General features: G+C 33.6%; 5 protein-coding genes across 6 annotated transcripts; 2 read left to right on the top strand and 3 right to left on the bottom strand.

The window, feature by feature from the left end:
• Positions 1 to 12832: 12832 nt before the first annotated feature.
• Positions 12833 to 27295, bottom strand: LOC135128813 (uncharacterized). Its single transcript, XM_064055894.1, has 2 exons — positions 27115 to 27295; positions 12833 to 14022 (listed from the first exon to the last, which is right to left on the bottom strand). Exons 1-2 carry the CDS (start codon positions 27141 to 27143, stop codon positions 13737 to 13739), a joined length of 315 nt encoding a protein of 104 aa, XP_063911964.1. The 5' UTR covers positions 27144 to 27295; the 3' UTR covers positions 12833 to 13736.
• A 5-nt stretch (positions 27296 to 27300) lies between these two features.
• On the top strand, positions 27301 to 29633 carry LOC135128797 (ER degradation-enhancing alpha-mannosidase-like protein 2). The gene is made up of 5 exons (XM_064055876.1): positions 27301 to 27513; positions 27568 to 27678; positions 27730 to 27915; positions 27966 to 28209; positions 28262 to 29633. The coding sequence occupies exons 1-5, from the start codon at positions 27410 to 27412 to the stop codon at positions 29561 to 29563; spliced, it is 1947 nt and encodes a 648-aa protein (XP_063911946.1). The 5' UTR covers positions 27301 to 27409; the 3' UTR covers positions 29564 to 29633.
• On the bottom strand, positions 29544 to 34390 carry LOC135128790 (uncharacterized). The gene is made up of 7 exons (XM_064055873.1): positions 33709 to 34390; positions 32477 to 33172; positions 32068 to 32425; positions 31743 to 31982; positions 31493 to 31695; positions 30011 to 30194; positions 29544 to 29955 (listed from the first exon to the last, which is right to left on the bottom strand). Exons 1-7 carry the CDS (start codon positions 33821 to 33823, stop codon positions 29658 to 29660), a joined length of 2094 nt encoding a protein of 697 aa, XP_063911943.1. The 5' UTR covers positions 33824 to 34390; the 3' UTR covers positions 29544 to 29657.
• A 6778-nt stretch (positions 34391 to 41168) lies between these two features.
• Positions 41169 to 49272, top strand: LOC135128802 (uncharacterized). Its single transcript, XM_064055879.1, has 6 exons — positions 41169 to 41650; positions 46774 to 46906; positions 48002 to 48040; positions 48090 to 48277; positions 48649 to 48759; positions 48808 to 49272. Exons 1-6 carry the CDS (start codon positions 41336 to 41338, stop codon positions 49087 to 49089), a joined length of 1068 nt encoding a protein of 355 aa, XP_063911949.1. The 5' UTR covers positions 41169 to 41335; the 3' UTR covers positions 49090 to 49272.
• Positions 46947 to 49519, bottom strand: LOC135128806 (uncharacterized). Of its 2 annotated transcripts, none has more exons than XM_064055888.1 (3): positions 49316 to 49519; positions 47690 to 47962; positions 46947 to 47633 (listed from the first exon to the last, which is right to left on the bottom strand). In XM_064055888.1, the coding sequence occupies exons 2-3, from the start codon at positions 47953 to 47955 to the stop codon at positions 47183 to 47185; spliced, it is 717 nt and encodes a 238-aa protein (XP_063911958.1). In that variant the 5' UTR covers positions 47956 to 47962; positions 49316 to 49519; the 3' UTR covers positions 46947 to 47182. The 2 variants fall into 2 exon arrangements, with proteins under 2 accessions (XP_063911958.1, XP_063911953.1); XM_064055883.1 differs by having other exon boundaries at positions 46949 to 47633; positions 47690 to 47966.
• Positions 49520 to 69400: the final 19881 nt, after the last annotated feature.

The raw sequence follows: 69400 nt of genomic DNA, 5'->3' as shown, positions 1-69400 counted from the left end.
GATGCGGCAGGTCTACGCACGAAAAAACTACGGAGAAGATGCGTTTTTTATGCGGATGCGGACAAAAGTGCGTTAAAGTGGCCAATTAATCAGACGCTGTTGGCTGTTTTCGAGCCGTTCGAGTAGGAAGCGTGGCCTGGACGTGGAAGACGTTGCCAACGGTTTAATTAACGTGTGTTTTCGCCACGTGTGCCCGAATATTTCCGAAAAACTCGGATTTAAGTGATTTCAGACGCTGCTGGCAACCGTGTTCGCGTCTCGTTCGTCTTGAAATAGCTAAAGAGTGAATGAAGAAGGGGCGTGAGGGGAGGTTTCTCGGAACAGACGAGAATCGGCAATCCGCAACACCCACCAGCGCGGTAGGCAGGACCGGACTCGGTCTCCATATGACGCCGCTGGTCGTAAAAAGTGGCCGCTATTCACGAAATGAATGGGAGCTTCTGTGTTATACGACTTATTCATATTGTTAAATAATTACAAAAAAAAACTTTGTGATGAACTTTCTTCTCTGTATATTTTAAATTTGGAAAAAAAAATTGAACGCTCGAAATGTCACTTTCACGGTTCGATGAACTAAATGTAAAAATTAACCAAAAGGTAAGTATGGCAGATATAGGAAAAAATGTACAAAATTCAGTGGGGGTGGGGAGTGACGTGTATAAAAAGAACAGATTTTTGCAACATACAAGTAAGTTTTTCGAAAGAGGAAACTTGTATTTTTGTATTTTACAACTACTTGAACTCCAAAAAATAATAAAAAGTCTCGTCTCTGATTATTTGAATAGTAGAAATTAAAAATGTATGATCAAATCTGTTATAGACATCAAAGTAATAGTAGTACCAAATAATTAAAGACCGTAAAAAGTTTTTATCTTGTATAGCACCTATACAGATAGTAGTTTTGAAACAATTGCAAAAAAATTGCTTTGAGGTGAAACACCAGGCACACATACCCGCGTCGCTTTTTTGCCCTTTTGTGTTCATCGTAATTGGACAACACAACTACTGAATTTGAAATTTTCTTCAACTAACGGGTGTTCACTTGAAAAATCATTTAGAGAACGCATTGGAATTTTATTTGACACAACCGCCATGTCTGTTCTTAGAACATCCATTTGGCAGAAACATGACCTGTTATACGCTATTTGCTGTAAGAACAGACATGCCGTTTGTGTTAAATGATATTCCAACGCCTACTCTGAGTGATTTTTCAGTTGAACACCCGTTACCGTTGTTGGAAGTGCTATCACCTATATTATTTCGTAAATATTGTCCACGATATAAACATTTTCATTTTAGACAAAGCCACGATCAGTGATTACAAAAGTTTTGAAGACTAAAATAGTTTCGTTTAACAAAATAAGAAAAAATATTGTGGGAAAAGGAGGTCCAGAGCCACCCGTGTGTATATAGTTGACAATTTCAAAATAAAATTTCTTGATAATTTTCAAAATTTTACACCCTAGGACCATTCTTATTTTGATTTTCGATGTTGTAATTCACATTTGGTTAATTATAGCTTGTCCGGATCTAGCTACGGCCTTGTCTAGCGGTTATGAAATATCGAGAAAATATGAAAGTACCAAATTGCCCAATGAACTCCATTATAGTACGTCCTTGGGTTATCCTCGATAAGAAAAACAACTTGAAAGTGTTTATACATTGGAAGAATGTCACGTAGAAATTAGTTTGATTTGAATGAGTTCGTCCCCTCAAAACAGAGGATGAAAACTATTAAGTAGTAAACTGCAATCGACAAAATGTTCTGAATGTCATTATTATAGTTCTTATTAAATAAAGACGTTTGTGTTTTCACATTTTCGGGAAAATGGGGTGACTCGTTCTTAATTTGTTCAATTAAAAATATTAATGCAATGACGAATCACAAGTAAAAACTCATCATATTTTGCACATTTTGAGTAGAATTTATTCGGCAAAATTTTGAGATAACGTCATAAAATTTTTGGGGGAATAAACACCTTTATTTTGAATTTACCACGCTTACAATGGCTTTAAAACGTGGGCAAGATTTCAAAGCATTCAGTTTTGCAATTCTTGAGTTATTCAATAAAAAAAAATTGACTGATTTATTAATTTTTTTCAGTGACACTGTGTATAAGGAATTCTAAAAAATATTAATGCAGTGATAAATCACAAGTATAGACTCATCATACTTTGCACATTTAAGATAAGATTTGTTCAGCAAAATTTTGAGATGACGTCATCAATTTGGATGATATTTTCTACATTTTAGGTAGGATTTATTCGGCAAAATATTTTGAGGGGATAAGTAAATGTATTTTGATTAAAAATTTGTCATGCCTATTATAGCCTTAAAACAACTGAAATATTTCAAAGCGTTCGGTCTTGCAGTTTCAAAATTAAATTGCAAAATGTTGTTTTATAATTTTGATTTTTTTTCCAAAAATCTGGAGGTTTCGGATAAAAACTCAACACGGTGTGATAAACTACATGTGTAGGACTATGTTATTTTATACAATTTAAAACCCATTTGCTATGTACAATTTTGAAGTGGATTTATCACATTATTGATGGGGATGATTAGACAAATTTTGGTTAGCGTTTTACCATCTACATGATATTCCTAATATACATAAATACAAAATTTGACAACAATCGGTGCAGTACATTCAGAGATTATCTGTCTCATAAAAATCCGTGATGGCAGACAGACAGACAGACGGAAAAGAGAAACCTATTTCTTCGTACTCTTGGGGTCATGAAAGGTCGAGAAAGCGTAAAAGTAGAAAGTCGGATTCGCTTACGCTAGGGAAGTAAAAATTGGTGGAAGGTTATTTCGACAGAACTTTTCGCACCCCGGAAGTATAATAAAACATATCCAACTTTTTTGAAAAATTGTAAAATTTGATTTTACGAATTTTATTAATTTTTTTAAGACAACCCTTATAAGTTAAATAAAGATAAAGTGAATGTAAAGATAAACAAGCGTGCTACGCTTATGTTTCAAGTGAGTTTTTCTATTACAAAATTTTGTAATGACGTCATGAAGATTTTTGCAAGGATGGGGCAGTGAAGGACTAATAAAAACAGTATTGTATTACCAAATTTTCGGAAAAATGGTTAGCCGCTCTGATTTAAACAATACAATAAACTGCCTTATTCATGCACTTTTTTTGGGTCACTTGTATAAACAATTCTAAAAAATATTAATGCAATCACAAGTCTAGACTCATCATAATTCGCACAATTTAGGTGTAATTTATTTGGCAAAATTTTAAGATGACGTCATCAGTTCGTAGGGATGTCATAAACAGATACATTTTGATTGCGATTTACCATGTTTCCGATAACCTTGAAAAGTTGGCAAGTTTCAGAGCATTCAGCTTTGCGATTTCAAAGTTAAATTGGAGAAAGCTGTTATACAAGTTTGATTTTTTTTACAAAGATCTGGATGCCTATTCAAAACGGATTCATAAACTACAGGTGGAGGAGTATGTTATTTAGTAAGGTTTAAGTGACAATAGTTCGTGGGGACGATCAGACAAATTTTGCTTAGCGTTTTGCAATCTACACGATATTCTTAATATACATACAAAAATTGTCAACAATCGGTCGGATAGTTTGGAAGATAATCTGCCTAATAAAAATCGACACAGACGCGGACTGACGGAAACGATAGACTGCAGTTTTCGTACTCTAGGGGACATGAAACGTCAAGAGAACATAAAAGCAACTAGTTGCCCGATAGGAATAAATATTTTAATATGGATATGTCTATGAGGTAACCCGTTTTTAATTTAATCACTAAAATATGTAAATTGCTTCAGTCATTAATTTTTTGAGAGTCTTTGTATAAGCAATTTTAAAAAATATGAATGCATTGTTAAACCTATGTATCCTCATGCTACTTAGCACATTTTGGATGGGATTTATTCAGAAAAATTTTAAGATGACATCATCAACTTTTTCGAGGAAATGAACGGATAAATTTTGGTTAGCGATAGTACTTTATTAGCTACTGAAAAATATAAAAAGAAGATTGTCATATCATCATAGATTTAATCAACGTGTCGTTTAATGATCGTAACAAAAAGATTACACAAAATCGGATTTTTTTGTTTGATGCAGCATGAGTGGTTTTTTATTTGATAATTCAGTGAGAAATATTAAACAATTGCTTGCCTTTTTCCCATCAAGGATAGAATATATTACCTCTAATTCTAAGGAAATCGCCAACTAATAGTCACAAAATAAATTATTTCTTCTAATTTGTCTGTTTTAAACACTAATTAGACAGTTATTTATTAAAAACGCCAAAAATACTAAAAAGTTCTAAAAACGCGTTTTTCGTCATATTGTTACTACATTGTTGTTGTATGATTAATTATTATTTTCACCTTCGGTTTACTATGAATATTAAAAGTCACTCTCAGAAATAAAATACTGTAAAAATTGCAAATATACTTGCTTTTGTTAATATAAAATAAAAATATATAACTTATTTATTTATAGATTTAACATTATATTTTCAGAACAGCATCCTTCTAGGCTTGGTTTTTAAACTTATTTTACAACTGGTAATAAAAACGTGATTATTTATTCTTATAGAGATACAGTGTGAGGCTATATTTTTATTTAGAATTTGTTACAGATTTTTATAAATACTGTATATGGTGACATTGAATTTGTCTTAAAATTTGTCCCGAAATATCTTTATTTGATTCTTATCTTTTCGTTATTTATTGATGACCAATCAATTTCTAGTAAATTTATTTAATTTGGTGAGCAACTTCGAGTCCGCTTTGCGGGCTGAATTCGCGTCGGTCCGGTCCTGGCGGCCGTCCGTGCTTCCATTCAATAGGTGCAATCAATGAGTGCGAGTAGGGTTCATACCTGCGCGGCCAATTGTTGGAGTCGTGCATAGGCGGAGGAATAAGTTGGAAAAACGCGGGGTCATTTTTATTTATACAATTCATTAAAAGCACACGTTTTTGGCGGGTCAATTGCGAATATCCGATGAACTCCGATAACCCCCGTACGTTCGAAAAAAATTTTTCGTGCGATATCGCACTCGAAAATCACAGTGGATTCATTTTAACACAAACAAAATATTGACAGTGGGACGATTCGGCCCCGAAACTACATAAATTCCAATTAGAAAGTTATTTGTGTGTACAAGAAGATTACCCGTATCATGTCAAAAATAAACAACACAATCTCTCAATTCTGAAATCGTAAATGTTCTGTTATGACTGTTATGCAATAAAAATAATTGCTCAAACACGCTGTATAGGCAACCGCGTAAACCCGGCTTTTCTCAGAAGTGTCAAATAATTTAAATGAATTACTACTTCCATTGATTATTGTGCAATTCATTCATAATTTACTTACCTTGCACATGCGTCGTCGGTTAATAAAACCTACTTGTTGATACGGTGAATTAAAGGTAAACATGTATTACAAGGTCTACATATTTGTTCCGAAATCGACCTTAAGCATCGCCTAAATTAACTGTTGGTTTTAAATAATTATTTAAATCACACGATCGAACTAGACACGTTACGTTTCCAACAATGTGTAATTTAGAACAGTTGTTACCGCTTTCGTAAATGCTTAATAGCACGTGTGTAGCTATAGCCATTAAACGTTATGACCTTTCAGGACGTTGATAATTTTCGTAATGGTCAACGACTATGGTAAATCGGTTAGTAGCCTTTTTTACTCATAAGCATACGACAAAGGACACGTAGTGGCAGCTGCAAATCCGTTTTTCCTCGTGCTTAGTTACCAGTTCAAAAAATCTAGCGATATTGCACCATTCATAACCTTCAATTTACTTCATTGCGAAATCCGACTCAGAATTCCTTTAAGGACCACTTCAACTTGATTTTCCTGTGATAGTTTCGTTGTTTTCATTGATAAAACTTAATTGGCCCATCTATCAGATCGCACTCGCGTCGATAACATTTTATACATAAATAAATACAATGATTGAGTGTTATTTATTTATGCTTTCATTTATTACTTTTTAATCAACTAGATAAACAATTTGTAGAACCGTTTTATCTGATCATGCGTCTGAACGACCGTAAAAGTTACCTTCATTAGAACTTGAAACAAGTCGCTTATGCGTATACCAGTTAAGTACAGCCATTAAACAGCGGATGGTTGTGTCCAATTTATTAAACTGCCGAGATACTGTACAATATTTTATTAGATTTTTTCAGCTTAATACATATTCCTTTATTTTTTTCTTCCGCAGCTTCCAATGTGAACTTCTTCTCACGATGTTAAAATGATCATCCCGTTTTTAAGTTGATTAGAATACTAACGTGAGACTGTGTCGGTACAGTTAATAATTGATTGGCTATAACTAGCTGTAATTACTTCCTGTGATCTGAGATACCTTTATAGTCGGATGTTTCGTATTTTTAACATCAAAATCATTACGTCTTGACACATTCGTAGTCGGTGTTGCTAATTATTGCACGCACTGTTAATTCGTTACTTATATTACAACTGACAGTGTAACAAGTCGTCCAAAAAATTTGCACTTTATTTTGAAATATTGTCCCAAGAAGAGATCATTTTTACTATAGTACTGTAATTTCTTCTTGAAATTGGCACACCAAGTAAAATCAGCTGCTAAACCCCAACACTGGACTACATTGCGTGAAGAATCAATCAATTATATGATTAGTTATGCTTCAGGAGCGGTAAAATACGTTTATAACCAATAAAAAAATGATCAAGGTGATGTAAATTCGTAAAAAACACAATTAAACATTGTTTCTTATGCTAATCTTTAGAAACTAATAAATTAGGTTCACGAGTTCATGGACACTAACGAACGACAGAATATTTTATTTGCTCATTCGTTCCGTTCAAAATGTTGATGACGTATGACTGAGTTAGTCATACTTATTAATTAAAATTGTATTTTCCACACTTCCTTCTACTTTTACGTTTTTTTCTCCCGTTTCCGTCTGCCTATTTGTCTGTCTGTCTGTCCGTCCGTCTGCCTGTCTGCCGTCCCGAATTTTATTAGACAGATCATCTCCGAAAATACTGGGACCATAGTTGTCAAATTTTGTATTTATATTAGGAATATCATGTAAGTGGTAAAACGCTAACCAAAATTTGTCTAATCATCCCCACCAATAATGTGATGACGTCACTTCAAAATTGTACATAGTAAATGGGTTTTAAGTTGTATGAAATCACATAGTCCAACACATGTAGTTTATGATTCCATATTGAGATTTTACCCGAAACGTCCAGATTTTTGGAACAAGAATCAAAATTATAAAACAACATTTTGCAATTTAATTTTGAATCTGCAAAACCGAATGCTTTGAAATCTTACAGATGTTTTAAAGTTATGATAAGCATGATAAATTTTTAATCAAAATAAATCTGTTTATTCCCCCAAAAAAAGTTCTTCGACCAATTTTTTAATCACAGAATATGTTGGAGTTCTAAGTGAACACTTTAAATTAAGTTAACACATACAATTTTTTGTAAACGAACAATTAAACCAGTACTTAAATCTAAACAGAAAATGTAAATGTTACATGAAGTTTAAATAAATGAAAGTGTGCTGATGATGGTATTAGCATCCTTGAGTAGCTGAATTTAGAAACCGATCTTATAATAGTGTTAGTGTTCCCTTTTGTGAACTAATAATAGACACCTGATAGCTCGGACTATTGTGAATAGAATACATGGCTAATTAATTTTAATACAGAGTAAGGTAAACTAATTTAGTACTAAGCTAAAGTAGTTTACTGAACTTGGTACATAATTGGTAATAAAAGTAATTTAATTTCGTAGATATATTTACAAAACTAGTTTAATTATACGAGTAATTTAATATCATAAACTCGGAAAATATTTATAAAGAAATCATGGAATCGTAATATGTTCAAGCCAGTTGAAATTTTCGACGGAATTCGTGTATCTCCTGGATCTTTACGGATTTTTTACGGTGGATTTTGCGATAGGATCTTCTGGGTGAACACCATTAGAGAGTGACATAAAACCTCTCGATATGGTTGGTGAATTCACTATAAAATTATTGCTTGGGGAAATAATACGTGAAGCATGTGATGTTATTGTTCCGTTTTAAAAATTATTCAAATTGTTAATTTATAAACATAATTTATAGTAATATCTGGTTTTTGCGAGTATCGCATCGGTTACCAAAGCAGGCTCAAACGAAGTCTGGACTGCATAAGTTATGGAAGTAAATTTTAAGAAAGAAATCTTTCGCAGTTGAATTTTTAATTTCTTTTGTTGGATGGATTCCTGTTTTAAGTATCTTAGTTATGATCGATTGTTTACCACAAAACAAGGAGTTAATGACTCAATATAATTTTTTTGTTTCTGAATACCAACAAATTAAGGTCTACGGTTTTTCCGTTCTGTGCCTTGATTTTGACGGTATAGTTGTACTAAAAATTTTATTATAGAAATAGTTATTGCTAAGATGCGATTAGTCAAAAACGTCTTCAAGTTGGCTCTGCAAGGTATATTTTCTAAATTGATTCTAAAAAAATTGGTCGAAAGTTATTTCGACAGCACTTCGCTGGTCCCTGAACTGCAGCCCAACAAACAAATCCAGTTTTTTTGAAAAATTATAAAAAATCGTTGCAATTTTTATTTTTTGATAATCTCTATTAAGTAAAATCGAAAAGTCAAAAATTTTAGAACTCGAAAAATTGAAAAATCGAAATCCGAAATATATGTATATAAATTAAAAAATCGATAAATTAAATATCCAAAATTGAAAAATGCAAAAAACGAAAAATTCCTAAAATTGAAATGTTGAAAAATACAGAAATCGAAAAGTTGAAAAATCGGGAATCAAAAAATGGCAAATTGAAAAACTGAAAAATCGAAACATAAAAAGATCGAGAAATCGAGAAACGGAAAAGTCGAGAAGGCGAAAAAACAAAAAATCGGGAAATCGAAATAGCTTTAAATAGAAAAATCGAAAAATTTAAAATTGGAAAATCGAAAAATTAAAAATTGAAAAATTTTAAATTGAAAAATATAATGTACTTCTATAAATCAAAAATCCAAAAATATGGAAATCGAACAAGCGAAAAATTAAAAAATTAGAAAATCTAGAAATGGAAACGTCAAATTGAAAAGTTGAAAACAGTGATATGTATCTCTATTTTGGTTTCAATTAAAAATAAGGATTGTGAAAATCAAATTTTTAGGTCGAAACTAAACGAAAAATTGAAAAATCGAATAACTGAAAAATCAAAAAACTTGAAACCGAGAAATCGCAGAATCCAAGATTTAAAAAATCTACATAATGAAAAATTCCAAATATAAAATGATGGAAAATTGGTAAATGGAAAAATTGGAAAATCCAAACATAGAAAAACCGAAAACAGAAAAATTGAAAAATCCATAAATTGAAAAAGTCCAAAAAATGAAATGCTGAAAAATTGAGAAATTGAAAATTGAAAAATTGAAACACTGCGAAATCAAAAGTCGAAAGAGAAATCAAAAAACCCGAAAAATCAAGAAATCAAAAATTCAAAAAATCAAAAAACTAAAAATTGAAAAATTGAGACATTCACCAATTGAATAATTGAAATATCACAATCTCGATTAATCTAGAAACTGAAAAATTTTAAAACCGAAAAATGGAAAAATAAAAAATTTAAAAAATCGAAAGACTGAACAATCGAAATCTAGAAAGATATAATCTAAAATTTAAAAAATTAAATAATTGAAAAATCGAAAAACCGAAAAATCAAAAAAGACGAGAAATCCCAAAATTCAAAACTTAATAAATCAAAAAAGAAAAATCAAAAAATTAAAATTAAAAAACTGAAAAATCGAAAAATTAAAAAATCCTAAAACTTGAAAAACTTCAAAAATTGGAAAACTGAAAAATCGAAACATCGAAAAATCGAGAAATGGAAAAGTCGAGAAGACGAAAAATCGAGAAATCGAAATAGCATTAAATAGAAAAATCGAAAAATTAAAAATTGAATAAATGATGAATTTTAAATTTGAAACAATATATAAAAAAATCGAAAAATCGGGAAATTGAATCGAAAAACTGAAAAATTTACATATTGAAAAATTCCAAATATAAAATGATGAAAAATTGATAAATGGAAAAATTGGAAAATCCAAACATCGAAAAACCAAAAATTGAAAAATCTAAATTTTAAAAAATCTAAAAATAAAAATTTGGAAATATTGAAAAAGTCCCAAAATTGAAATGTTGAAAAATTGGTAGATGGAAAAATTGGAAAATCGAAACATTAGAAAATCGAAAATTTGGAAATACATATTGAAAAATTCGAAAAATCGAAAATTTGGAAAATTGAAACATTGCGAAATCGAAAGTCGAAAGAGAAGTCGAAAAATCCTAAAGAACAAGAAATGAAAATAGCATAAAATCGGAAAATTCGAAAATTAAAAATCCAAAAATTGAAAAATTTGGACACTGAGCAATTGAAAAATTGAAATATCGAACCCTCGATTAATCCAGAAAATCAAAAATTTTAAAAATCGAAGAATGGAAAAACAGTAAAGTCTAAAACCCAGAAGTCGAAAAATCGAAAGATCAAAAAAGTGAAAAATCCAAACTTGAAAAATTCGAAGAATTGAAAAATTGAAAAATCGAAGCACTGAAAAATCGAAAAATTAACATGTCTAAAAATTGAAAAATCGAGAAATCGAAACATCAAAAATTGAGGAATTGAAATATTGAAAAATTCCAAGTCTGAAGTATCGTAAAACTGAGTAATCGAAAAATCAGGAAATTAAAAATCGAAAAAATCAAAAAACTGAAAATTCTAAAATTTTGAAATTCGCAAAATGAAAAGAACTGAAAAATTGAGGAATCAAAAAAGCTAAAATTTAAAAAATTGAAGAATCGAAAAATTGAGGAATCAGAAGACTAAAAAATTCTGAAAGTGATATGTAAAACAAGAAACTGAGAAAACGAAAAACTGAAAAATCGAAGAAAAATTGGATAATCAAAATAGTAATCGAAAATTGAAAAATTGAAGAATCGAAATATGTACTGAAAAATTCTGTAGGTAACGAAAGTATGGAAAAATTAAGTAATCGAAAAATTGAAAATCGAAGACAATTTGAAGAACCGAAAAATTTAAAGATGGAAAAATCGAAGTCCAAACAGCACATACATATTTAAAACAAATAGAATAACTGAAAAATCGAAAAATTGAAAGACTGAAATCGAGACATCGGGAAATCGAAACATCGATATGTCAGGAAAATCGAGAAATGGAAAAATCTAAATGTCTAAAAGTCAAAAAATGAAAAAATCGAAGTCTAAAAATCGATCAATACAGAAATCGAAAAATCGAGAATTTAAAAAAGAAAGAAATCGAAATTGATAAAAAATTGAAAAATCCCTAAACTGAAGTGTCGAAAAAATCAAGATAGAAGATAGATTCATAAACCACAAGTGCAGGAGTATATTATTTCATATAATTTTTGATGCTAATTATGCAATATAATGAGCGGACATCATCAAATTGTTGGTGGAATGATCAACCAAATTTTGGTTAGCGTTTTACCATTTACATGATATTTCTAATATATGTACAAAATTTGACAACACTCGATCTAGCAGTTCCGGAGATTACGTGTCTGCTAAAAATCGACAAAGACGCCAAACAGGCAGACAGACAGACGGAAACGGGAGATTATTTTTTTCGTACTCTAGGGGTCATGAAACGTCGAGAAAACATGAAACTGGCAATAGACAAAGTGTACAAAAATTGTAAAGTGCTCAAAACATGAAATTAATTCACTTTAAGTACATACACATGTACAAAACAGATTTTACAGTTTCTACTTACTTTTATCATCCGCCTGTAAAACCATGATCGATTATGTACTTTGCTGCTAAGCGTGGGAATTTATCATGACGGAAAATGATCATGAGTGTCAATTTTATCATTAGTGTGACGATATTTTGATTGTTTCGTACGTATCTCTGATTAGGTATTTTTTTCAGAGAATTTTTTCTATCTCCAACTTCCGGGAAATGTAGCAACATCCATCATAGTGAGTGACCGATAGCCACACAGATGTAACTCTTTGAACTTTCGACGTAGATCATGAAATCAGGGACAAATCTCGAATGTCCAAAAAACAGGCCAAGTGTTCTACAAATTATCTTCTTCGTTACATATATGTATCAAACATTTTTTACGTCGGTGACACAAAAAATTATCAACTTTCTATTGTATTATTTTATCGTAATGTCACCCAAATTGGCGTGTGGCATTTCTATTGTGCCGACATCCGTTATATACTTAACAATTTTTGTGACGACAGTTGTAGCTGATCAATCATCTTGGAACGTTTTGGCGGCAAAATTTACCCTAAAAAAGTTTTTACTAAAATTAGTTAATACGCCGACGTGGGCGACAACCGAGGCTAGTTGAACATTTGTTGCTATACAAGGTGCGTCAATTATGAATTTTTAAACAGGTTAGATATCTTTTCGGTGGATTATGTTAACGTTTTTGTCATACTATGTACGTCTGCTAGGTTTTATCCTATTCCGGTGATAACAGTCGAAAAAATAACAAACAACATATCTGAAAATATGACATCTTGATTGTAAAAGTTTATCAGATGTTCTTAGACATGTCGCTGAACAATTTTAATGATATTCTACCTTAGTACGAAAACAGAGAACATACTTATTAAAAAAATATGTCTCTCTTAATTTATAATTCCAATTTTGAAATAATGAATATGTAACAAATGACTGAAGGAACTGTAAGAAATAACTGTATGCATAAACTTCTCTATGAGTAATATCAAGTGATTACTTTATTTATATATGTTGTATCCTGGACGAATATGGTTTTCCTTCCTGTGCCATAGATAACAGAAATATTCTAATAAGGTCACTCTGAAGAACATTTGCATTGTGCAAAAAATATAACGTTCGATTTTACACATATTTTTAAAGTTTCCGTGGCAAAATTTTAATAGGACACAAACATTGACTCAAGATTACGGAAGATTAAAATTTATTCGCTCATCCGCCCCAGATAGCTGATGACATCATTTCAAAAAACCAATTAAAATAAATCTGTGAATCCACGAAAAAGTTGACGGCATCGTTCCAAAAATGATTAAGTAAGTCTTCATATGTACGCGCTGTTTATCGAGCGTCAGAAGCGGAAATTCGGTGCAGATTTTTTTGTGTCGAAATAAGTTTATAATTTGTCGTTTATTTTCGGGAAGGCTATTAATATTTATAAATATGATGTCCAAACGTTTTTATGAAACGCCTCAGCGTGGGTGCGCATGCATGAAGAGATCCTGTTTGAATGAGGCAAGTAATTCGACAAAGTATATCCAGGACGCACAATCAGTGAAAAGTGAGAATTTCAGTCTTTGACAGTTCAACTTCCGCTGTAGGGCGACGTCTATATAAACCAACTTCCGGTTTATTCACGGTGCATCCTCTTTTGAAGCTGACTCATCGAAAACCTGCATTAATTCCTCCACCATGCAATCTCCGGTGATTAAAGGATTTAACGCATTCGTTATCAACAAAGTATTAAAACGTTTCTTACTAACATCCGTTGAAATAAACCTTTACGCGATAAGCGGCGATAAGGCAAGGACGGCTGTGCGCTTCAGATACTGAGACGCGATAACTCAAGTAGGACAGACAACTAATTGGTAAAAGAACCGGAAACGGTGCAAAAAACAGATCTTCAGCTTCACGCATTAAAAATGACGGCCGTGGACCGGCGGGGGGCGGCGTGGGGGGCCTCGGTCGGATTCCAGCAGCCGCGGGGCGAGCACTTCCGGTGGAGGGGACCACGCCGTGGGAACGACAACGACATATCGCCATCGTATCCTGCTTGCAGCCTGCTTCTCTTGCTGCTACTCCTCCTTATTCTCTTCTTCCTCTGACGCGACCATTTGAAGCCGATAGGGCTATCGGCACGGGGAATTCGGAATTCAGGCCCGCTGCTGGAGGGGCCGGGACGGGCAATGCCCGCTCTGGAAAAAATAATACAGTTTTCATAATGGTTACAGATTTTTTTTAGATCAACAATTTTCTCTAATAAACGTCACGTAAAATCACAAGAATTAACCAAAGAAAGTAGATCAAAAACAAAATAAATTGTAAAATCCATGACAGAATTCTGTTGTCCCAACAATAAAATTTACTACAGCGACACAATTAATACTCCTACATTTACCAGGTAAATGTACTTTAAAATACTTAGAAAAATTATACTTTCTTCAATGCATTAAAAAAATATACGTCTTGTATAACTTGAAACAGTGAAATAAATCATCCTACACGTGTAAGTTAGTGGGAGTCCTTCTGTTTTTGTGTCTCTAACGGTATATTGAAGAATTTAGTATTCTGACTCAACCTGTATATATGTGTACTAAATTCCACAAGAGCACTGCAGATATTTGTGTAAAATTTTAATGAGCCAAAATAAAAAAGAAGTTAAAAAATGCTACAAAAAAGAATAAAAACTTGACAAAATTGTTATTGCATTAAAAATAAAGATGATGCGGTTAATATCTATGTAAGGTCAGGTCAAGTCAGGTCAGTTCAGCTCAACTCAGGTCGAGTCGGGTTAGGTCAGGTTAAGTCAAGTCTGGTTAGGTCAGAAAACTCATAATTTTAAATTATGATTGTTAAATTTACTATTCAAAAAGTTTATGGACATTAAGCATCCTATACCATTTTTACTTCTCGAGCGTAAGTTAAGGAAGTATGGTAATCGAGTCCATCGGACGAATGGCTTGCTTCAAATTTTTTCAATGGGTCATAACCCTTAGAGGGTACGAAAAAATGGGTCTCCCGTTTCCGTCTGTCTGTCTGTCAGTCAGTCTATCCGCCGTCCGTGACGATTTTTGTTAGACAGATAATCTCCGAAACTGCTGGAGCTACCCTAATACTACACGTGCAGTTTATGAATCCGTTTTTACCTGGAACGTCCAGATTTTTTGGAAAAGAGATAAAAAATATAGATTACATTTTGCAATTTAATTTTGAATCTGCACAACCGAATGCTTAGAAATCTTGCAGATGTTTTAAAGTTATCATAAGCATAGTCAATTTTTAATCAAAAAATTGATGACGTCACCACAAAATTTTGCCGAATAAATCCTAAATGTGCAAAATATGATGAGTCTATTCTTGGGATCTATTATTCCATTAATATTGTTCTAAATTTGCTTATACAAGTGGTTCAAAAAAATTAATGTATGCATGAGTTATAATAATTTATTTTATTGAATAAATTAGGAACTGCAAAACCGAACGCTTTGAAATCTTGCAGACGTTTTATAGTTATTGTAAGCATTGTAAATTGTTAATCAAAATATATCTCTTTATTCCCTTCCAAAAATAATGACGTCATCTAAAAATTTTGCCGAATAAATTCTACATAAAATGTGGAAAATATGATGAGTTTTCACTTGTAATTTATCATTACATTTAATGAATGAGTAATTTTATTTTATAGATTAAATAAGGAACGGCTGACTACATTTTCCCAGAAAATTTAGGAATACTGTTATTACATATTGGTATTACACTGCACCAGTCCAAGTTAATATAGGTGTTTTTGCAAAAATGTTGATGACGCCATTGCAAAATTTTGTGTAGTAAAAAACTCATTTGAGACACACGCCTAGCACGCTTCTTTACATTTACTTTAACAATATTTACATATGTTTATTTTAACATAAATAAGGGTTCTCACAGAAAAATAAAATTCACAAAATCAAATTTCATTGTTTTTCGAAAATGCTGGATGTGTTTCATTGTACTTCAGGAAGTGCGGTCGAAACAACCTTCGGCCAGTTTTTTGTAAATTTTTATTTGAATTATCTTGTTTAATAAGTAATATGCTACACATAGTGAAGATATCAAACATCTCGTTGAAACCAAATTTAATGAGATATTGCATAACGCACAATAATAAGGCCAAAAGTGTTGTCCAAGTCCAAAAATTGAAGTACTGTCATCCACTATAACATTTTTTAACGCCAAATTTGTGGAAAATATTTGTAAGGTTATATATTTCAGTAAGCGTCTTTACTCTAGGAGTTACTGTCAAGTATCATAGGAGCATAACATTATAGTAGAGTCCGGGAAATAGGAAACACTGACTTTCTGTTGCCAAAAGGGTTTATTGGAAGCCCTTAATAAACTGCTGAGGATTACGTCTTTCAGGTATTATTTCTAAATATCGCGAAGATCTTACAATTATTTATTTTCAAGTGATCTATCATTGTAATATAATGAACGAAATTACTTTTTTTGTGTTTAGAATGTTATAAATATTCTTAAACACAATGCATTTAATAGCCGAAAATGTGTTCACGAGGATTACTATAAACCTAAAGGGTTTACTGGGGGCTTCCGACAAATATTTTTGGAAACAAGTCAATGTTCACTATTTTCCGAACTCTATTTTACATATAACACCAGAATGGTACCAATTTAATGAACTTTATCTTTAAATCAGTTTTAATATAAATTGAAACAGTTATAAATTATTTCTGTGAAGAATATACTAAAATTTTGGAGTTGTTGATGGTTCAGTAATGACGTCATCGATAATTTTTTAAATGACAGTTTTTACGTACTGAGTGATTTAATGAACGCCCAGAGGCACATCGAGAGCTTAATCTAAACAGTTTTGCCAACTTTGTACAAAAAAATGCCAATTAATAGGATAAACACATATTTGGTGAAGATGTTTTCAATAGTCTACACATGATTTGTAAAAATTTTGAAGCTTTCGTCATTACATTTAAGTGTCAAAACAGAATGACATATGTGACGTATAAGTGACACTAGTGTTAACCTAAATTTTTACCAACATAGAGAAGCGTCATAGTGTAAATCAAATGACGATTGAGGACTCCTCAATTTATGTTATGTTAGGAATAAAAGTAATTCGAAGAAATGTCATAATATTTTTAACGACGCGTTGTATTTTCGACAAATTGACACTAGATTTACCAGAATATTACAAGCTGCTTACTATTTCCTTCACTTTCATTCAGGTCGTACGAATTACAATTATAGTGAAACAAGGTTTTTATTGGCATCGACTTTTTAAATTTGGCGCTTGCCTTTGGCGGTTGAGGACTCCAATGTCAATAAGGGTGGTTTTGCAAAAGCAGCCTCCATGTCGCATCTATATTAATCTATGTTTTTACTTTAAATTGTGGCTAAACCCACGTCTGTGCATAGCTTATATATAAAATATAGGAATCTCCTGAAAATATTGACGCAAATGACGTTTCCTTGTCAATAAGTTTTGTATTAATTATGTTACATGCTGTGGATTTTTTGTTGTCGTTGTTTTAGTATAGCCCATGCTATTTAAAACGTTGTCTAATTTAATTAAATCAGTAAAATTTGTCCGAACTGCGGGGCATTTCTAATCCGTGACCGAACTGTGGTGCAAAATTTTGTAAATACCTGATACCTTATAATCCCTAACCGAACTGCGGTAAAAATTTTAATTAGGGGTTAAACTGGCTTGCTTTAATCGGGTAGTGAAATGATGGACAAGTATTTAATACCCAAAATCCTCAATCAAGAAGTTAATAAAAATTTATAAATAACATGAACAATTGAACACTGTATCTATTTTCAAATTTAGTGTCGCTAAATCCACTTTGTTTACTTTTCTATTCTGTTATGTATGTAAAATGAACCACTGATCACATAGATTTTCAAAAATTGAAGTGATTGTAAGATAAATATCATACGACACTAGCAAATTTGTAGCTGACACATTTCACAAAATTATATCCAAACATTTTATTTTTATATTGGACAATTTTAGATTCTATGAACATATTTGTTTTTATGTAACAATTTTTCTTTATTCTTTGAGTTTAAAAATGATTTGGTTTTCCTTAAGATTTAAATTTATAACACTAAATGACATTTCTATTCTTCTTCGAATTCATTCAGTTGCGTTAAGAAAAATGCCAAAACCCTTTGAACCCCCTACAGTTCGAGAATGAGCCCCAATTCGGTCAGAAATATCCATGTATCTAACGACCTGACATTTGAGCAAACTTTGCACCCCAATTCGGATACGACCGTTTCATGTTAGAAGTCATGAAAAGCACGAAAAAATAAGTCTTCCATTTTCGTCTGTGCGTCTGTCTGTCTGTCTGTCGACCGTCCATCTGTCTGTACCTGTTGCTTATGAGTCCGCCTTGAGATTTTCCTCAAGGCATCCAAATTTTCGCAAAAAAATCGAAATTGTACGGCAACAGTTTATATTAGTATAAGCGGAGTTCCTACAAAGTTATACTTGAGTTTATCGCATACCGTCTTCCCTTTCAGGCTTGTAACTCGAAATCAGCGCACATTCCAATATGGTATGGGTTTTTAGTTTCTTATACTGTTACTGCTAATATCTATACTTTTTATTGATCAAATTTCAAGAACGGTACACCCTAGTGCTTTGTTATTAGTATTACACTGCACGTGTTGGAATTGACATATGTGCTTGCTGAAATAATGTTGATGGGAACATTTTCAAATGGAAAGACTCGACAGAAATACAGGTAGTGGCCGAGTATGGGTGATTAAAGTATGAGATATTACCGAATTTATAAAAACCAGCTCTACAAAAATTCTAATTCAAATATATGGTATCATTATTTTTTTTAAGTTTTCAAAGAAACTGAATTCGTTGAGCTGTATTTCAAAAGCGAGGGAAGTACTGTCGAAATAACCTCCTACCAGTTTCTTTATTGTTGTTATTCGTGTTACATTGTACGTATCAAAATGTATACATTACTCCCCATTAAAAACGTAGAACATTCGTTCGTTAACCTGTAACTTAATCATCTCCTAGTACTTTTAGCGTTATTTAAGCAAAACCTTAAACACAAATTACCGATTTTTCTCAAAGTTGGAAACAATGCACTTACGAATAGTGTTACATTGTACAAAATATATCATAATTAATATATCGCTTTCGGTCAAAGTTACTTCTTGAAATCTACATTTTGCAGTTTTTTGGAGCAATCAGCATTGTTCTTTAGGAGCGAAGGAAGTATGTATTGTAATCGAGTGCATCAGACTACTTTCATGTTTTCTCAACGTTTCATGACCCCTAGATTTCGAAAAATATTTCTCTCGTTTCCATCTCCCTATTTGTCGAATCTCAGAAACTGCTGGACCAATTTTATATGTATTTTAGGAATATCGTATAGATCGTAAAATGCTAACCAAAATGTGTCTTAATTATCCCCACCAATAACGTGATAACGTCATCGAAGAATTTTGCGTAATTTTCTTAAAAAGAATTGAATTTTATGAACTAACATACTTCTGTTTTTGCGGTTTATGAATCCGCCTAGTTTTTTCAGTAGCATCTGGAAAATCCAAATTGAATAATAACCTTTTATACTAATATCAGGGGAGTGTTCTGTTCGTACACTGTAATATTTATATACTTTTAACGTATAGGGGTTATCATAAAAAAAAATAAAATTTCTCAAAATTTAGATTATGTATTAAATATGATACATTTTTACTTTGGCTTGATTTCCGTTATTATTAAACCGAATTTGTGAAATTAATTACTTGGGCTATACCTATAGGTAATTGCAACAAAAGAACAGACGCAAACACATGATCAAGGGATGTAATAAACATGTTTTATTTTATTAGATTTGTTGTTTTATTTTTAATTTATCTTATTTATAACTTAGCTATGCCATATCTTTATTACAAACATCCGATTATTATTTTCAGATGAGATGAAAGTCCGTTTTGCCGAATTCTAGTAATCAGAAAAGAAATACAATTATTTGCAAATATTCTTACATTATTGAACTGGTCAATAGAATTATGTACTAAGGCAAGATGAATAGAAAAAATCCAGAAATCAAGTAACAAAGTATGATATTGACTGATCATTAAACACTTAAAATATTCTGGTCACATATTTCTTTTTTTTTATTCTTTTGTTCACTATTTCGCTCATATTATTATGTTATAACCAGTCTTCGACATAGAGGAAGTAATGCTCATTGCCGTCCGATCGCCAGCGCTATTGCAGTCGTGGCCTACTTCGGGAATTTCTAATAAGAATTACTACTTTTTCTAGATTTTTCTCAGTTATACGAGTTCTCCTTGATGTTAAAATTGCTTTAAAAATTACAAATGAGTGTTCAACATCACAATTTTCGTGATGATCTTGATCAAATAAACCCTGAAGTGCATCACTGAGGATGAAAGTGCACAGTTGGCCAGCTAAATTTATCGCCTGACGTCACGTCGTTGTATTTAATATTTGTCTGATTGATTCCCTATCACTTCGTCTATGCCTAACTCTGGTTATAACATTTGTAATACCTGAGACCATGTATTTATTTAAAATATTAATTTTATTTTTCCACAAGAACTTTCATACTTCATATTTTCCTTAATATTAAACTGGATATGGGCAAATTTTTATTATATCATATTACTCAATTGTTTCAGAATTTGGAGCACCAACAATTATTATCAATGAAAATAACACAAGACCCTCTCTAATAAGAAAAAAACTCAATTGTCGTAAATTTAGGTGAACGTACTCTCTAGAGACGGAAACATGTTGCATCCAGCGACCTTTACACAGTTTTTTTTTTCAAAAATGTGTAAACCGTTTTTAAAAATCCACGTCTACACATGTAAACACGGAACGATCTTGATTTTATTATTATTCGCGTAACTTATTACTTACCGGTGTGTAATTTTGTTTAATATTTTGCTCATGTCGCAGTTTACTCCGGAAACATATTGTTACAACAGCTGCATTAGTTTTTATTTTAGTATTATTTACTTACTCTAATATTTTGCCAATAACACGAATCAGGGTTGCTTTTCTATTTTAAAATCATCTAACACAGAAGAGTGCTGAAATCATCCCACGCTTATCGTAAAAATCGTAATTGAGTTGCCAGATTTCTGGATCGAACTTCGTAAGTATACGTCATTAATACAGAATTATCCCTTTTATCAGCATTGTTCGCCTAATATCTACGTCTTTTTAATTCTTTTACAGCACAAATAAATCACAATTAAAAGATTAAACATCTCCGCATTTATTGACGGCCAAATCCGGGCGAACTTTCTTTTCTGCCTGATTGGATATGTCGACTCTGACTTTGAAAAATGGTCCACCTATGTTTGGTTTTTGTGGTTATTCGGATGGGCCCCTGTAGCATTGTCTCCAATTTGTTGTGAATGACACTTTATTCGAAGCGCGTAGGTGGATGTTAAAAATACGGCTAAATTACTGAAACGTGGGTGTTACGAACCTAAATTCTGAGAACTCTGGAGGTGTTGCTCCGACCGCTTGCTTGCAATTCATTCATTAATGATGGAAAATGTAATTGTCTTAATGCCATTACGGCTATTAAGTAAACACGAGCGCAAAATTTTTGTTGGCATGTAAAATAGTTGCTTTATTAATGTGTTCTTCCTCGCAATTCCGTCCAACTTTTATTAGAGAGATCAAATGGACTGCGTAATTTATTCTGTTTTTCTAACTACTACTATTGACTTAATTACTGAGTTTGAACCGACATTAGTTTCAATTGGGCTGTTTTCGGCACCTATAGTTTGTCTGCCGCCGATAAGGTAAATGCGGGAAAAGGGTGACAGGGTGTTTACAAAATGACAGCTGTCATCAGGTTACTTATCACACCGAGTTCGGTTTGTTCAAACGAAGTTTTTTGTTTTGAAAATGACGTTAGAAAAATTCGCTACACCTCTCCCCCTTGCCCCGATGTAAACAAGTAACAATTACTCTGTTGCGATAAGTAAAAAAATTATATGCGACCGACAGGAAGTGGGTGTATCATTTTATGTAAATACAATCTAGGATTTTCCTTGAAATTAGTTATGCTTCTTCCTAGAACCGCGCATTCAGTCGACACACTGTCTAACTAGCATTCAGCTGATTGAAATTCACGTGACTCCATGGCTGTCACACATCATTCAACTTGTAGAACAATTGATGTGTTACTTTGTAAATTCAATAAATTTCTGAATGAATGAATGAGGCGAGACGCTTTAAAAATAGTTGCTGTTGAAGAGATTATTATTAGCTCCTCTACCAAAAATTCAATACCACGACCTTAATAAAACTTCGTACATAAATTAAAAATAAAACAAACGAAGCTATTTTTGTTAGAATTGCGAAAGAGAAAATGACGAATTTTTCTGTCGTGTATCACGGGTTACGTTCTATTTTTAGAGCACAGGTCAATTTTTAATTATGTTAGTTGTCATTGTTGAAAGCTACTACACTCAGACCCGTAGGTTTGAATCGAATAAAAAAACGTGTTATCTCTTTCTAAAGCTACACGCAACAGACTTTTCGAGCGATCTTACAATTCCTTCTACCCACTCAACTTCCTCCTCAATCTAGTTTTTCTATCAATGGCCATTCTTATTATATTTCTACGAATACTTTCACATTTTATTAAGGCGGATTTGTCCGGTAAAACCTACACGAACTAAGTTCGACATTTGCCCATTAAAACTGTGGGTAACCAATCCGTTTTCATTACCTAATTAAATTACCCAATTATTCTTAATTATACTAAAAAAGTTTTCACTTTGACATATTCCGGCCTACTCGTTTTTAACACAGGCTATATTTAGTCAAAAAAATTCTAATTATTCTCGTAATTGCAAACATTCTTTTCCGAATAATTTAAAATTCAAAGGCAGCGAAATGTCAAAGCGGTTACCCTAAAAGATATATTTTTTTGCTAAAAGTTGATTTTATTTTACATAGGGGAAGGTGAGATAAAACGATTAGGGTAAATTCGCTAAAATTGTTGTAGTTTAACTAACATTAAACATTGAAGTGTTTGAATTTTTTTTAATAAATACTTGGTGCTTTGCTAACGCAGCAGGGGACCGGATGAAGTATACATGAACCGTTATTAAAATCTTAACTGACCTCAACCCATTTTTGAAAAAAGTAAAAATCGTAAGAAAAAATTGACGATAATCAACGTTCAGGTGGGGTAAGAAGTGTTTTTTTTTTTCTCATGGTAAAGTTCAACTTGTGTGTTATAATTTATAACTGGGAGATAAATGTTTGACAGTTGATTCGAGTTGATTATTGCTTGCCTTCCCCTACCACAGCTTACCTGAAATTTCCTAAGAAATGTAAACCACTTATTAAATCCTGTATACTTATTAAAATTATAGCTTAACTCTATACCTGTCGACAACGTTGATATTACGGCAAAATTTTCTTTTTTCTGTTATTTAATTCTACTGACATTTCATACAAATTGTCCTCTATTTTTACGGTTTTAAATTTTAGTCGAATTTTGTTACTAAAACTTACCATATTTTTAATTTATAATAATGATTTGAATTCATAAATTCAAAATTAGGTCAATGTTCTGTGGAAAAATAGAGTTTGCTTAATAATTTTTGAAATGATGTTATACATAGATCGCTAAAAATCCAAAATGTAATATCTTGATGATTTTATACATAATAATAATTTTGTAATTAAATATTAATTATTGTTTTTTTACCTTGTTGAAAAAATAAAAACTTGGCTCTCAAGTAACTTTTGTTCTTGCTGAGCAAAATAATTAAAATCTGGAGGTAACTGGATTTTTTAGGCTGCAATTTTTATAAATACCAAGAACTTTATCCGTCAGGTCATTATCAACAATTTTATGGCTAAGGTTTTGCTATTTATATAAGTGTTTTTAAATCTGATAAATAGCATAATAAAACTATTTATAAAAGTCATAAATTTTCGTTTTAATTCATAAATATGATGATTTTTGTAATAAAATAGACCGCGATATTATCTTACGTCTTATCGGCTAGATTACAGACGTCATTATCTAAAGTAGTCATTATTTTTAATTTTTCCGGGGGAATTAATGGAGGCAACCCACAGGTGGAATAAATAAGTCGATCTTTGCCTAACCTTTTGTTCTATACATTCGTCAACTTCCTGTATTTCAGAACTTCAGACTTTCACCTAAATATAAAATGTAATTTTATTTAATAAATGGAGTACTTGATATAAATCATTGATAAACATCTTTTCAATTTGGCAAAAGTAATTTTCACTCTTGCTCATCTCAGTTTATCGATTAAATTACTTGAAAACAACTATGTACTTGTACAGAAAGAAATTACACGATAGAAAATGTACAAAGAGAATGTCCTAAACGTGACTGCATTTTTCCTGGTTCTGTTTTTCAAGAGAAGCAACTCCATTTTTACTACCTACTGTTTTCCAAATACAATAAAACCAAATTTAACCGCGTTGTAAAACAGAATGTAAGCGTAAATACGGTCTGAAAATTACCATATGTTGCCATATAAATTGTCTATATCTTTCGTCGAACTTTACTTTTTTGAGTGATTTTGATAAAATCTAACAAAAGTACTATTACTAGAGAACCAAATGGCAAAAAAATTGCAATTTAATAAAAAAATTGGTCACACCCCGTATAAAACTACTAGGATTTTAACGGACGAAGTGCTGGCGTAACAATAATAATTTAGGGTAATTTTTAAATGTTGTTAAATGTACGTTGTGTAAATTTTCGAAGAGTTAAACTTTTGTGAGATCTCCATATTAAACTTACTACCACACAAAAGGTTACTTTATTACACAATGTAAGCACGTTTTGTAACTATGGGTCATAATTCAAACAATAAAAATGTAACGGGGTGTCAGAAATTTAAAATCTCAATGTGACAGCGACGCCTTAATGGAGCACCCACACATCATAATCTTGGTGATGGCCTCCTGCAAACAAACATGGTCATTTGTGTCAGTTTATTTATGAAAAAAAATTAACCTAACCACACATAAAATATGCTCTGTTGTTTCAGCAGAAGATGTGTACCCTCTAACTAACCACCTAGGTATCAAATCCATGAATGAATCCATCGTGAAAGAAATTTTTTTCCGACGAATCTCCCAATCTTGTAAGCGCACACTCAAAAGGGCATTACCAAGCGGAGAAAAATCGAAGAACGAAACATAATGTGCGCTTTTCACATAATTTATTCCACCCAGGCAACAATTCCAAAAATGTGAACGCCTGCACGCTTTACGAGAAATCGTATAGTTTGTAGGCTCATTATAAAAATTAGCAAGTTTTCGAAAGAAGACGCGGGCAGACCTGATTTCATTCTTTCTACGCCTTCGGAACCAACGCAGAACAGAAAACGGGTTTGTTTGGACACGTGGGAGCTAATAACTTGCACTGATGGAGATAACAACCCCACATGTTAATGAGGTGAGTGTGGTAACTGTTTACTATATGTCCATGTGCAGCGTGGACAGAACCAGTCGCCAAATTTGCAGTCTGAAGAACCACAAAACGAAACAATCGACACACACTTCGGGATTCGAAAAAAGGACAATAACACGCTGCGAAAATAAATGGGACCTTCCAACCAGTTTGAATTTATTGCTGATGTGGTTTCTATAGATTAAGTTTGCTTCAAAAAAGTGGGATAAACCGAAAGACAACAGCAGATACCCGATGGTGAAACTTTTTATGAAGGTGATTACCTGACCCACGCGCCTACCCACAATACCCATGAATGAATTGCAAACTGGTACGAATTAATAGCACTTCTGTTTATCGAACTTAGAAATAAACAAACCCAAAAAGTGTTCGTCAGAAAAAACAAACAAACTCTGGGTTTTTCTAGACAATTAAAAATCATTCTAGGTAGATACATATACCACCTTAGTTTATTTCGTTGGAAACGATTCTAATGAAAGTTTGTGCTGTACATACACCAGGGATTTTCATAAGAAACACAAGACCCAGAATTTGGTTGGATACTTTGCCTGAAGGAATTAAACTCTAAGCGGTTTATTGGCATCCCCAGATGGCCAGATAAACTTATCAGAAGTCGTGTGGACAAAGTCCACTAATTTAAGTTTAGACAATTATAGATGGACCGTGTCGAAACAAATAAGATTAAAAACATTTAAAAAAGTTATTGAATGGTTATATAATTTTAAATCAATGTCAGAGCCTTATGGAAATAACAAATCTCTGAAATAAACTGTAAAACCTTCCTGAAAGTTGCAGTTATCTGTCTAATAAAATAAACCCACGAAAGACAGACCAACGGAAACAGGAAACCAGCATTTTCCTACTCTACAATCTACGAAACTTCAAGAAAGCAGGAAATCAGACATTCGTCAAAATGACCTTATTTCCTACAATGTTTGTTTACGCTCGGATATATATAACTTCGGAAGGAAATACCATGATATAAACATGATATTATTGTATCTCGTAAAAATATTTATTAAATCTACTATAATCATCACTTTTGGAAGTTACTATAACGTGAGTGGTGAAAATGTGAAGAAAACTGTCGTTCATAACATTGTTATTCTGCAACACACAATACATTGGAAGCTCTAGTTAGCTTTGGGTTAAACAAAAAAATTCAATGAGGACGGTATTAAATAGTGGATAATCATTCCTTTTCGGGAAATTTAGTACAATTATTATACAGTGACGTGAAAATTTACAAATGCCGTCTTATCAAAATAAACCAGTTGTAAAATTCAGACATTTTGTAGTTTTGAATTTCGTCAATGTGATTGTTGTTTGTACAAAAACAATACGTGGTATCATGTTTGACATTCTTTCTACGTACTCTAGGAAAATATATGTACATCTTAACGTCAGCTAAAACATATGTTGTTTGTACCATATAAACAAACTGTTGATTGTAAACTTGATGGAAATTTTCAGTGTCAATATTTTGGTGACATTTTTCTAGATCTTTACATTTGTAAAGTGGTGTCTTGAATTTTTTAAATCCAACAATTGTCTTTAGGACAATCTAGTTGTGTCAGTAGAAGAAATTTTAATGTACCCACAATACTTTGTGGAACTGAGAAACGTATAAATGAGTTTTTGTTTCGTTCGTTGAAGGTTTGATTATAACATGAAAATTTACTGTGTAACATAGCAAATATAATGCACTTATCTAATACTACATTTAAAGGTATTACACCTTTTTTTTGCTGATGTTGTCCACATGGAACTTACCCTTTTGTCCTCCCTAACTCGCCGCCCATGAATATTGCATATTTAACTTCGTGTGCACTTTAAACAGTTTAATGTAAGCAAAAACGACAAATATTTACGTAAATTTAACAACAAAATGAAAGTCTACGAAATTTGAAAAACGAAAAAATGTAAATCGATTGCAGCTGGTCTCTGGCAAATCTGTTCTGTCATTTTGTTGTCACCGGCTGTCAAACGTCAAAATTTTAACCTCTTATGTTCGGGACGTCATGTAAATACACGTAATAAATGGATTTAATCAAATTCTTCGTACAATATGTTGGTTGTTTTAAAGCAGGAGTTGTTCTTGATCATAGTTTTTACAATAACCTGCACTGCCGGAATTAGAACCTACTCAAAAAATGACTTAATAAAACTAAGGTTAGGAAACCAAAATTTTTCGGTTCATAAGCTTATTTGTGTTATATTTTGCAGAGAAGAAGTGAAGGACATGTTTTACCACGCCTACGACAGCTACTTGAAATATGCATATCCCTATGATGAGTTACGGCCAATCAGCTGTGATGGAATTGATACCTATGGAAGGTAACAGTGCACTGCATTTCAACACATTAATAAAACTTATTATTTTAAAAGCTATTCGTTGACTTTAATTGACGCTCTGGGAACATTAGCAATAATGGGTAACCATTCTGAATTTCAACGAGTTGTGGACATACTAACTGCAAAGCCAGACTTCGATGCAAATATAAATGTTTCTGTTTTTGAAACAAACATCAGAATTGTGGGGGGGCTGCTTAGTGCTCACTTATTGTCTCACAGGTTAGTAGGAAGTTAAAGTGTTAAAAAATAAGAAAAAAAGGTTTTTCCAGAGCAGGTATAAAATTGGAGCCTGGTTGGCCTTGCAATGGACCTTTATTAAGACTGGCGGAAGATGTCGCTAAAAGATTAATCGTCGCTTTTGACACCAAGACTGGCATGCCCTATGGAACAATAAATCTGCGAAATGGAATTCCAAAAGGTGAAACTCCTGTCACATGTACTGCAGGAATTGGGACTTACATTTTGGAATTTGGTACTCTGAGTAGACTAACGGGTGACCCACTATATGAAGAAGTATGAAGCATACAGTTTTTTTGTTAGTTTTTTAATTGGATTATTTTATTAGGTGGCATTAAACGCTATTCACTCTCTTTATAACCACAAATCTCCTCTTGGACTATATGGTAACCACATTGACGTTGAAACTGGCAGGTGGACTTATCAAGATTCTGGTATTGGTTCAGGAATAGACTCATATTTTGAATATTTAGTTAAAGGTTCAATTCTTCTTCAAAGACCAGAGCTACTAGAAATATTTCATGAAGCGCGAAAATCAATTGACACATACCTAAAAAAAGATGATTGGTATATGTGGGTATCTATGACCAAAGGTCAGGTTACAATACCTGTTTTCCAGTCACTTGAGGCCTATTGGCCAGGAGTTTTAAGTTTAATAGGTGACACTACACCAGCTATGAAAACCCTCCACAATTATCATCAAGTCTGGTTACAGTATGGCTTTACACCAGAATTTTATTACATACCTCAGGCAGAAGCAGGAACTAATAGAGAAAGCTATCCCCTACGGCCAGAGTTAATAGAATCCATTATGTACCTATATAGGGCAACACAAGACCCATTTTTGCTTCAAGCAGGTGAAGATATTTTAAGAAGTATTCAACACAGCGCAAAAACTCCTTGTGGCTATGCAACCATTAAAGACGTCAGAGATCATAGAAAAGAAGATAGAATGGAATCGTTCTTTCTCTCTGAAACCACAAAATACCTCTATCTTCTTTTTGATACAGAAAATTTTATTCACAATCAAGGGCAACATGGCACTGTTATTAACACACCTAATGGTGAATGTATAATAGAAGCTGGTGGCTATGTTTTCAACACAGAAGCCCATCCTATAGACCCGGCAGCGTTGCATTGCTGCTACAATATTCCAAAATTGAATGTGTTCAATTTTTCTGACTTTGAGACAAAGAAAAATATTTTTAGAGGGGATAGCATTGGTGAAAGAAAATTTTCATTGAACGAAAATAATTGCAGTGAACCTGAGGAAGAAAATATTGTTGTAAATAAGACTGAAGATATTACTGTTGATGAAATAACAACTGAATCAAGTAATAGTTACGTAAAACTAGAAGACAACGATAATATTAGTCAGAAAATAAATTCCGAAACAATCGAGGGTAATGTAACGCTACTCACAGACGCTGAAAATAAGTCGCAACCTGTTAGGAAAACGACTACAGGCAAGAAAAAATTTGACGTCCAAGTAATGCTTGAACGCCTCCGTAAAGAGGGTAAGCATTGGAGAAACGAAACCTCAGAGAATAACTACAAGTTACTTAGCTGCAAAGCGCAGCCATTTTTGCAAAGATTGTCAATACTCGGAGAATTTTTTAAATACTTCTAAAATTGTTATTTTAATTATGTTAATAAGTAAATTAATAACAATTGTTAAAATAAATTAATAACAGAAACAAGGCTAAACTATCAATTATAAAAATCTACTTTCTCAAATCAGTAGTGCTTCCTGGAAGAGAACACTTTTCTATTTCACTTTTAATCGCCGCTATTAGAGGCACTGCTGGATCGTTGGCTTTAAATTTCCCTTCAGCTAGAACATGCTCAACGTTAATCATCGGTTTTGTTCTTATGTCTGCGCTTAAGGGACGAATTAGAGGTGAGGGAGCTGTGCTGGCCCACGCTCCTTTGGGTTTGGTGTTGTTGGGCGACTGCAGAACTCGTCTAGGGTCGGTGGTTTTTGGTCTAGGACGGATTGTCGGTTGAATTTCATCACTTGGTCTTTAATACAACGCAATTAATAAAAAAATTAGGTTAAGTTAGTGGTTGTAGACACCTGTTACTAATGGCGGAATGGCTTTTAACTTCTATAGGTGGTGGTTTGGAATTATCAACGGGGCTTTCGCGCCTGCTACCAAATAAACTAAACGTGTCGTCAAGAAGGTCGTGGAAGCGTTTTCGCATTCTTGATACGTTTGAAGCTACTTTTAAGTCGTCGATACCTTCGTCGACACTCACACCTGCGAAAAAAAATCAGTGAATGGGGTTTTAGATCTTTTTTTACATATTGGAAGAGTCATTGGCAAATTCGTTGTTTGTTCAGTAACAGACTGACTTAAATTTTTACTCACTCAAGTATATTTATTTTGTGATTAAATAATTTTTAGCGTTGTGGATTATGGATTTATGTAATGCTATAAAGACAGAGCTAATAGAGTGTAATCTATCGTATTTTCCCACCTAGAACGGTTACCCCTTACATGTGACAGAGTAGCTTGAATTATTTCCTTAGTACTGTTTTAAATTTGACCTTGTTTTTGATGCGTGTGCTTGTAGTTGGTGATAATTAAACTGTCATTCTATAGGAATGTTGCTTTCCTGACATAATTAGTAGGTGGTGGGTTTTTGAAATGTGGACAGAAAAATATAAATATTCAAAGTTGCCAGAATTTATTGTGGACTTTCTGCCTGTGTTGGATAAATGGTGGTTTGCTTTTTTACAAACTCTGCCATTTAAATTAACTAGCTGTTACTTCTGGAAAGTTACGCTTGTCTGCTTCGTTGGTTTATGTAATTTTCGTTGCAATTTACAGAGTGTTTTGTAAAATTTAACTAAAATTTACTAACGCAAAAATTTTGAGGTGATGTCATCGCATTGTTCGTGGGAGTGATTAGGCAAATTTTGGTTAGCGTTTTACCGTCCACGCCAAATTCCTATTTGTCTAATAAAATCGACATAGACAAACAAAAAAGGGTAGATCTATTTTTTCGTAGTCTGGTGTCATGAAACAGTCGAGAAAACATGGAAGTAGCTATTCGTCCGCTGGACCTTACTACTCACTTCTTTAGCTTACGCTCGGGAAGTAAAAAAACGTAATAGATGTGATAGTATTTGTTATGTAACAAGGTTATAATTTATCAAAAATGCAATGCATATTTGTAGTAGCTATAAATTTGTGTTAGTTAAAACACACCTGGATATACAAAGTAATCTGTCCGATAGTTCGAAGAATATATTTTCAATAAAACTTCTAACAGACAAAAAAGACACGAAAGCGGGAAACGTTAAGAAAGTTTAAATAAAATTAGGGATTTGTCAAAACGACTATTACAGTAGTTTGCTTGACCATCACTTACGAAACCGGAAACGACAAACTGTTGGTTTTCAATTATATCATACTTATGAATCTTATGATTGCGCATCGTAAACCTCAAAAGCACAATCACCTTAAAAATTGTCTCAAAGTCTCCTTTTAACACATTATACACACTTTAAACATTAAAGTTGTACATGTTTGGAGAGTTTTATGACACATACCATGTTGTAACCTTTGGCAATGCATATTCCAAACCACTGGCCCAATCACACCAGGATCTTCAACAGTCCCTATACTTCCATGTCTAGCTAAAGCATATCTCGAATTCCCGTAGTGAGCATCATTATCAGCATCATCCGGCATGTCCAAATGAAGTACACTTACAGGTTCCAGAACTTTATTTAGTGGTTCTGGCATGCTTCCCCTAGAAACATCTATCACTACTTTTCCAAAAAAATGAGCAAATGTTACCTGGGGAAGGCTTTAACGGACGGCATCGACAAATACGACTTTGGGCTGACCACCCCTGGATCATAATTTTCAGCAAAAATAGTATCAGGAGAATCTCTTTTGCTGCTATTACTATCAGAATCTAAGATTTCAGGCGCTATTCTCTTAAGATTGACCGCTGCTTTGGGTCGTGGCGGCTTCTTCGGCGGCGTTCGTTGTTTTTTCAACCCCATTAGCGGCGATATATCTAGACTGGTAGAACTGTAAACAAAAAAACTCATTTTATGTATTGCTCTAAATAATGTAGTTTTTTCTTCGACCTCAATGACATAATCGATCGACTAACCTGGATGAAGTGGAACTAATAGAACTCTGCGGTCTATTCCCGGAAATGCCACTACGTATGGTTTGATTTGAGGGTTGATTTCTAAAATTAATATAAGTAGGAGATTGATCCTTCTGTTCGGATTGTTTTTCGTGATGAACAAAAGCGCGATTGTCTTCACCCTGAACACTTCGTTCGAAGATCTGCCTCCTGTTGTCGATTCCTGTCGACGAAGGGCTTTTTTTGCGTTTAGTCAAAGCGAGAGTTAAAAATGCCACCACGAGAAGAATCGCTAACAAAACCATAATTGAAACGCCAATAAAAATCCACGTGTTTTTGGCCTTTGATAAGCTTTGCGTCGTCGGTGGTTTAAGGTATGCTGAAATAGAGATAATTTTTTAAAACGCTATCACCAAAATTCACTGTTTACGTTCGGCTTTTATCAAAAAGGGGTATCCCAGTTCGCTACGAACTTCGTCATCGGAGATTAACGTCATGTCTTCGGCCGCTGTAACAGCATCTACGGGTTTTCCTGAAACGGATACGTGATAAAGAACAGCGATTTTTTCGTCTCCGTTTAGTTTGGTTTTCTCCACATTGTGAATGTACACTTTAACTGGTTTCTCTGGCATTTTTTTAATGTCGGTTTCTCTTTTGCTTCTGTTTGTTATGCCTAAATGTCTTTCTTGTTGCCTTTGGAAAGCGGTTTTGTACAATTTAGCTAGACTATTCTTGAGATCAATAATCACAGGGTCTTTGCCATCACTTTTCAATACTGTTAGTAGCCAGAATTGACGATCAGCGTCGAAAAAATCGTCATCGGTGCTTGATTCGTCGGGGTAGAGGGTCGGAGTAGGTACTATTTCTTCAGTGGTTAACGAAGGTGCTTCACAGTTGAATGAACACTTGGTGGTACTTTCGATCGACGTGTTGCGCGCCGTCGATGGTGTTTCCACGTATACAGTCGAAAGAATAGTTTTGGTCTTGTATATTGTAGCGGACTTTTCTGTGGTCCAAGGATAGTCGCCTTCGACATCCGTAGATCCATCACCTGATCCAGTCCAGAAAAAATCTTCAAACCGGTAGGATTTTTGTTGTTGATAGTCGCTGTCTAGCAGTAGCAACTCTGTAACGAAAGAAGGATAGCGTAGAAGACAAGGAAGTGTTGTCGTTGGATATAGACTTAACAACACTTCAATCAATGTCTTGACGGTGCAGAGATTGTGGTGCCAAGCACGGGTCTCCCCGAGATGCCCGAACTACCTACTGTTTTAAACTGTTCCACATTGCTTTAATGTGATAATCGAATGTCACGGGAAGAGTAACCTCGAACGCTCATGTCTCATTTAAATATGAATGAGTATCTACTACCAAAAAAATTACGTCTGATTTTAAACATCCAAAACAAACAAACCGTTGTCATTGACCCCAATTAATATTCTTTTGCATTCTACTACAAACCTCTGCACCACTTCGTGCTGCAACTCTTAATTCGGTCTATAGGTAACTTAGCACAGGTGCAAACACCTATCAATCACCAGACATGCAAGTGTGCATCACGACATACAGACAATTATTTTTCTTTCATTGTGCTATAACGCCATTTGTTCCAAAACGAACAAAGGTCCACCGGAAGTGCATATCAAAAACAAAAATAATCACCTGTTCCATAAGCACGTGACGCAAACGTATGGTCGACCTCCACCGCTCGGAACTTTTCTTCTGTTTTGGAAAATGCAGTCGCTGCTAGAACCACAAGACTAGCCAGCCATATCATACCGATCCCGAATTTGTAGAGATGGCTCGGGTTCGGTGGCCCCGGAAGGCACTCCACTCTATCACCTGCACGACTCTACCCTTATTGTTGATGAGGATAACTCTCATGGTTCACCTGTGTTACAGAACACATTGATCAAACGTGGATATGAGTGGCGCAGGCGTGCGGTTGGTATTGTGTTTGGGTCTGGTATTGTCATGTAAACCGAGGAGGACAATAATAACATTAGATTACGCACAATGGATAGGTACTATTATGGTTGGAAATGATGTGTTTGTTAAGGTTTTCAATAAACTGGAGGCAGGTCTAAAAAATATTAGATTTCGATTAGGGTTTATAAAATATGCATGGCTGCATTCTGCATTTTATTGCTAGGATCAATACGGTGACAGTGACAATGATTCATCAAACTTTTATTATTTGATGGGTGTTAGTGGTTGTTAATGACTTTAGCACGCATCACAATTTAATTATGTTATTTTGTTATGTTTCTAACACCTAGTGCGCAATAAGTGTGTGGTCACTGAGTTATATTGAGTGTCAATACTGAATTTAAACAAGAATTTAAATGAGGACAGTTTTATCGGCTTAAGTATTTGTATGGAAGATCTGCATAGATTGGATATTCCAATTTGAAAAAAAAGTTTTATAATATGTATTTTCCAAATATAAATTACCCGTTATTAAGTTGTTGAATGTTTTTCATTTATTTTTTGTCCTTGCGACAGAATCAAAAGTAATTAAACTATTTATAAACTTGATGTTACATAAGATCCTTATGTTGAATAACTATTGTTATTTTTAGTGTAATAAAGTTCATCTAATCCAACGAATTGTTAATTTCGTGTTTTATTGATGTTTCATAGCTCCTAGGATAGGGAAAAAATGTCTTCCTTGTCGATCTAACTCTCGCCTATTGTCGATTTTATAAGATAGACAAAACTGCTACTGGACAAACTGTTGTGACGTTTTAGATTAGATAGAAAATTTTACTAAGTAAATCCTCATTAAAATATGCAAGATAATCTATTTCTGTACTTGTCATTTCTTAATTCACCTCTACTTTTTAAGCGAATAAAAAAAATTCGTAGTAGCACAACAAAATTTTACTATTTAACTTAGAATTCAAGAAATTGGTTACTCTGAAATTTTCTACACGCGCTTTGAGGTTATTATGAACATGGTAAATCGCTTATAATTAGAATTCAACTGTTCATCCCTTCCAATAACTTGTTGACGTCATTAGAAAATGTTAACAAGTAAAATTCGTTTGAAATTTATAATGCGAAGAAATGTCTTTATTCATGGTTCAATATCGTATTACTACTTTTTACAGATTAAATTTTTACCTAATTTTTCCGGAGTTGGGTCACTGTGAAATTTTATTTAGCTATTTTTTATTGAAAAGATGCCATATGGGATATATTAGTCAACAGTGTTGAAAATCATGTTTCGAAATTTATAATGGAGATATTGGTTTTTAAAGATGAGTAATGAAAAATTTAACTAAAATTAAAAGAAAATGATGAGTTGATGACAAAGTATCTTTGTGTTATATAAAACAAACTGTGATGGGTTAGATATTTTTAAAATTTCATAACAATAAATTGGTTAGTAATGAAGATTTAATCAAAATGAAAAAAAAAAAATTGATTTTGAAACTGGAAAACGAATACCTTGAAATTTTGTAAACATGTTATTGTTGTCGTAACCATAATGAAACTGTGATTAAAATTTATACGTATTCCCGCTCCCAAAAAAATTGATGACGTCGTCTCAAAATTTTCCTGAATAAATCATATCTAAAATAATACGCAAAAGATTATAACTCTTTACTTGTGGTTTATTAGCGGATTCATAGTTTTAAATATTACTTATACAGGATGACACAAAACAATTAATGAATTAGGAAATAGATTTTTTTATCAAATCAAGAACGACTTACTCTATTTTCCCAAAAATGTGTTATATTACACCTACTCAAATTGATATGCATGTCCTTGATAAAATGTTGATGATTTCATCACAAAATTTTGTTATGGATAAACTCACTTGAAACATATGCATAGCATGCTTCTTTATCTGTAGTTTAACACTCCACATATATTTTAATTTTAATTTGTAGTTTCTCATTGAAAAATAAAATTTGCAAAATTACATTTTACGCATCATTACATTCAATAATACATATTTAAAAGAATTTGGCAACGTTTCAATCATCCTTTCTTCCCCCATTTTCCTCCGAAAGTCCGAAAAAACACCTTACATCCAACAATTTTCCTAAATTTATACTAGGAAGTGGACAAACAGAAATGACCTGAACTTGAGACTGATTGTTTTGCGGATATTAGAGATTTTGTGTGTGTCATAGTAGCTAATGAAGTGATGAAATAATGGTGGATATCAGTACCACAATGAAAAACACGGAATCTAAACAGAATTGTATTTTTATTGTGTTACTAAAATAATCATAAAATAATAAAGTGGTCATTTAAAAATACAAATGACACCATAACTTGGACATTCTCAACCAAAAATTATCATTAAAAATGCCGTGAGTAGGATGAGCATTTACGATAGAGAAATAAGTTGTAGTGATGGAAAAACCATCGCAATATCTAGGTAAAATGAGGACTGGATTATTAAAATATTCATGTTACAAATTGTATTTTCTAAGCTTAAACCTTTCAAACAAGAAATTATATTAATTTATTTAAATTTGAAGCATGAACAACATAAATTATGTAGTATTAAACTAATTAAAAATTGTAAAAATTTAGTACCATTACTTTGCTTATTTTGAAAATTTGATGTTGAAGTAGGCGTGACATTATTATTTCTAAATGTTGGAAGAATTTTCTTATGATGTTTCTAGTTTACTGGTAGATAGGATTTTATGATGTATCATAGTCTTCACAGCTTCCTGTCGGCCAGTTCTAGATTTTATTAGTTGGCTTACCACAAAATCTCTATTTGAATGATTACTACTTTTATTGTTATTATCGTTTGTGCTGAGACTTTGGGCCACTTACTACTAGTGTTTTTCACAACCAAAAATAGCATGTTTGTTATAATATTAGGACCTCTTTTTGAGAGTTCGACGCCTCTCCATCAAGTTCATCTGACGCAGTATGATAAAAATTCATTTGTAGGCTCATTAGACTTCCTTTATCCCGTTGTTTCAGGCGCGGATACAGGATTTCGTTCAGGGGGGGGCAATTTTTGTGTGACTTTACCTATCCACCAGAAATTCGTTCTAAACAAAAAAATTTATAAAATTTTAGCTAGTATACTCTTTTTTACATAACATGGGTGACATTTGTTTCTTTTCATTACACGTATAGTGTACAGTAGAACCTCGATAATCCTAATTCCTAATTGGGAAAAAGGTGTGTTCGGATTAACGATTTATTCGGATCAGCAATTTTCCCAAAAATCTGAAAGGAAATTGAATAACAGCTTCATACACAACTGAAAACAAACTTCAAGAAATAAACCTAAGTTTTATTAAACAAAAATTAAAGAATTCTTAAGCAACAATGGGTAATAGATACATTCTAAAAAAATATTACTCCGTGACCATAAACACGCTATCTTTTTAGAATAAACACCCCGGGATCTATACCCTGAAATTTTTCAGAATTTTTACATGAATTTTTCAAAAATGAAATTTTCCAGTATGTATTCGTATTACCTCCATTATACAAATTTCGACCCATTCTCGACGATTTTCGAAATTTAACTAAATATATTTTCTTGTAGATTTTGGACCTCAGAAGTCACTTCTGGCTTCATTTCTTCAATAACTTAAACCATTTTTCCAGTATCGTCCAGTTGAAATATCGCAATTTTTAAAAATTTCGAAAAATTCGAATTTCACAGCGAATTTTCCGAAAATATTGCTCCGTTACCATAAACATGGTATATTTTTGGAATCAGGGTTATATATCTCTGAATTTTTTTAGAATTTTCTCATGCAAATTTCGACCCATTTTCGACGATTTTCGAAATTTAACCAAATACTTTCTCTTGTAGATTTCGGGGCTCCGATAACTTCATCCGTTTCTCCAGAATTAGTTAATTAATTCAGTGCTTTGAAATATCGCAATTTTTAAAAATTTCAAAATATTCCATACAACATATGCAGAAAGATCTTGCGTCATTTTTGGAAGTAGATGCATGTTTTCAAGTTCAGTTCGGATTGCAGAGTTTTTGTTTGGATTAAAGAGGCATCGACTTCAAATAGCCTCTGTTCGGATTACTGGATCTTCAGATAATCGTGGGTTCGTATTATAGAGGTTGTACTGTATTTACAAAATGAAATATGATTTCAAAATTTTGAAATTGGTCGTGTGTGGGGGGGGGGCAATTGCACCCATTGCCGCGCCTGCGTTGTTTACAGATGGTCTGGTCTTATTCATCCCAACGCATACTGTAAAACTTTATTTTTGTTTCTGAGGCTAGCTTTCGGTTTTTTTTAGTGTTTCACGCTTTTTTTCTCAACGAGAAGACAACAAATTAATCGAATTCATTGACTGGACACTTGACTCGCTGACTGAATTGGCTGAATAATAATCGTTCCCGAAGGTGGCCTCTATTTAAAGCCATACTTCCCTTGTAGAAGTTCCGCCGCCGAGGTCTTTCTGGATTGCCCATCGCGACTTCCGCTTCCAGGCTTTTCTCCGGCCGCCATCACTGACAATGAGTCATCATCGCCGTACATACTAGAACCCATAGGCGTCGTTCCGGGCGCCGTATGGGTTTATTTCGTAACAATATTTTCTTGTAACAATGCCATTGTGTTTCATATTACTTTGATTACCTTTTCTTTATAATCTGATTTATCCAACTTACGTATGCTGTTGCCCCAAGCCTTCAAAATTAATGCCAGCTGTTCTGTTGCGGTATCTTTATCTAAATTGTAAATTCCCTTGGATCAAAACCGCACGGATTTTATTCAAATTTCGATTTTAATGTGTTTCCGGAATATTGACTTGTATTTTCACTTTGAGAATTCCTTGCAAAATGACATATTTCCAACTTAAAAAAAATGCAATTGAAACAAGTTTGCTAAAACGTAACAAACCATCGGTAAAGTTAAAAACACCGTTTTTAGATCTAATGGAAGTACAAAAATAGCAAGGCTGGGTAAGCTTATGTTACATATTGATAGCGATTAATTGGTAAATTATTTGCATAGAATGACCCCATTGAGAGCAGAAATGGATTTGTGTGAAAAAGGTTTTTCTCAAAATGTATGTTTTTTTTAGCATGGAATTTTTTCTGTAGTTTATTCAAAATGGTCTCTTGACGCTTGTAGAATTCATTTACAATGATTTATTTACGGAATTTGTGTGTCTAATATCTAGCCAAAAACTACGGAAATTTTCAGACAAAATGCGCACCAGATATCAGCTTTTTTAATTGGGAATACCTGATGATGTTTTTACATTCCAAATATGGTTTTTCCTCGTTTGTTTGCCTGTTTTATTTTGTGGCTTTATTAATTTGCAATTTGAAATTGCATACGAATTTCCTCTGATAAGTGGTAATGTTAACACGCCAATTCTCTGAATCACTGTGTTAATGAGTTTCATTAGGTGTTGCATTTTTCTTGCATTAAACCTTTTCTTCACTTTGGTCAGTGACTAACAGGATTTGTATCCTGGCCAAAGTTAATCAGAAAACAACAAAATACCAACGGTAAATTGCAGAAGTCGGTTGTTCATTCCTTAATGCATCATCACTTTGGACTTGTGCGATTTTTGACCTTAAATGTTCGTACAAATACAACCGAATCATTTATTGTATTTGATAAATTTTGTAGTGGCATTATTTTTATACTATCATACCATTGCACAGATGACACCAAAATAATAAAATATTTACCCAGTGACGAGGTCCGTTATGTACATAAAAATGTTGTTTGAGGAGAGTCCACAAAAATATTTGCACATTAGTGAAGACCAGAGACAGAGTTATTAAACCGTAAAGGATGGAAAACATAAAAAACGTTAACAAAATTAATGTGAACATGATGATAAATAATAAAAGAGAAATAATATAAATAAATAAAGCCGAACATAAAAATCAAATCTGTAAGATATATCTGAAAATTTCTGCCCGAACATAGTTTGTACGAAAGTAATAGTGTTACATTTATGAATAAGCATACCTTTGCGATAAAGCCAAATTAAATGCAAAAATGGCGCCTAGAATATTGTACAGAAATATGATTTTAAGTCAAGTTAAAAAATGACCTTATCGTTTATTTTGGCGGAAATTAAAAGTGGTTGTGTATTTTCTATTAAATCATTGTTGGTAAATATTTAGTTGTAAAATAAATAAACTATTGCTACCTATGAATGTGAAGTTTTCCAAATCACAAGATAATTTTGTTGATAAATCGGTTAGATCACCCACAGTGGGAAAAACTTTTTCCTCGAATTTTCTATAGTAAATCCATTTTCATATGATTGACCATATATGGTGAAAAATAATGCCTCGTTCCACAGAAAAGTTACAGAGGGTAAAAACGAAATTTCACAGAATTCACTTTCATTCAATCCGGATTTTATGGTTTTAGTAGTTATCTGCATAAAAACTAAATGTCACAGGGATTCTTTTTCTTGGTGATTTTTACCAACATCTATCATGATTTGTTCTTTCTCAAATGAATTAAATTTCCACGAAAATTATTTTGGCAACACGTTTCAGAGATAAAGCATATCAATTAGTGGTCAGAACTAGAAATTCTCAAATTCGGTGAAACCACGTAGTCCTGATGAGGCTTTTTGACGTCAACTACATATCCTATGATAAAATGTTAAAGTCAAGTAGTGTCAGTAACCCATATTTTACTTTTCAGTATAACTGCAACATCTCATGACTACCAATGAATTAAGTAATGATGGTAATGTTCTTATATGTATATAAAAACTTAGAATTCACATTGTGCACTTCCTTGTATGACTCTATACCATGTAGAAAAAGCAGTATATGTATATATGGCGTTACATCTGCTGTGAATCATTTTCCAAGAATTTCATAAATATCCACAACTTTTCAGAAATAATATAATAATTAAAAAAGTCGTCACTGCTGCGGGTAAACAACCGCAAAATCTAATTCGTCTATAAATTTAATTTCTCTGCGACAAACTTTTAACAATCTCTGTGTAACCTACGTTCAGTAATCTTAAAATGTAACTTTACTAATTTCGACACTTCCGGTGCATGAGTACCCACGTTTGCTTATTATGACTGATCAAATCCGGAAACGAACATTCGCTGTATCGAATGTGCTACAAATGTGGCGTAAAACGTTATCAACGTACGCGAAATAGGTGAAACCCATGTCTTACCCAATCACCTTCGCAAATCTATTAAAACGAAACTTGCCTTGACCATCAGTTCCAAGCCGACCATCGACAAGTAGAGTCGCACTTCTTTGCGTTAACAATAATTATAATTAGACTCTTCACGCTTGAACTACTACTTAGTGTCAGCAAGAATGTGCGTAAAGTTTATTAGCGTAGTAGTGCTATACTGTTGGCTTCACCTATCGGTAGCTGCCCCTGATGGAAAATACAAAAGTGATGCAGAAAATCTGAACACGGACAAGGCAGATATTGCATTCCCAGATGATCTCGATATAAGAAAATTTCCAAAGCAAAATTTGATGTTCCACCATCACCACCATCATCCCGATTTTCATCATCACCATCACCCCGATTTTCATCCGTTTTATGAGGAATCGGATGAGAGTGAAGAAGAAATATCCGATGAGATGTTCTGGGGACAGGAATCCCGTAATGTTTCGATGCAGGTACCTGTTATTGATATATTTTAGAGTCAGAATAATTGGGTCACGGTGGGCGATGCTCCAGCAGAAGGGAATGAAAGTTTAAGGTGACACGAATTCGTGTGTTGATTTCTTTTACACAGAGACAAATGTTTTTATTCCCTTAGGTGCAACATTTTTTATAAACATTACAAAAACGTTTATTGTATCGACATTGTGTAGAATATTTCTATAATTACACCTGTATGCTATTAACACATTTGGAAATTCCGTTAGTGCATATCATTAGAACTAAATTAATACTTGTGCATTACAAACATATGACGTAAATTGTGGTGTTTAAAAAACAGGCAGAAGTGATCACTGTATCCGACTTACTTTCGTTCTTTTTAACACATGTTAGTTACCTTTATCACTATAACAGTAAATTATGCAACTGTGTGTCTATTTTATATAAGTTTTTTCAAGGGTATTATATATATGTACATATTTTTTGACTTATAACAGATACATTAATTATTTGCTTTAGGCCAGATTGAAGTGAATTTTTAACGTAAAATTCCATTACTTTGTGCTCATTTGATGGGCATGTCACATACAATAAGAGTGCAATATTATTGACATAATCAAAGTAAATAATAATTATTAACTTTAATTAAAATTTGTTTACTCATCCTCAACAAAAATGGCATAATTGTTTTCCATTGCAATTTTCAACTATACGTGTGTTGTACTAAAAAAAAAAAATAAATTTATAGTTATTAAATTTCAATGTTACTCTGAGATGACATTACACAACATAACTTGTTTGAGATTTTGGTGATTAATATTGACCCAAAACTATGGAATGTTAACTAAAATTTACTTCTGCATCCTAACCAGTGTTAATAACGTCATAACACAATTATTAAACATAAGAAAATTTTGTAACATTTTGTTTAAAAGTTGGTAATATTTTTACTAAATTGGTCATAGTTGTTACATGCAACATCAATAACGATAATACCACATGATCGAAAAAAAGTCTTATAGAAGGCCATGATATTTATTTTTAAAAGAATAATGTTGGCATTGCAGCTATTTAACACTTTAAATAATATGGTATCAGTTATTGTGGATTTTCTATAAACCTACTTAAGAGTAAATGAGCTATTTTCTGTCAACGAAAAAGGAGAAAATAAAAGGAAGTGTTATTTATATAAAAACCCATTGTCGGAATGAGGACATGGGGGTCCACTGGGAAATTTACAAGGTGGGGCCCTGTGGTATTGTATACATTCTCAGTTCCTCAGTATATGCTTAACTTTGACTGTTTATGTTTAAACTTCGACCGAATTCGACTTTTAGCATGTTCGGATTTCAAGCATCAGCGGTTAAAAGGAATTGAAATTTGGTGGATTTTGGCGCCTCAACGCAGAGGAAAGTACACAAAACAGTCTTAAAATATCTTTATGATTTCACAGCATTCAGTTTTTGCAATTTCAAAGTTAAAGTGTAAAATATTGTTATACAGTGTTGATTTTTTTTCCCAAAAATCTGGATGCTAAGGGTAAAAAGTCAACACAGGCAGGACTATGTTATTTTATGAAATTTAAAGAACATTTATACGGTAGAATTCTAAGATGACGTCATAATTTTTGGGAAAATCTTAATCGAACAAATTTTGATTAACGATTTATCATCTTTCCTATAACCTTAAAAGGTTTGGAATATTTCAGTACATTCGCTTTTGCAATTTTAAAGTTAAATTGTAAAATAAAATTTTGAATTTTTTACCAAAAACCCCGCTGTCTAAGGGAAAAACTCAACACAGATTTTAAATTACTGATGCACGGAGTATGTAATTCTTTAAAATTTAAGGAACATTTGTTCTGCAAAACGATAAAATAGCGTCATCATTTTTTAGAGGCCATAAACGAAAAAAATTTGATTAACGATTTATCATACTTACGATTATTTTAAAAAGCTTACAAGTTTTCAAAGCATGTCAAAGTTAAATTATTGTAAAATGTTTTGAAATAATTTTTATTTTTTCTCAAAAATCTGGATATCTAGGGTGAAAACTCGACACGGATTCATAAATCACACATGCAGGAATCCTATAAAATTAAATATATATAATACCAAAAAAAAGGGCAAATTAGTAGCAAGTAAAATAGTACGTTTCACCCCACATTTTGATTTTTAACTTGTTATAAGATGCTTTATCATTTTTTTAATAGGCCAATTTTGACGTTGAAGCGGGTTTTTTTATTTTTTTTGTAAAAATCTCAAAGTCAGCGGTTTCTATATGGATGCGCTGGAATCATGGTCAAAATCTTTAGAAATCCACAACTTTTTAAAAAATAACCTTAAAAATGGGGTGAAATGTTAAAAAATACATAAAAAAACTTGACGACAAAAATTGACCTTTTTTATTTCATAAAAAGGCAATTAAAAATTTCAACATCAAAATTCGCCTGCAGGTAAAAAAGTAGCCTAAATAGATGAAAAAAAAATGTGGGGTGAAACGTTCCATTTTACTTCCTACTGATTTCAGTTTAGAAACTGAAAACGTCCGATAATCCAATCCTTAAACCCGAGTCATTCAAACGAGAATTGGATTTGAAATAACAAACAATGCTTTTGGAATCACCAAAACCTATATTTGATAAATATAAATTCAAGAACATTTATTTGGCAAAATTCTAAAACGATGCCATTATTGTTTAGGAGGGTTATAAAAGAAAAAAAAATGATTAACGATTTATCACGGTTACGATACCCTAAAAACGTTTGCAAAATTTCAGAAAGAATAGAAAAATCTGGATCTCTAGGATTAAAATTTAACGGGGGTTCATAAACCACATGTGCAGGAGTATCTTATTTTACAAAATTTACAAATAATACTTACTATTTTAAATTTTGGAGATGACGTCAACAAATTGTTGGTAGGGATGATTAGCCAAATTTTTTTATTAGCGTTTTACCATTTATACGATATTCGTAATCCACATACATATAAAATTTGACAACTGGTTCAGAGCTATTGTTTCATACTGAGTTTACACTGTGAAAAGATGGTCTTATTTATTCGTAATATTTATACTTATATACAGTTTTTTGCGTGTGTTATATGTTTAGGAATATTTATTGCGTTGTAAAAAAAAATGTAAATAATAATTGTATAAAAAAAGAAATAGACTGTTCCCCCAAAAAATAATCCCGACACTGTTTTGAGACCATGTTCTTATAGTCTGTATTGAAGAATTATTTTTTATTAGAAGACTCAATACAGAATTGACGTCGTGATTTGTGCTTTAGTGAATCCTGTTCTTAAATCTTTACTGTATAGGTTTCTGGGTCCTTGTATGTTTTTGGTCCAATATACAGGAACGAAAATGATCATAAAAACTTCCAAACATGTAGTTCTTTTTTCGTTGCTATAGCAAAGAACCGTAGAGATATAAATCTTTGGATTCAAAAAATGAAAAATGTTAGACAAGCGTCTTAACATGTGTTTGGCTGTGAGAAACAACGTCTGAATTTTGATCTTGCATCAGTGGCAAGAGGAAACTGGAAAGATTCAGAATTGATAACACAAGGGAAGAGAGAATATAAGAATTAACAGTGTACGCAGCTTCATATGGCTTATTGTTTTTAAAACTACTTATTTTAAGAAGGTTTAAATAATTTATTATTATTACTGTTACCTGAAGTGAGACCTTCCACCTTAGATTTGCGATATAGATGTAAAAATTGTTAACTACTCTTATCTGTTAAATTAATATCCACTACATGTAAAAAAATGAGGGCATACGACACAACGTGCCATTGATCGCGAAACCATCCAAAACCTCTACGGAAACTTTTGAATAGAAAACCACATTTAAGCTGGAAAACGTAACAAATCCGGTCAGGTTTTTTAAGAAGTCGTACATCTCTGTGGCTTTTGCACAAACATATACTAGATAAGATAATAAGACTTGAATAAAAATAGAACTCTTCTGTAGATTTTTTTAACATTTCTGACGTATGATAAAAAATATACAGCAGAGGAGAGATTTTTGCATCAATTTTTAAAATCGAGACAACGATTCAATGCCCTTTACTAAGCGCGCACGTTTATTTCTTCCTCCATAAAATAGTAAAACCCTAGTGCGTAAAACAAAATGATGTCAGTGACGTGATATATTTTACTACATATTTTATATTATAGGATGTGGTTTTCTTCTACATGAATGGGTTAATAGTATATTAATACCGTTGTCTTTTGACGTCAGTTTTGTTAGGTGTAGTTATTTTAAAAATTCGATCAATGTACATAGATTAGAAAAAAAACAGACCGATATTTTTTGTAATTTTTATTACGACTTTTTTATATACACAGAAATGGAGAACGTCAAAACAGTTTCAAAAACATCCTTGAGCCATGTTTAAAGCTTCCAAGTTTAAGTATTCTCAAAAGTGACTTAATAAACTTTTTATGCTTGAAGTATAGAAAAATGTATTAGGTACTGATTACTTCATAGGAGTATTATATAAGCAAGTGTATGAGCATTATCACAAATAAATAGATAATTACAACACAAAATATATATGTAATCAAACTTACAATATTTTTGTACTGTTACATTAAAATTATTTAATGTTAGATTAATTTTCACCCCTAGGGATGAAAAATCATACTTTTGGTTTTCCTGGGTAACTTTAGCCCTGTAATGCCCAACATTTGAAAAACAACAGTATCTTTCATTTCAAGTTTATTGCTTCCAAAACTATGTAACGAAATAAGGGAAGATTTTATTTTCTCTTATTAATTGTACTCAGGGGATTAGTCATAAGGTGGTTCATAATTTACTAATAAAAATAAAATAAAACAAAAAAGCAGTTGGGGACTTTCTTGTTCTCGGGTTGGTGCTTGACGATTTCTTTGGATTGACGTGTATACACTTTTCGCGCCTTTTCCGCGAAGTTCAACGTGTACATTGTTTGCAGATGTTGTTACAAATTCACTTTATTTAACTCTTGTTAGACAATCGTGACCATTTAACATGTTCTTCGGAAAGGTTAAACATGCGTGCTCGTGGAAAACAATGTGTGGCGGGTAATTTTTACGGACTTATCCCTCATTTAATGCTTATACTTAACCTACAACTGACTTGCAGATTCCATTGGATTATATTCAAGACCTTAATCGGTACAACCTGACCGATTTGCTTTTGAACTTTGTCGAAGGTGAAGCGGACAAGCCATTTGTAACAAACAGTGGAGGCGAAGCAGAGAGGCCATTTATAGCAAGTAAGTTATAAAAATTTTATTAACTTTTATGTAACAAAAATACATTCTGTAAAAAAATAATAACTAAGCTAACTTTTCTGGACATGTCATTTGGCAATATAGTACAAAAGTTTCAGTTTATATTTTATATGTTCTTTGAAACATGATTGTGTAAATATTTCTGAGATTTAAGAACTTAATAACAATCTGCACTTGTTAAGTGCACAGATCCAAATTTAAAAAAAAAAAAAAACAAACACAAAACAAACAAAAGTAACAGAAAATTCATTGCACAACTTAAACTGAGGCTTCTGTGCTGGTGTCACTTCCACAAAATTCTTTATACAAATTTCGGCGACATTTGAGATTCCCTTCATAAATTATTAAATAAATAGTACAGTCTTTAAAGCTACTGGTTGTGTACCCTAAATGCAATTTAATTGGTCGCCTCCATCTAGTTTCCGTCTGTAGTTTTTTAATACTGGGTCTGTGAAACTCAACACTTCCCTCAGCTGTGACATACTTAAGTTGTGTAACTTCGGGAACTTCAGCTTCACTTTCACCTTCTACCACTTCTTTGCCATCTTCCAACCCCAACTTCATTTTCTTGGGTGGTGACATCAGTGGACAGTTATGAACACCATCTCCTTGTCCCATTTCTTTTGTACTGGTTGAAGGCTGGGTTCTCTTAGGAGGAGTAATCAATTTTTTACTACTAGGAGGCACTAGTATCACATTTTCTTCATTGCTATGACAAAAAGATGACACTTTATGCTAGTTTTTTCCAAATATGTAATTACTTACTTTGGCACTTTGACATGATGTGTTTCTTTAAACGCGACATTTTCCGATGGAAATGAATTGGTAATTTGATGTGAAACTTTACACACTTGATCCTTAATGAATAAAGATACTTTTTTATTGTCCTTGATGGTTTTACCAAACCAATCAAGGACTACATTTTCCGATAAATAAAACTTCGCAGTTGTACTGTGATTTTCAACTAAATCTACATAAAAGTCTACTAACTTCTTGGCTGAATCAGAATCTTCTTTTGTGTGTTGCTCCATTTTGAAGCTACCTATAACAATAATGTTTTATTTATTAATGTTTCAGGTCGATTTGGGACTGATGATGATGACCAAATTGAAAAGAGTAAGCATGCAACTTTTGTTTTATTTTGTAGTAACAATGAAATTTATAGGTCCCTCTGTGGAAATGGCCAAAGGGGCAGAATGTATGCCAGAACTGCAAACAGTAAACATTGTATCAACTGATGATCCAACCATTTTGTATATTCCGCAATGTACGCGAATTGAGAGGTGTGGGGGTTGTTGCAAACATGATCTTTTGTCTTGTCAACCAACCAAGATAGACAACGTCCCTTTCAAGGTTGGTAAAACTGTTGAACCAAGTTGTGACTTAACAGCAAAGAAATTAAACTTGTTAATGAGTTGCTAACGTGCTGTTTGTTTTCAAATATCATTTAACACTAAGTGGTACTCAAGTGTATGAGATCACTGAATTCAAATTGAAATTGAGAAATACCCAAATAAGTATCTTTAATTAATCAAACATTATTGGATACCTGTTTGTTTAGTGTTAAAACTGAAGTTAGTATTTGTATAATGAAAATAATTTGTGTTTAAACAGACAGGTATTGTAAATATTTGTTGTTATTGGAATTATGGAAAAACAAGGATATAAACATTGTGTGGAGATCACTTATCATGTAAATTGTAGTTTCATAGTTATCTTTTTAGGTTTACAAAACTCAGTACACAGGAGAGAAGAAACTGAAATTTTTGGGAGCTGAGCTTAAATTAGTTGAGAAACACACCAAATGTAAATGCCAGTGCCGCGTACAAGCAGAGGTATTTGCTAAAGTTCCCACATGTCTTTTCCTAAAACTGTCTTTGTAGAACTGCAGCAAATTTCAAGAGTACCGAGAATCTGAATGTCGTTGTGCATGTAAGAACCATGATGAGAAGAAAAAGTGTCACAAAATGAATGACACAAAATTATGGAATCCTGAACTATGTACATGTCAATGTAGAGAGACTATACAGTGTTCCACTGGATCATACTTTGATCAAAATGACTGCAGATGTTTAGCTTTGCCTTTAAACAGACGAGGAAATTTTCAAAGGAGAAGCTACAGATCTGAACCTTTACCAGTAGTGCCCCTGGATGAAGATTACTAATTTAATGCGGAAACTGCGCATTACAACTCCTAGCAGTAATTAATCCAGATTGAACAAAAAATGTTCTCTAATTGTGATACTCAACTTTTATATTAAAGGGTTTGTTAGTGCAATTTGTAGTGTTTGGCTCGTTTGAATGATATTGTCAATTCAAATGAGGGAAAATTAAAACAGTTTAAGAAAGTTTTGTTTGTTTCCTGTCCTTTTAAAAGTTTAAATGGCTTACCGCAATGTGGTGAAATGGTTCGCACCAGCTTGACAGCTCGTAAACTATCAGTAAACAACTATCTTTGTTAAACAAAACGGCATTTTAATCAATGGTAACTTCACTGGATTGTGTTTTGATGTTTTCGGGAAATGGGTGAAGGTTAATTTTCGAAAAGTCACATCGAGCTAAATTGCGATCGCAAAATGGCGCTGGTAGCGTCTCTAGCGTTTGTGAGGTTATGGTGTAGATGGCGCCAGTTGCCTAGTGTCAAAATGCGCATTTCAAACACATTTCAAATAATGTGTTGTAAATAAGGTTAATTATTATTAGTAGTCACGGTGGTAGAAGTAAGGTGTGGAAACCTCATTCATAACTTTCCTCAAAATCATTGGTAGAAAACACAAATCGCGTGGTTTGGATTATATGTCATTATCTGTCCACACCGCAGCGACGTCTAGAGAGATCAGTTGAAATTAAGTAATAGAAAACTGTATTAAATCTTTGACATTTATGCCAATGTCATTTATTACCCAATCACAAATGTCGAATCATCTACCAATCACACGATTCACACCAAAGACCAACCACAAACCGTAGTGCTGTGATTTATTTTCCCTCCAACGAATCTGTCACTTATTTCATTCATAAATACACGGACAAGTTGAAATGTTAATACATAGATGGACATACTGTGCTGCATACTATTTCGTAGTAAATAAGCCTACTGGGATGCGTGTTTTATTCAACAAATTGGAGCGGCTTGTTTCCACACCTTACTTCTACCACCGTGTTAGTAGTAAAAATATATCACTGATTTTTTATTTTTTTGTTATTTATTTGATGTTGGTTCTACTATTTATGGAACAGATAAGTTTCAATGCGCTTTTTCCGTTTATAAGTGAATTTCACTGGTCTTTACTGTGTTGTTTAGCAAATGTTTGATTTGAATACGAAAATGTAAGTTTCCGCCTGCCAGCTGTCTGCTATATCTAAATATTTTCGTTGTTTTAAAATTAATATTGATTTGAGAATTATATAATTAAATTATGAAACACACCACATTACATGAAAAAATGTTATATGTACATATTAATAAATTTTCATTCAAACAAAGTGAAAGAATTTTCTCCATTCAAAAATGCTGCTATCGTAATAAGTAGTAATTAACGAACGAGTTGGTTAATGAAGGCAACGACTGAGTTTTTTTTAAGTGTTTGTTAACTAGCCATTAATCAAAGTGTTAGTTACAATGTTTTTTCGGTGACTGAAATCTTAAAAAATTTGGAATTAAAGAAATTACTGTGAAGACAGATTGATTCCAATTGGGTTCTCGCCATGGAAAATACAAATGAAATTATGCAACCGAATATACACTTTGTAATTTGTAATGTAATTTCTGTGTTCCTATTTATAGCTCCTAGAAATACGTTTTCTAGGGGCTATATGTGTTCCCTTTCCAACTCCCAAATTGACAGATGATTACAACAAAAATAAAACGATTAATATGTCTAATAAGTGAAATAAGGGAAGAAAGTTCTTTCAATCGCGAACATATTTTTAAGAGAAACAAAATTTTATTAAAAAAAAAAAAACAATTCCAATCAACCCTAACATGAGTTGGGTTTTATTTAATCTTGTAATTGTGGAGTTGTTGAAAGTGCAGCAAGATTTCGAGCACGTTCATGATTATTTGAATTTAAATTCAGGCTTATGTCTGACTCTCTTAGAAATTTGTTATTAAATTTTGCGCTGCAAAACTACTGGAAGAGTTTGGTGTTAACAGAGTTTTTTCAGCGATTTTCATTTTATTTTCTGCGGAGTTTTCAATATAGCCTTCTGCGACAGCTGTTGACTTCCAGCCTCTATTTAGGGGCCAATCGAGATAAATTGCGCCAACTTGCACTGCCTACTAGAGGTGCCGCAACTCCATGGTGCAAATTTCAATGGAAAATTCGAAAAATTGAAATTTTCCATTGAAATTTGCACCATGGAGTTGCGGCACCTCTAGTAGGCAGTGCAAGTTGGCGCAATTTATCTCGAAAAATTGCGCTTGTTTATTCCGTCACCCCTAGCAACCAGCATTTGATACCCAAATTAGCATTATAAAGTTGCGCTGCACCACTGACTTGCGCCACCAACTTGGAATTGACCCCTGAGTCTCTTAATTTATGCGAAATCAGCACCAGCATCGGATAACACTGAAGCCAAAGGCCGGCGTGAACAACGTCCAGTATACAAACGCGGTTACCATAATTTTAAAATCGTTGCTATTTGGGAAGTCATTTTCGAAAATACATATGTTGATTACAATTAACTGTATTTGAATATCTATCGTCTTTGCAAAAAAAAAAACGAACGTGAAGATCGTCTGTGTACTTGTTTTAGGTGACTTAATGACCACAAGAATTTTTGAATTCAAGTCTTGAACATCTCGACATATTTTCCATGTTACGTATAGAGTTCTATATATAAGCTGAAAATAGTGGTGAAGACTAGGTTATGAAATTTCCATAAATAACAGCAATATTGGTTTTTAAAGATCGTGGTGAAAAATTTCAACAAATTGATAAAAAGAAGATGGCGATAAACTGTTTAAAAAACTACTTTTGGGTTATACCGGTTGTCTGGAAAATAGCGGTTTAACTCTCCGCTACGCTCTTAACAATCAACTGGTGAGTCTGGGAAAAACAGTAAAAAAAATCCGTCTCACATTTTGGTGGAGTTATCATGATTTTAAAATTGGTTCTTTTGCTACGTTTAACAACACATTCATTATCACAATAACTAGTAATAAAACTTTTAGTTAATGATTTTCCTTTTCACATTTTAGTGTAATAATTTGATAAAATTCCATTTGACAAGAATGTTTACCTGATATAAAGCGAAGGTACAAATCAGCAAAAATCGAGTAAGCAGCTATGGTAAGCAGTTAAAATTTGTCAAAGTTTTCAAAACCCTGCGTTTAAAATGCTCGCAGTCAATTTTAAGTCCTTGGTGTTTTATTTTGGGATAAATTTTGTTACTGGATGAACCTGAAAAAATATTTTTTAACTTTTAGTGATTTATTTTTTATGAATTTGAAAAAGTCTTGAGTGCCGCAGTGTTTGGGTACCTGTGGTGTATTATTTTAGGAGCCCATGGAGATTTTCTTGGGGGACTTTGGGGTTCTATTTTTGTAAAATTCTGACATGACCTGTTTTTGAATTCATTTTGGGACCCTGTTTTCTTTTGAAAAAGTTGAAACAATGTTGAGGTTCTAGGTATTCCTGTTTGGAAAGAATTTGGCGTCCTCTCTTTTCTTAGAGGGTATCTCATTTGCCTAAATTAGTCTTATCTTAGAAGATACTAGCCCCGCCCACCCACCCTCTCTTTTCTGAGAGTGTATGTCATTTGCCAATCAGTTTTATCTTAGCAAGTTTTACTGATGACTGACGTTTACAAAAAATGATCAAAATTTAAAAACATTACGAGCTTACTCAAGGCAGAAATTTTGAATATCTTTTCTAGTGTTTAATTGGTTATGCTTTAATGGATTTTTCTTTTGTTTATTTTGTTTTTGTTTATAATTTATAAATGTGTTATTAAATGTTTTTTGGTTTATTTATTAATGAAAAATAACAGCTTGTTTTATTAACAATAATGCACAACGATTAATGACAACTGGTGTTATGATTATTGTCCTAAAAAAAATGGTCTAAAAAGTTTACATAGTACTTTTCTCGCTGTCGGAAACGTGACGGCTGCATGCCTGTTATGTTTTTCTCATTACATTTTTGCGGCAGGCCATTTAAAAGAAAATAGGATGATGTCATCAACATTTTTGTAAGGACATGTAAATCAGTTTGGATAGATGTAGTGTGATACTAAAAATAAAAGTACTGTATTCCCAAATTTTCGGGAAAATGAACTGTATATGTGAGAGTCAAACAGAGAAACTACAAACAATACCGATGGTCGTCCAGACTTTTTTATTGCTTCGACTTCCGCTTATTATAAAAAACATTGGATTTTATTTTAATTTTTGATGGTGTAATTCACAATTGGTTGATTATTGTCTAAACGACATTCACGGAACCTAGTCAGCGCAACAAAACAAATGCACGTCTGTAATGTTAAAGTAAATATAAATGTAAATAAGCGTGCTACGCCTATGTTTCAAATGAGTTTTTACTTTATAAAATTTTGTGTCTATCAAATTGGGTTGGTACAATGTAATACTAATAATAACAGAGTTGTATCTCCAAATTTTCAGGAAAATGGAGTGAGCTATTCCTGATTAAATAAATAAAATAAATTCACCCATTCATTAATTTTTTTGAGTCAGCCTGTAAATGCAACTCCAAAAAATTTGAATGGAATGATAAATCACAAGTATAGACTCATAATATGTTCAACATTTTAGATAGGGTTTATTAGTTTTGAGCTGATGTCATCAATTTTCTGGAGGGGATAAGTAAATATATTTTGATTAAAAATTTATCATGCTTATCATAACTGTAAACCATCTGCAAGATTTCAGAGCATTCGGTTTTGCAGATTCCAAATTAAATTGCAAAATGTTTCATAATTTTGACTTTTTTTCAAAAATCTGGACGTTTTGGGTAAAAACTCAACTCGGAGTCATTAACTACATGTGTAAGACTGTGTTATTTTATACAATTTAAAACCCATTTACTATGTACAATTTTGAAGTGACGTCATCACATTATTGGTGGGGATGATTAGAGAAATTTTGGTTAGCGTTTTACGATCTACATGATATTTCTAATATAAATACAAAATTCCACAACAACAGACGGACAGACCGACGGAACCGGGAGACTTATTTCTTCGTCCTCAAGAAGTCATGAAAGGTCGACAAAACTTAAAAGCAGAGAGTCGTCCGATGGATTCGATTACAGTACTTCCTATGCTTACGCCCGGGAAGTAAAAATGTGTCTACAGGTTGTACAATTTTAAAAACTCTGATTTTCTGTAGTGAAAGCCGTTTGCATAAAGTTAAAACTAGGGCTGGATTACCAAAGACAAATTTTGCCAAGAAAGTTTTGTTATATTGACACTTTTGTGCAAGGTCTCATGAGAGACACTTTTACTGCTTATAGTATTCCGAGATGCACTGTTTAACAGTTTTTTGAATGTTTTACGGTTTTGTAGTCGTGGAATTTTACATTTGGCGCTATAATTGTTAATGTTTACATAAATTTTACAAATTTAAAATTGTCAAAATGTCATTGTTCAAAGTAGGCTGCTTTGTATACAGTTTTACCAATTTAGTTTAACTAGCTTATGCTTAGAATGTAAACACGATAAAGTAAGTGTCAAAAAAAATTAGAAAATTGAAGAAGTAAATTTGAAAATGAAATTAGAAATATGTAAATAAGCTTTGGTAATGCTGATTCAGTATAAAAATTCAATATCATTAAGAGAAATTGACCCTACATTTTGTAGTTTTATTAATAAAAATCCAAGAATTTTAACATGACTGTAAATATTAAATTTATATTGAATCTTATTCACAGCATTTTCTGTGAAATCCTGTGAACTTCGCATGTACACACTAAAAACGAAACCTGTGTTAATTTATTGGCGTTGTAGTGCAACTACAAGCGCGAGGAAATGAATTTAGAAAAATATAAGCAGCAACATGGCAAACCAGCTGACATGAAATATGTGCCATATCCAGTAGTCCGTGGGTAATGCATGTAGCTGCGTGTTTGTCTCGATATACCTACCAGGCATTACCAGGATATGCGTTACGTACAACCACAAATCGATTACATATATCTTATTGGAATTAGATGTCTCTTAGACATGTATCTGCCATCTGACTTTAGCTAATCGCAGTAAAAATCAAAAATAATTACAAAAATGAGCTAGTCATGTATTGAAAATAATGGCCGGTATATTTTTTCAGTAAGCTGATTAAACTAGCATGGTGATTGTATTATTATTATTATTAATCGAACAGGTATTATCACCTATGTTTTACAGTTATTTCTCTTGACGTTACGTGATTTACGGTTATCCATGTGGTGATTTATAATTTCAATGTCATACTGCTGCTGTACTAGCTATGTCACACATAATCGACATCATGCAGTGTCTAACATTTGTAAAAATCCCAGCTTTGATTGGTTAATTCAAGGCCGGTTTTGAGCAACATTTGCAACGATGACGCAGCTGTCTTGGTTGCAACAATACGTCGAAGTCAGTTGTGTCGGCTCACTATTTAATGAAAGAAATGCAAAACTGACCTTTCCAAGAATGGAAACGTAACTGTTGCGTTTTCTACGTTAATTCGTTCGTTTTTTGTTTGTTGATTTCTTTAAAATGAATAGCATTAATCGAGTAGTTAATGGTAAGATTTTTAAAATGTTTTTTCGTTGACCATATTTTCTTATAACAACAATGTTCAATTGAAAAAGTTGTAGCAAAAATGCACATAGCATGGAATGTATGTAGAATTTTATCCAAGTTCAAAGAAAGTCTTTATAGAAAAGCGTCGTTGAAATTCCACGGCAAATATAACTGCTGGTTGAGGTTTACCGGCTCCTATGCTGTGGTTAAAAAGATATTTCTTCGCAGGCGATAAATTCATCTTGAATAGTGCGTTATGATAGTAATAAATCAACCGCAGTCGTTGAGCTAGAACTGACATGATTTGGAAATCAAATATTAAAAAAATTCAAAAAACGTGTAGGATCGTCAGTGCCATCAACAAAAGAAATATCAAATTTCTCCATACTTCGTATATTGGAAGTGTATTGTATTGTATTCTGTACGAGTCATTTTAATCTTTTCAAAAATTAGGAGACTTTTGACGCCTAATTTTTGTCTACAGCTTTTCTACAATTGACGTACAGGGTACCTGTTTTTAATCCAGTTGACGGACATTTTAAACAACAAAGAGAGACATTGTGAAGAGCAGACGGCTTGGAGCAAGGATTGGTATCACCGGTAGCTTCAAGTTATATGCATCAAGAAGGGAACGCCCAATATTGGATAGCGCTGATGGTTTTTGTTCACCACTCGTTTTTTATCTGGTCGCCTGCAGAGATATTGCACCCAGCACCGATCCAGTGGCGGTTCGTGACTAAAAATAATTTTTTGGTTACTATTTAAAATGCTCTTGAAAAAAAGCACCCTCAACTACATCTGGTTTTCTTTGATAAGTATATAATATAAAGAATAAGATACCTACATGTGGATCATTTTTTTGAGTAATTTAAGCTTCATTAGTATGAATGTAATTTGTACTAAAGAAGAGTGAACACTTAAAATATCTTTGTTTAGTACTAAAATATTAAATGAATACAGAGTGTTCCTAGCATCTTTTACCCTCGTCCCTTATTTAAATCCTTTTTTTTTATTTTGGACTTATAAAGTGCCATTAATTTCGTTGCTTAAGTATACCCTTCTCTTCCAGATCTGCAGATAAGTTACGACTATGTAATTAATCACGTACTGAAAACGAGAAAAAATATGTAAGTCATATATCGTACGTGTTGCCGACCTAAAGTGGGCGTGCTCACGTTAACTGAAGGCCTGTTGGCATTATTTGCTGTCTTCTGCGTGCAAGTACTTGTTCTTATTTGGTTTAGTAATTTATATTCAGATAAAGTTAGAAGTCTTTAGTAATTTTAGCACCTAAGAAAAATTTTGTTTTTTTTTTGACTTCGAGTAAAAAACTGGGCCGCCACTGCAGCAGATCGATACTAAAGGCATCACTGCACAATATGATTTCTTGAGTCAACATTTTTTTTGTAGCCGTATCGAATACTTCTTTTGTTGCCATCTCCCAGCAACATAAAGAGAAAAAATGGACCTTGTTAAAAAAGTGGTAGTAAAATTGACATTAACTGATCACGTAAGTCGGCCCATTGTGCTGGCGTCGTTTTAAAAATGATTTGGGTGGCTGTAAAGCGATGGTACTTGGAAGGTGGACAATGAAACCAGATACTGGAATTTGTATTAAAATTTTTATTACTGCATTATTTTTAATGGAAGGGCGATTTTTACGGTATAAAGTATAAGATAATTGCTCGGCGGAAAATACAACTTCATACGCTCTTCCACGAGACAGCATTATGACTAAGTGTTGTGGTTCATTACAGTACTTCAAGAGTAAATTGCCTACATTCAAGCTCCGTGGTGGAAGTTTAATTGTGTTGGGATGATTTATAGACTTAATCGACGCAAGTGTTGATTGGGAGAGATTTTTAAAATTGCTTTGATTTTTTTTTCAAGAAAATAATAATCAATTAGTGTTAGGTGGTTAGAAATTTCTAATAAGACGACGTATGCAGTTTTCATGTCTGCCATAAAAATGAGAAAAATCCTTCGCCGTAAATTATAAATTTTATGGATAATAAAAAGATGTAGTGTTAAAGATAACGTCTAGTGACTTACTTCGTAATTACATATTTTTTTTCTTTTTCATGATTTACCGACTCGATAATTTCCAGATGGAGGTTGAACTTGTAATTATTTCAAGTCTTCCAACAAACCTCTTTTATTGTTACATATTAATAACAGTAATATAGACAGACATTCCTCTACAACGTAGCGATCCGAACGAAGATATTTAAAAAGAACTATAAAACATCGTGTTATTGTTTGGTTCACGTGTGACCCAGAACACTTGTATTGGCATAGGAATAATGGTTTGAGAATTTTTAACACTTCCTAAAACGACCCTACGAACACGTGTAACCTTTTGTACGTTAATTTTAACGTCCGAATTGTCCAACTGACCCTAACTCCTTCGTGGTTGAAAGCTGTTAGTCCGTAGGTACACATAAAATTTTGACAAAGAAGTAAATTAATTAAACTTTTTTAATTAACGCGTTTAAAACAATAAATTTGTTATACATATTATCAAGTTAATTTTGAAATATGCGATATAAAAACAAGGTTCTAAAGTATAGTGCACATGTAATTTGCAGTTGGTAATTCTGATTTTAAATTTTACAGATCCGTAAATGTTAGCGGGATGTTATTTATGCAGTGCAGTGTGATTAAATTCTTTATACTTTTGAAATGGTACATCCTACATACATTTTCGAGTTTGTGGCTGACCAAGCTTTTATTGAAGTTCATCTTAAGAGCATCTCAAGACCTGTTGTTAAGATAAACCGCAATAAATCTACTATCAAGACAAACCGTACCTACTTGTAGACAAGCTTGAGAATTTTATAAAATACAGGATGTTTCATTTGAAAAACATGAGAACACTGATAATTTGTAAATTTAATCATTTTATACAAGTAAGTTTGAATTTTGATATGTTTGTTAAGACAAAGCGACTAAAAAGTTTTGTGCAAAATTCCAAATCCCTATCTGAGAAAGTTGTGGAGCTGTGAATTTCTAAATATGATAACTTTTGTTTCATGAAAATAATAATAATAACAAACCTATTATTTAGATATAGGAAGTGGGGGGAAAGTTTATTAACAGCAGGATTAACATCTCTCTACAGCCAGAAAAAATGAATTTGGGGTGGGATTCATTGTATAAGGGAATTCAAGAAATAGAGTAGTAGACTAGGTAATTAATGAGAAGTTATTGTTATGAAATAAATCCATACGACGCCTATGAGTTTTCTAGTATGTGCGACGATGATAGGTGACTGAGATAACCCTGGAAGCGGAAGTCGCGATGGGTGCTCCAGAACAAGCTAGAAGCGGTAACGGCGACCTTTCTAGAAGGACCGCGTGCTGTTTAAATAGGAACCACCGTCGGGAGCAGTCAGTGAAGTTCAAACAACGCGAGAAGTAGAGTCTAGTCAAGTCCATTCCAGTCCAGTCGGACTTATTCTATACATAGTCCTTGTATAGTTAGTCGTGTAAATTCGAGTTATTAAGAAATAAATTATTGAGTTTACCCACGCCGATTTCAATCACCGAGAAATGTGACACTCGTGTCAGGAGTGAGATCTGAAATTAATAATTGATTTTACGACGATTTTCGGGCAGTTTGGACAAGAATTTTGAAGATTTATGTCTATCGAAAGTAGAGCTCGGACTTCAGCAACGAAGGAAAAGATCATGGCTATGCTTGCAAAAATGGACGAAAAAATGGGCAGAAAAAAAAAAGAAATGGACGATAAAATGGACTCAAGAAACAAGACAATGGATGAGAAGATGTACGCAAGAGACGAGAAAATGAACGCAAAGATGGACGTAAGAGATGCAAAAATAGACAAGCAAAAAGATGACATAATCACCAGCCTAACTGAGAAATTCCAAACGGACATACAAGCAAACAAGAATGAAATAACAGGAATTAAAGAACAAATGAAGGGCATAGAAACAAATTTGAAGGTTATGCAAAATGGTGTTCTTTATGCTATTGCCTTTTCTTAGAAGAGTGGGTCATTTGTCAAAATGAGTCTTATCTTGGCAAATAGTAGCCCAGCCTACCCGCCTTTAATTTTCTTAGAGGGTAGGTTATTTGGCAAGTACTAGCTCCGCCCACCCAGCCTTATTTTCTTAGAAGATATGTCATTTACCAAAATCAGTCTCATCTTGAGAAGTACTAGCCCCGCCCACCCACCCTTTATTTTCTTAGAAGAGTGGGTCATCTGCCAAAATCAGTGTTATCTTGACAAATACTAGCCCCGCCCACCCACTCTTATTTTCTTAGAGGATATGTCATTTGCAGAAATCAGACTCATACTTGACAAGATAAGATTGATTTTGGCAGATGACCTATTCTAAGAAAATACAGGGTGGGTGGGCGGGGCTAGTACTTTTTCTTAGAAGAGTAGGTTATTTGCCAAAATGAGTCATATTTTGGCAAATATTAGCCCCGCCCACCCACCATTTATTGGGTCATCTGCCAGAGTCAGTCTTATCTTGACAAGTACTAGCCCCGCCCACCCACCCTTATTTTCTCAGAGGATATGTCATTTGCAAAAATCAGACTCATACTTGACAAGATAAAATTGATTTTGGCAGATGACCTATTCTACGAAAATAAAGGGTGGGTGGGCGGGGCTAGAACTTTTTCTTAGAAGAGTAGGTATTTGCCAAAATAAGTCCCATTCTGGCAAATACTAGCCCGACCCACCCGCCTGTTATTTTCTTAGAGGGTAGGTTATTTGGCAAGTACTAGCTCCGCCCACCCAGCCTTTATTTTCTTAGAACAATAAGTCATCTGCCAAAGTCAATCTTATCTAGCAAGTACTAGCAATTATTTTCTTAGAGGATATGTCATTTGCCAAAATCAGTCTCATCTTGACAAGCACCGCCCACCCACCCTTTATTTTCTTCGAAGAGTGGGTCATCTTAATGGGCCAAAAAGTAAAAGAGGAAGTCGAGCATCAGCTAAATAGTGAGTTCGAGAAATCAGTGCAGGAACATTCATACGCATACGTAGATCGAATGAAAACTACGGAAGACCGAATGGACAATAAATAACATGGAAGATCGAATGAAAACTATGGACGATAGAACAGAGAACAAAATGAAGAAAGTCGGAAAGTTAAGGAAAAATACAGCAACAACTAGTTCAACCCCATAGAATGATTCAGCCACCCACGTATGATGATCAAACATCTTGGTCATCGTACAAAAAGCAGTTTCAGGCAGGAGCGACAGCGAATCTTTGAGAAGAAACACAGAAGACTACAGCTTTGATAGTACCTTTGCGAGGTGCAGCGCAAAGATATTTCAAACCCTGTCTAGAACTTCGATTTGGCGATGAACATCTAAAGTAAGTTTTTGCCGCCCAATTAAAAACAAGAACTTCGAAAGTTGGAGAATCTCTACAAGAATTTGTAGTAGATGTCAAAAAAATGGTACGTCTAGCATAGTCCGGAGCACTACCGACTATTCAAGAGAGGCTTGCGACAGAAACCTTCGTAAATGGCATTCGCGACGTTGAAGTTAGAAGGTCTTACAACTATCAAAGTATCAGATATTATCTGAAGCCTTGATTCGTGCGGTGGAAGTGGAGGCGGCGTACAGTTCTTCAAGAACGTGCTACAAAGTTAGCGTAGCAGAAACAGAGAAACAAGAAACAACAAGATAGAGAAGCTGCTGGAAAAATTGTTAGAGCAAATAGATGACCTCTTTCGAAGACGGGAGGATGATGTGTCTCGTAAGCAAAGCGTAGAATGCTATAGGTGTGGGCGTCAGGGACACCTCAAACGTGATTGTCGTGCTCGATTATCAGTTCCAAGAAAAAGCACAAAACAGAGGTCTCACTAATATCTAAAAGGAGTCGGTACTCTGGGGAACGGGTTCGCTGGGGACAATAAGACCGCCAGCGAAGTGACAGTAAGAATTTTTACCAGAGGTAGTGGTTCAACTACACCGGGGAAGATTTATGAAAATCCAGCAGCAATCACCATCGACACTGGCGCTGAGGTATCAGTTGTACGTAAAGGACTCGGGAGAGCTGAAGATGTACAAACTATACCCGAAACGATCAGATTGAAAAGTGTAACTGGAGAGTCGACGCCGATCAAGTTGACTTCATTTTGGGAATGGATTTGATTAGCCGCTATGGACTGACAATTGATGCAGTGAAGGAAGTCTTACGTCTTGGAAATGAAGAGTTGAAGCTGAATCAGGGTTGCATTGATTACAAGATTGATCGCTTATCAGAAGCACAAACACTGCAACGAGGTGGAGCAGCCGAAAGCACGGTCCAACCGCAGGAAGCAAGCAGTCGTAGAAGATGATGAAAGGACTACAGCTCGGTGTAGAAAGGACCAGGGGGAAGACGAGGATATTGGGCCGCTTCTCAGATGGAAAGAAGATGGGATGGAACGACCTGGCTGGTCGGAAATATTAGACGAGTCATCTTCTTTCAAGGCGTTATGGGCTCAATGGGAGAACGGATTGCTTAAGCGATCCTGGGAAAGTCGGGATGGAAGGCATGTCGCTATGCAGTTAGTGGCAGGAAGTACTTCGAGAAATGCACGACGGAGGTTCTGGTGTTCATTTTGGAATCTACAAGACGCTTTCCAAGGTCAAGGAGAGATTCTACTGGTCCGAGAGCTGGTGCAAGAAATGTGTGATCTGTGCGGTGGCCGAAGCGAGAGGGCCGATGCAACCACACAACGTTGGCTCGCTTTTTGGAAGAACTGCAGGAGAAATAGCGAGTCCCCTCCCAGTGACCGAAGAAAGGAACAAGGGCATGAAGAAAGTTAAAGACGATGGCTTACAGGAGAAGCTGCCGAATGTTTACGAAACGGTGCGCCACAAGATCCCGATGGGAGTGACAGAATGAATACACGCTACGACTTTAAGGGAACTCAGTAGGATTCCAGGCAGGGGATTTGGTATGGCTTTATAATTCTTGAAGAAAGAAAGGTCGTTGCCCGAAGTTGTCACCAGACTGAGAAGGTCCAAGAGGATTAACGATCTCATTTACAGGATTCGACAAGGGCCGAAGATGAAAATGAAGATTGTTCACTTAGGCTGCCTCATGAAGTACAACAGTGACACCTTTGTCGTTTCTGATAGGGACGATCAGAACTAAGGAGAAGGCAATGTTACAAAATGAACCTATACGTCGTCTGGTGACGGGGGCCGAAGAAGAGCCTGGAAGCAGATGTCGCGACGGGTGTTAGAGAACAAACCTAGAAGCGGGGACGGAGATCTTCGAGAAGGACTGCGCGGCTGTCGGGAGCAGTCAGTGTAGTTCATACAACGAGAGCTAAATTCAATCAGCGAGTCGAGTCGAGTCGAGTCGAGAGTTCAGAATCCAGTTGCGCGGGAATTATTTTGTACATAATCGCTATATAATCCGACGTGTAAATTTGAGTTACTAAGAAATAAATTGTTGAGTTTAACCCACGCCGATTCACGTTCAACGCAACAATATGTTGCCAATCTGACAAAAAAAATCTCAATAATTGATAGTCACACTGTTTTACAGAATGGAGAAGTATGAAAGGAGCAACCGTTGAATCACACCATTACTGAAGGTCAACTCCGGGTGAAAATTGATACAAGCCACGAAAGAAGAAAATCAGTAGCGCGTAGATAGGGCATAGGGAAACTAATGGATGACAAAATTAAAATGGAATGCAAACAGTTTATAGAAGAGGAATTAGAACTAGTCGTAAAAAGGAGTGGTTTTTGAGTGGAGTTTGAGTAGGAGAGATGGTTAGAAGCCAGTTAGATTCGAAAGAAAAATACTTAGGAGACAAGGACAGTAGATAATGGCCCAAAATAAGATGTAGGAATTTTACAAGTACCGGATGGCCGTTAATGATCGAAGCAAATTTTTGTGTTGGCAATTCTGAATTATTGGCAGCAATGTTAACATGTCAGTTCACAGTTGTCAGCTTTGACAGGAGCCCTTTCCAGACGTGATGAGCAGATGACTTGGTGTCCTAAATTTTAGTTTGACAATCAGGTATGCCATTATAGAATTTTAAATATGTTGTCAACCTGACAAAAAATCGCGATAATTGATAGTCACCTTGTATTACGGAATGGAGAAGTATGAGAGGAGCAAACGTTGAATCACACCACTACTAAGTGAAAGCCAATTCCGGATGAAAACTGATACAAGCCAAGAAAAAAGACTAGTTTTTGAGTAAGAGAGATGGTCAGAAGCTACTGAGATTCGGAACAAAAATACTTAGGAGAACAGAATAGGAAATAATGGCCCAAAAATAGAATATAGATAACCATGAAATGCTAAGGGAAAGGCATTGTGGGAAATCGTAAGATAGGCAGGACAGTAAGCATGGGACAAGACAGCAAGGTAAAAAAAACCCGTAGAATATAAAATCGAAGGTATAGGAAGAAAAAGAAGATTGAAATTTAAATGGAACGACGCGATGGACGTCAAAGAAATGAATTTCAAGAAATGTAAAGGACTGGCAATCAATCGAAAACAGTGGAGGCTGAAAGTAAAGGAAGCAAAAGCCCTAAATCGGCTGCAAAAGTATAGAGCGCGTGAAAGAATTTTTCACACTAATTTTCCACCATCATGTACAAAATAAAGAAGAAACTTTCTGTTCTTGTCAAGAGTAAACTTTAAGCGTCCTTTACTCGATACTTTTTTGTTAAAAAAAAACTGTTAACATGTGAAGCTTTTTTTAGTTTTACAGTTTGTAGAATACGAAAATGCAAGTTGTCGTTCGCGACTACCTATTGTCTAAGACGTTACAATGACGTTTACTAAATATCTTGTAAAGCGACATATATTTAAGTTTTAATAGCTTAATAATATTTTTACCCTTCGAACACCATCTAGGAAGTATTGAATTTGAAGATTCACGGCCCGCAAAATACGAAAATGCAAATCTCTCGTTTCGGACAATTTGTTGTTTTTCTGTTTGTTTGTTGGAGATTTTATTAGAGAGATAGTCTTAATTACCTCCAAAAATTTAACTTGATGAGTAAAACACTAACGAAAATGTGTCTAGCGGTCCATTTTAAAACCTTGATAATGTTATTTTCAAATATTTTTAAGTACTTATATGTATAGTAAGTAGTTAGGATCAAGACCTGCTACTTCGTAAATTACCTGTCTTCTAAATTTTCTGTACTATATACTAAGGTTGCAAAAAACGTAAGCTGAATCAACAGTGTTTGCAGGCCCACAGAAATTTGTTCTTGGAACTTTTTTTTATGCTGCCAACAGTCATTTAGGGATTACAAAATATGTCCACTAATAAGATACTCTAATAACGTACTTCCTCAATAACCTAATAAGGTAAACTTTAAAATATAAATTTTTTACTTTCCAAGTGGTAGCCATGAGAAGTATTATAAAATAGTTAGTTATTTACATTACAAGCTGCGTAAGGAAACTTTTTTGTCGAGGTGGATTTGACGGGCCGAGGCAACGCCGAGGCCCGGCAAACCTCCGAGACTTAAGAAAGGAGTTACGCAGCGTGTATTGTATTACGTTTTTTCTGCTACCGACACCAGTAACACTAAAAAGTAATAATTCTAGTAACTAAAAAATATTTAAGAAATTATCAGGAACTCATTGAACGTATTCATTTCCGTAGCAACAAGATAAAAAAATTTGTTTACAAGTGAAGTTTTCTAATAAAAAGTAGTTGTTCAAAGTGAAAAATGAGTGATTCAAGTCATTTACAGGCAATAGAAGAAGCTGCCAATATTGCTTGCGCATGTCTGTTACCTGAAAAATCGAAATTCCGTTATAATGAAACTTACAACGCATTTTCAATTTGGTATACATCACGAAACATTCAAGATGTTAATGAAACCGTAGTGTTTGGTTATTTTAAGGAAAGATCCGAAGCCCGCAAGTCTCCTAGCAGTTTATGGTGTGAATATTCAATGCTGAAATTAACGTCGTGTCAGTTCTTCTGTTTGTTACCTCAATTATATAAGAAAATGTTGGAAGCTCATGCAGTTGATGAAAATGTGACAGTTACTAAATTTGAAATAACTTCAAATAATAATCCTTTAATAAATATTACTGAGTGTAGTGTTACAGTTAATATTAATAAATAATTATAAAAGAAACTATTGCTGTAAAATGAAATTATTGACATTTCTCTGACATTCTACTACTTTCATTACTTTTTTGTCCTGGCAGCGTAAGTAACACTTACGCCCTTAGTAACCTACTTACGGAGCTAGCAACGAGGTTGCCCTATTTACTTCACTTACGCTTACATCAGTGTCACTGGAGCAATAAGATTCATTTACGCTATCGGTAGCAGAAAAAGATTATTTTAAGAAATGTCTAGTTAATTACATATTTTTTCGATTTGTGGTAGCTTGTAGAGTATTCGAGCAATAAATTGGACAATTTTTCAAGGAAATTAATTACACACACAATGAATTTCTTTCACATATTAAGAGGACACAACACTGACCTAGTGATTACAAAACAATAATTAAAATTTACTTGGCGTCATTTCACAATTTTTAATATGTATGCATGTCACATGTTTGAATGGACCGATTTATTTTAGGGGTTGTCATAAAAAGTTCTATACAAATAACTGTATTTTTTAAATGTATGTGACTGTGTACAAATTAAATATTTTCATAAACATTAATTGCGTAATAAAGTTTATATCAAGAAACAGTGGTAGAAAGATCAATATTACTAAATACTACTAATTAAAGTCAGTTGTGGGAACAACTGTCCTACCCGATAAACTAGGAAGCTATAGTGACACTGGACTTCATGTTCTGTTTTCGCGTTATACAGGTACCATAGGTTTATTAGATTTAGTCCGAATTTCGCAAAAGACAGAATATCCCAAGAAGTCATTATCGTTTAGTAAAAACTCAAACATATAATTGGCGAATAACCGCCCGAATTTATTCAAATTATTCAAGACAGACAAAATAAAAATCCAAATAAAAATGCTTATTAGTGGGCGTTTTGAGGTAGTCTTCGTAATGCCGTTCACAGTCCATCGTTTCGTCCGGGACGGGAGGGGACAAGAATTAGTTTCGGCTCGGCTACCTGTGTTACCCATACACCTGTTGGAGTATCTTTTATTTATTCTTCTTTTTTGTGTGTTAAATTTACAAGGTCTCGGCCGAGGTTTGTTCGGAGCCAAATATTAACCGGCACCTATTATTCGGAGTTACAGCAATCGTACGCAGATCGGGTGATTATGATAGTCACGTTTTAGTTTTGGTGAGTTACGACCGGTAGCGGTTATGCCTGCTGGTAAACAAATTAGCTGTAGAAATAAACCAAGTGTGCAATAAGTAACGGGTCCGGGCTGCAGCAATAGCTTACTGTCATTACTCGAGGAGCCACGGGAGCGCAGCGTTGCTGAGGAACACAGAAGAAGAGCGTGGTGGTGGTGGATACCGTGTTACGCATCAAACCAGTGGACTTCAAACAATGAAACGTGGTCTTCCTGGACTACTCGCGCGCCATTTTTTTGTAGTGGAGCTGGCTTGGCAAACAGAATTTTATTTTCACTTCATACTCTTAAAATGATAACAGGCAAATGATTGTTTGTAAATTTTGGTGTTGATTTTTCGTGATGGCCATTATTACTTTTTTTTATTTTCACTGTTTTCTATAAATTCAATTGAGTTCGCCCTGAAAAATATATTAACAAATTTCCTTTACAAGATTTAAATTTGCAACATCCCCACTTGCCATGGTTAATTTCAACTATATAAATTTCTGTATTCGAAGCCCGTTAATCTCCTGTCTGAAGACGATACTGTGTACTGAAACATCTGCGACACTATCCTACAATAATTTATGTTATGTTAGAAAAAAGGTTTAACTATGTCAAAAATTATTGATATTGTTTAAAGAGTTTATTAGTGTTTAATTTAGCCCAAATTTTCTTTAAATCAACACTTTAACAGTAATAAATCAATTCATAATTTTGGTTTCTTAGTTAATTACGTTGTAACCAAGCAACTATTTGAAAAATGATTCCAGAATCTTCACTAATTTTTTTTCGAATAAGGATTCTATATTTTCTAAGTGCATTTGGTTGTAATTACAACTTACCACAGTCAGTAAATTAATAGTTGGAAATTACAAATTAATCTCAAATATACTGAGAACTCTGTTTTTGTATCCCATAAAATTTTATGACGCGATTATGAGGAGTTGGCGACACATTAGCAGGGTTGGTGACGATTGTAAACTAACCCGTGTCGGTGAAGATGTAAAAGTTATAATTAAGAGCATTGAGGCCCACAAAAAGTACATGCAAATAATTTTTCACAGTTTTTTCTGCTCATTTTTACAGTGAAATAGGAGTTTTAAATGTTTGGCGCCACACTGAAATTTTGAAAGTACGTCCCTGACACGGGATTCTGTCTGCTGGTGGTAAAGTGTTATTTAGGCTGTTTACAAAGTTTTACACTCCAGTGACTTATCCGATTAGTGATGTGGTTTTCGAAAAGACCCATTAATGGTTAAGTACCTGGAGGGTTAGAAAATTGTTGTTTTCATAACAGGTGGTAAAGTAATGCTTTATGTTTCTACTCGAAGGTAATCGGGGGCTTGTAAGTAGGCGATTTAGGAAAACACCTTCCTGTTTGTCGCTTCCGCTGATTTTTTTAAAAGTCTCGATATTTCTGGTAAGTACTTTAGAACTGGAGGCATGAATAATGTGACAACCAATTATAATTTTTACTTCTCCAATGTAAGCTAAGGAAGTATTGTAATAAAAGGTTCATCTGACAAATGGCTTTTTTCTTGTTTTTTCGACGTATCATGACCTCTGTTTCTACCCGGCCGCCTTTTCAAGGAACATTTTTTACACTGTGCTTTTAATCTAAAAAAGTGGAATAAATTGACTTATCAGATAACGATTTTTTGCCATATTTTAGTTAATTTTCGGAAAATATACATACTTTCATTATATGTACATATATCATCATCTTAATTAATTTAGTAAAACCCGACATCTGGAATGGAATGTTCGAATACTGTGTGCCCCATTCATTTCCTTTACAGCTCGCCGAATTGAACTAAATTAATTAGAGTTAATTTAACTGAATTATTTTTTATTACCCATTTCGATAACCCCCGTTATGATAGTTGTAAAACTTATTTCTTTGGCGTTCATACTAGTGGTTGATTTTTCATAATTATTTACGAATAATGGAAACTAAATCTTCGTATATCGTTACAATTATCTTTCAGTGTTGTTTCTTAAACAGCATTCCACAGTCACATTATTGTCTGTCACGCTTAAAAGGTAAGTGCACATATCTTTATCAAGGTATTGTGAAACATTATTACTGTTTCCAAGGACTGCTGATATGTTTCTTTTATATGACTTCTCTATCGTTGTATTTTTTTGTACACCTTGTATCTAACGTAAAGAATTGACAGTTGTTGCTGCAGTAACATTTTTTGTTTGGTTTAATAATAATGAATTATCTTTCTTGATTCTTCAGATCATTTGGTTTATCCATTTCAAATTTCTTTGTGGTCAGTAGTAAAAACTGTATACATATGTATAAGAAAGAAAATATTCGCATTTTAGTAATTCTGATTTTAATTTTTCTGTATGGTTTAAAAAGATATCGTATTTTTAAATACACCTTAGTTGCGGGCAATTCGAAGCTATTATTTAGGATACTTTCGTCCTGGTTCGGATATTTGGAACCCTTTTGGTTCTTTGGAAATTAGAATAAAAAGTTTTGTTTC

The sequence above is a fragment of the Zophobas morio genome, unplaced genomic scaffold, assembly GCF_036711695.1.
Source record: "Zophobas morio isolate AGI-343-1 ecotype UQ-CSIRO unplaced genomic scaffold, CSIRO_AGI_Zmor_V1 ptg000002l, whole genome shotgun sequence".
NCBI lineage: Eukaryota > Metazoa > Arthropoda > Insecta > Coleoptera > Tenebrionidae > Zophobas > Zophobas morio.
This window is presented reverse-complemented; position numbering and strand designations above follow the sequence as displayed.

Excerpts from the sequence above, each read along its gene's own strand:
- LOC135128813 (XM_064055894.1), bottom strand. The coding sequence starts at position 27,143 with ATGGGCGGCGAGTTAGGGAGGACAAAAGG. Across the intron at positions 14,023-27,114 it reads GAGTTAGGGAGGACAAAAGG|AGCGGGCATTGCCCGTCCCG; the intron begins GTAAGTTCCATG and ends TATTTTTTCCAG.
- LOC135128797 (XM_064055876.1), top strand. The coding sequence starts at position 27,410 with ATGTTGGTTGTTTTAAAGCAGGAGTTGTTCTTGATCATAGTTTTTACA. Across the intron at positions 27,514-27,567 it reads AATGACTTAATAAAACTAAG|AGAAGAAGTGAAGGACATGT; the intron begins GTTAGGAAACCA and ends TATATTTTGCAG. Across the intron at positions 27,679-27,729 it reads GGAATTGATACCTATGGAAG|CTATTCGTTGACTTTAATTG; the intron begins GTAACAGTGCAC and ends TTATTTTAAAAG.
- LOC135128790 (XM_064055873.1), bottom strand. The coding sequence starts at position 33,823 with ATGATATGGCTGGCTAGTCTTGTGGTTCTAGCAGCGACTGCATTTTCC. Across the intron at positions 33,173-33,708 it reads GTCACGTGCTTATGGAACAG|AGTTGCTACTGCTAGACAGC; the intron begins GTGATTATTTTT and ends CTTTCGTTACAG. Across the intron at positions 30,195-31,492 it reads TTGCCAAAGGTTACAACATG|GTGTGAGTGTCGACGAAGGT; the intron begins GTATGTGTCATA and ends TTTTTTTCGCAG.
- LOC135128802 (XM_064055879.1), top strand. The coding sequence starts at position 41,336 with ATGTGCGTAAAGTTTATTAGCGTAGTAGTGCTATACTGTTGGCTTCAC. Across the intron at positions 46,907-48,001 it reads AGAGAGGCCATTTATAGCAA|GTCGATTTGGGACTGATGAT; the intron begins GTAAGTTATAAA and ends TTAATGTTTCAG. Across the intron at positions 48,041-48,089 it reads TGATGACCAAATTGAAAAGA|GTCCCTCTGTGGAAATGGCC; the intron begins GTAAGCATGCAA and ends TGAAATTTATAG.
- LOC135128806 (XM_064055888.1), bottom strand. The coding sequence starts at position 47,955 with ATGGAGCAACACACAAAAGAAGATTCTGATTCAGCCAAGAAGTTAGTA. Across the intron at positions 47,634-47,689 it reads CATCATGTCAAAGTGCCAAA|CAATGAAGAAAATGTGATAC; the intron begins GTAAGTAATTAC and ends TTTTTGTCATAG.